Here is a 68050-nt window from a genome sequence, read left to right as displayed (position 1 = left end):
GCTTTTTTTTAAAAAAAACACTTCCTTTAACCCATGTCTTAACTCAGCAGGTCTTCATCTTAATTTAAGAGTTCCCAGTTTTCCCTTCCTCCTAGTTACATGACTCCAGCAATCACAGCCCCAGCTCCGTCTTAATGCTGTCGGACTTGCTGTACAGACTGTCAGAACATCTGGTTCTTCAGCCTTTGCTTTACCAGAAAGAAGTGGTATGTGGACTAGGTGTTGCTGTTTCAGCTCTTGGCACTGGCTGGAAGCAAAGTCATCAATGGTATGCGGTTTTCCCCAGAACGGGAGGTTTTAGTGGTAAAGAACAAGTCAGGATAATGTGGCTTGCAAGTGCTTTAAGCGTCTGGAAGCCCTGGCCGTGGTCTGGTTGCAGGCTAACCCACGTGTTTGTGTTAGCCTGAACTGAAGCAACTTTGTCAGCGGATGGCCAGATGAGGAGCTTGCAGATCTGAGAAATATTTCCTGGCGGCTTGTAGATTCAAGTTAGAAATACCGTGCGTTTTCAGGTGGGTTTGGCTTCTGAGTGTTTTCTGTGTTAGCAGGAGGTTGTCCATGTTTAAGAGTTATTGTTAACATGTTTGCATGTTATCAACGTTTGATAACATGACTTTAGCTGCGCTGGTGGTACCTGCCTCAGGTTCCCTGTGGTAGGTGGGATTACGAGAGCTGACAGCCCTTTGAGCAGTGCTGCAAAGAGATCTGGAATGGCAGATCCTCAGGAGCCTTTGAATTGCTGCCAGACCTTGTTAGACTTGTGGAAGGGGAAATACCATTTTTAGGATCAGAAATGTCATCTTCCAGATACTCAAATAAGAGCCTGCGTTCTGCAGACAGGGATATGGCACCTCAGGTAGGATAGCAGCACCGTCCTTCACCTGGTTCTCTTAACTGGTGGCACTGGAGTGGTTCCTTACAGCTCCCCGAGGGCTGCGCTTGGCATGTGCCCCAAGAGCCAGGAGCTCCAGGACAGGAAGAAAACCATCTGTTTGGTTCCTGCAAGTGCTCTGAGCGTGCAGAAAGCCTTGTCAGTTGCTCGAGGCAGACCAAACTGCACATCTGCCAGCGCTGGACTGAACTCGAGTAACTTTGGCAGAGGGTGATCAGTGCGTGGAGGAGGCTGACCAGGCAGCGCGAAGGGCTGCTGGGGAGATGCTGTCCACCCCATGAGCTGTGGGTTCCCCAGCTCTCTGCTACGGGCTGAGGAAAGCAGAGCCCCATGTGTCGCAGGCAGTTCTTTCACATAGCTCCCCGTCGTGCCTAAACCACAAACATTTTGGAGGGCAGATAAGAGCTTGGATGCGAACAAAGGCATTTTTGGTTTTCTGTTGTTTTAAAAATAAACACATCAGTGAGTGCTTGCACCAGTGTCTGCGTAAGACAGTTCGTTACAGCTGCACTCCCTGTTCTGACTTGGAGACGGGTAGGAACTTGTCCTGTTTTGGGCAGATGGTCATGTTTTAATTTTCTGTAGCAGATACCTCCCAAGATGACACTTCTCTAAAGCCTTAAAAAAAAAAAAAATAATAATAATAATAAAAAACAGTGCAACAAAACATATCTGCGTGGCAGAGGCTATTTTGGGAACTTTTAGCTGGCTTCTACTCTGGAATCTTGGGTTTTGGTTTTGTTCAAGTAACTTGCTGTCTGGTCAGCTGGCACAGGGTATCAAGCGGTATGTGGTTGTACTTTGTTTAGCTGTATAATGCAAAAATTGTGCATTTTTAAATCTGTGGTTGGAAGCAAGCATAACTTTGGGCAGGTTTGTATTTCAAACCATCAGCTGAGTCTTCTCATCTGTTTTAGACCTGAGTGAAATGAGTGGTGCCTCTGGGCCAAAAAGTTGAGTTTGTTCCTATACAAAGTACAGCTGATGAGATTTTTTTTTTTTTCCTTTTAACGATCCCTACTTTTTCTCCTGCCACCAGGCCATTTTTGTAGTGGCTTCAGTGACAATGAGAAAGTGCCTTAGGCTCTTCCAGACAGCCAGGCTAGGATTCAGTTACCTTCTGCAAGGACAGAGGGCTCATTGACTGAAGTTGTTAACCTCTAAGAGTTAGGATGCTTTTTGTAGGGATCAGGGCTGTAGTTGGCCTGGATCACTTGCACTGCTCACTGACAATACTTTTCAGTCCAACACCCTCTGATGTTTCAGTATGAATTTTTCTGGCCTCCTACTAAAATCTGGTAGATGTCCTTTTTCATGAAATGTTTTCCTTCTGAGAGCAGCAGGCCTGACTATCTCAGACTCTGGGAAATGTGTGACCCCCTTCTTATTTTTATGGGCATTCCAGTCATACCTAAAACACTCAATGAAGATTTTTATTTTTTTTTTCTTGGGCTCTATTTTGCTGAGAACTTTTGTGTTTGTATGCACTTCACCAGCAAGCTGGCTTCTGCCCTGCCTCAGCCTTTCAGCCAGCAATTCTTGGTGTTTAGTCCCTCAGAGAGGGGGACTCCCCGGGGCCCGTTGCCCTTGAACCTTGACTTGCAGAGTGAAGCTACTGCCTTCATACTCAGCTGTGCTCAACAACACCCTTAAAGATTTGCTGGAAAGCAAATCAACATCCATAAGCAGCGTCAGGGTAGATGGTTATCTGCAGAAGTGTCAGTGTTTCTCCCCTCAGCTGAATGCTACTCCAGGCTCAGAGCAGCTAGTGTGGTCCGGCAGCGAGAGCTGTACTGGCGTAGCTTGGCTGTGCTGCTGCAAACCCTGATTCTCCTGAGAGTAGCACAGAGATTTCAGTGACTGGCTCCTTTTATCTGGCCTGGCTGCTGTCCAGTTTGCCCATGTGATCATCATTAGTGAGTTTCTTACATGCCTTTACCGTCCAAGCCTGTGAGAAGTCAGTGGGAGTTTAGATTTCCCTTTGCCTTCAGTGGACAGAAGTTAGACCCAGAAAGCAAAGCTCTCTAATTAGAGTGGCAAAACACAGCCGGCCCCTGGAGTGCAGTCTGTTTTTTTGGTTTCTTTCCTAGCCTTGCAGTGCTTGCTGTGTATTTCAGCAGTGCTGCTGGTCCTATCGTTGAATCTGGATAACACCCTTTAGCTGGGATGTCAGGGTCACCCAGTGGTCTCTTAAAATCTAGATAATCTTATGTCTATTTTCCTCTGGGCTAGTCAGTAAATGTAAATTAATCAGTTTTTTCCTCTGGCCATCTTTCTCTCCTCCCTTAAGGATTTAACCTCTGATATATACGACACCCCAGAGGGTAAATGTTAAGAGAGATGCTAAATGTCTCAAAGCCTTTGGCCTCTTAGTGACCTTGTTGAAACGGTGAGGCTAGATGGGCTTCCCTCCTCTGCCCCCTGAAGTGCAGTCGTTTGTCAAGAAAATGTTCTTTAACTGTTTCTGACAGCCAAGTGAGCATGCTAATCAGTTTTTAATGGTATTTTGCAGTGATGCTGCATGAAAGAGTGTCTCTTCCTTCTCCACTGTGGCTATTGATTGAAACTAAACCTCCCAAAGCTCTTGTCTGGAGGCTCTTACCTTCTCGGAGAGGAGGCATTGTGCAGACAGGTAGCTGGACCTCCTGCACATACCTCAGATCCCCTTGTTTTCCACCTCCGGTGTTCATCAAGTGGCAGCTAGAATTCCCAGTGCTTTTTTTCTAACTTCAGCAGGACTTCTCCTGATGCTCTACAGATTCCTTGGCTGGGCAGAAAGTGTTTATTTGTGAGTGTCAGTAAGCTAATGCAGAGGGACAAATTACTCTGATTTTAGTCAAGTGTGAAGGAAGTACGGGCTGTATTCTCTTCTTCTCCATCCTAGGGGAGGAAGCATGTTTACTTGCTGAGAATTCTCATGTGTAGTAGTGAGATTTAGAACCAATTTGAGTCTTTGAGTGGTCTCACCACTCAACCTGAACTCCCCTGGTTGCAGTGAAAGCTGTACATGAAATCCTCAGTGAATCCCTGTCCTCTCTTCCAATCTGGGGTAAACAAGCAGGACCAACCAAGAGTGGGAGGCAGAAGAGAACCATGTGGGAGAAGCAGTGACTTGCTCCAGCAGCCAATTAGCTGTGCTTCCTGCTAGGAACAGTGGGCCAAATGTTTTTGCTCAGCCTTTGCCAGAACTTCATCAGGTGAGAAAGGTGTGAAGATTTTATTCCAGCTGTCTGGGATGCTGTACAGAAGAAGGAAGGAATTCTGTGTTGACCAGCAGAGCACAGGAGAAGGGACCGTGTTTGTTTGATCTGTACAGTAAGCAAAGTAGAAAGATCATGTGAACATGCCAGGAGAATTTACCCTACTGTAATCCTACAAGTTCCTGCAGAATTCTCTTCCTGCTGCATCCTTGGCTGTTTCTGGTCTCGGGTCTCACGTGACAGAGAGGTACTGCCCTGCAGAATAGCACATCACTTGCCTGACTCATGGACAGCACCTCGAGGCTTTTGTCTTTGCACCGTGAAGGCAGCAACCTGACAGATTTCCCTTCTCCTTCCCTGGTGACTTTGTAGTTCCTCCATATCTGGGCTCTGTAAGGCAGGGTGTCATTTTTCTCCCCAGAAACCTACTCGCTGACAGGCAGAGAATGTAAATAATTGAAAGGTGGTACCTTTTTTGTTTATTTTCAAGGAAAGAACTCGTCCGTGTGGAGGCTACTGTGATTGAAAAGACAGAGTCGTGGCCAAAAATTAACATGCGCTTCTGGAAAAGGCACAATTACCAGAAGAAGAAAAGTAAGATGTAAAGAGTACAGAGCTTCCTTCCCTGCTGTTCTGTGGCTGGGTCTGGGAGAAGAGCAAACCACAACGTAGGGGTAATACCTGGGGAGGGAGATTTGTTCAGCATACCCTAGGACTCCTCATGGCACAGCACCTCTCTCCCAGCCTGCTGCCTGAGGCGTGCATGCTACATTCAGAGCACAGTGACTTTATTCCTTCTCTCCAGCACCCTTTGTTGAATAGCTTTGGAAAAGACCTTTCTCGGGGGAAAAAAAAAAAAAGAGTTCCAGGGCAGAAAAGCAATTTTGTTCTCCTTCCAAAGCCTTGAATACTGGATATTTAATCACAGATACTAACAAGCTTTAACAGTATCACGTGGCAGGCTTTTTGATTACCAGACGACTGCCCCTTCTCAGATATGACTGAGAGGGAGAAAAATTATGACTGCTCTTTGCAGAACAGACATTAAAATGTTGAGCAATCTGACACGGTCCCATTAGAGCTCTGCCTTGTGCCATACCAATGGTATGTAGCTGTCCTGCCAACGTGACACTATCTGCCAGCATACCCCCTCCTAGGCGTTGTCGTGCCTTGGCATGCCTTAGACTGATGTAGCTAAGCCTTCTGAAAGGTATGTAACAGTTTTTTTTTGTGCTATCATCTGATCTTTTTTTTTTTTTCTCTTTTCATTCTTTTTCAGTCATCACAAACCCGCAGACCGTCCTCCGGATAAACACCATAGAAATTTTCCCCTGTTTGTCATGATTGATTGATCGGGTGTTGTGTGGCTTAGGCTTATTCTTGCTTTAGGCAATTATGGAAATAAAACTGCTTCATCACTGGAAACTTCTGGACTTCTTGCTATTGTCTACAATGGAAATCTATATGTCATTTATTTTTTAAAAAGCAAAATGAAATGGTTTTGTTAACTGTTATTTCAGCTTTGGTGTTGGTTTGTTCAGCGTCCTAAACAACCCCGGATCCCTTGCTAGCTGCCAAGCCGTTTCGTGCCGATAGGGTCTCCCTTTTCCTGTACACCTCTCGGAGTTCTTTAGTTTATCAGTGTCTCAGCTGAGTCTTAAAAATATCTGAGGCTTCACTGGCTACAGAACAAGAGGGCCATTGTCCTCCGCAGTCCCCGAGACGAGGCTCTGATCCTGGAAGGCAGGACCTAAGTCTGTAATCAGTCAATTTAGAGAGCCTGCTGCTGTGCTTAGTTGCTCATGTCCTTGCAAGTTTCCCTACCCTGGGACTGTGAGTGCGCTTAAGGCTAGCGGAGAGGAAGGCATGTTTAGGTGAGCTGATTTGTCCTCTGGAAACACTCGGCGCTCTCCACAGACTGCAGTTACATAGCTATAGAAAGGTGAGATGTTTTTAAGAGTGTTAAGTGGCCTTTTTTTTTTTTCTTTCTGGCCTGCTTTCCTCTCCTGACAAAATTCTGTCTGCTCTGTTAATATAATGGCATTGGATGACTTCAGGGAATACCCCGTGGTACATCGTGGCCCACAGCAAGCATGGGGCTGAAGAGGGCAGTGAAACAAGGTGACTGCAGGATCCCAAATCTACTCCCAGATCATGCTAAGCAGTGGAAATCCTTAAGCATTAACAACAGGAGATGCAGCTGGGAAATTCACCTCCTAAAGGTGAGCCAAGCTGTTGCATAGCAATAAATAGTCGGTGTGTGTATCTCACCATCAAAATAAGATACCAGCGGCTCAGGAGTGATTTCATGCCTGTTCAGCAGGCATGATGCCTGACCTCCAGAGTACTTTTGTCATCTCTGGGTTTCAGTATTTTCCTTCCTCTCTTCAATTTGTCTGCAAATTGGGCAGTGTCTCTTACTGAGCAGCATATGCCGGGCCAGGTTCAGCAGCTGTATTCAGCCAAGGTCCCCGTGTGTTTGTTGGACAGTAATGAAACCAGGAAGGGTTTCCTTGAGCTTTCAGCAGGCTCTCTAGGGAGCTTTCAGGTTCCCTACAGCAATGGTGAGAAGTGGCAAGCGGGCTCTGACCTTACCATGTCTGTACTTACTCCAAACGGGTCAGGAGGTAAGTTGCCATATGGGGTGTCCTTACGCACCCTCCCCGTGACTTCTTCGCAGGACCAAGGGTGCCCACAGCCCTGCACTGAAGGAAATGCTGGTTTTGAACGTAACTACATCAGCGTGTGGTGCTGGCTTTCAAGTCTTGCAAGTCATTATAAGCCTTCAGGAGATCCCTCGAGGTGCCATAACCAGCAAGCTTAGTGCTTCGGGCTGCTTTTCATCTCGACTGACTTCCGTCAGAGAAAGATCCAGGTGTGGTTGGGTTAAGCTAGTTCTCTAGTCACGGAAAAGAGACGGTCAACTCATCTCCCCCTTTTGGATAGCCTGGTGCGGACAGCACTGGGGAGAAGCAGTTGTTTCCCCAACTGTACAGGGAGGTTGGGCACCTAGGTTTTAATATGAAGGCAGGGCCCTTTCTGCAGCCAGCTTCCACCACTCCATCCTCTTCCTTTCCAACCTCTTCCAAACGGAAGGCGGGGAGGAACCTCTTCTCTAAAAAAAACCCACCTCCTGGTGCCACCACCTTTTCCCCCTTTCCCAAAGGTGCCTCTGTTCCTTCGCTGGGACCACAGAGCCCAGCAGGAGCAGTTAATTGCAATCTGTAGTGGCAGCGGGCTGGCACGAAGAGCACGCTGCCGCCGGCTCTGCGGTGCCTCTCTTCCAGTTACAGGCTGTTCGCGGTCCACGGCGGAAGCAGCCCTGCCAGCTGAAGCAGTCTGAGTGGGGACGTCACGATTCCTGCGCGTTTCCTAAGGTCTGTGAGCGCTGGGGCTAAGGAACAGCGTGCGTGTCTTGGCTCCAGGAGGAATTTTCTAGCCTTCCTGGGGAAACGGTTGAAAATAATGAGAGATTTCAAGGCTGAGAAACTGGAAGAAAGAGCCCGGAGTTAATCCAAAAAGAAAAATGTTTTCAGTCCATCTGTAAAATCGGTCCCACCCAAAAAAAAAAAAGCCCTTGGGAAAAGCAGTTCTCCTCCAGATGAGATACTATATGAAACTAGAGTGGCTTCTGCTGGCTGCTTTTTTTTTTTTTTTCTTTTTTGAGAAAAACGCAGGAAGGGAAAATTCAACCAACATCAGGAAGTCCTGGTTTTTGATTCGAAAATGTAATTACATAAAGTCAGAGAGAAATATTGAGGTTTTATTGAAACGATGCATTCAGACCGAGGCATAACGGGGCTACTTCTGGCATCTGCTTTGGGGCAAGTGAAAGCTCTTTGCTCTTCCAAATGGGAGCAGAAATCCCTGGTTCTCTGGAGTGAAGCTGCAGGTCTCTTTGGCTTCACGTGATAGGGGTGGTGGCTTGAGATTTTTTTTTGCTGCTAAATGTCATTTGCCACACTTAAATAGTTTAAGCAAGAGCAGGAACTCCTCTACAAAACAGATTTATTATTTTTTTGTTAGCACTGATTCATAGTGGAAATTTATCTGTTAGGACAAAACATCTTTTTGGACAGCACTTCGGATCAGGGTGGAATTTGAGAGATGCTTTGCCCGGTCTCTAACGATTAGGCATCCACATGGGTTAGACGAGATCCAGACCTGAGCTCCTGCCATCCAGCTTCTCTAAAGCAAGGCTGCCAAGTTTGTCCGTTCCCCCCCCCAATCTCCCTTAGAGCTGTTTGACTGTAAATAAGTATTCGCTGCCCGGAGCGTGGAGGGCATCTGTCTGCTCTGAGTCAGACACAAATTCCAGCGCCTGCTCCCTGCTCGCTGGCCACAAAGCTGCTGGCTGTTCTGCTTTCCCTCTCGTGCTTTCGAAGAATGCCGACGGGGCTCTGCTTCATTCCCCAGCAGAAGCACAACGGGCTTTGCAACGCTGACATTTTCCCACTACAAGGAAGCCTTGTTCTCTCACCAGCCAGGCTGCCGAGAGGTTTGCTCAGAAAGTTGCCGTTGCGTCTCTGCCAGCTCTGCTCTGGCCTCACGCTGCTCTCGTCTGCTCCGGTTTGGGGTATGAATGCCTGCGTGTAGCAGACGGGATTCCCGGCTGTGCTGCTTTCTGGATCCCAGACGAATCGTGCAGCCCCCTCAGGGCACCCCTTTCTCCCCTGTTCCCTCTCCGAGGGAGGAAAAGGAAGCATTTGGCAGAGCGCTAATTAAGTGTGAGCCCAGCAGCCGGCGGGACGTGGTGGTGCACAAGAGATCGATGAACTGCTGGCCTGGCTGAATGTCAGCACCAGCCCTGCCCTCATCCCGTGTCCTTTTAAGAGCAACGGAGCGTGGCACCTTAATTCATTTGTGGCTTTGCTTTTTCTTCTTCCCTTCAGATGGATGCTTTCAAGAGTTCGATTTCGAAACGAGGTTTCAATAATTTAAAAGGCTAATGCTGTTCTCTTCCTCCTCCGGCAGGACGTTATGGTCACGGCTGCTCGGATGCACAGTCTGCAATATCGAGGTGCTTCTATTTGGGTTTTGCACTCTGACAAAAGTAAGGTCATCATCGTGATTGAAGTGGAAACAGCCCGTGCTGGTCATCCAACGGGATAGCTTTCCGTGGCATGTCTCCAGAGCTCTGTCTGGGCAAGTTTTAAATTACCTACCTTATGGGGTTCCTCTTCCATCCCTCGGTGAGTTGTTCTGTGCTCTAAAATAAGCTCCACAAACGAAGCCGTTCTCGCAGCGTGAAGCCTTCCTGGTGCGAGGATGCCTTATCCGTGCAGCACTACCAAGTGTGACGTACGTGGTGAGCATCCACGGCCTTTCATTCCGATGGCCAGCCTCTGCAGAAGAACAGAAGTGCCCTAAACTCTGACTTTGGGACCCAGGGGCCAGCAGAAGGACTTGGTGTCTTGGTTCAGATGTGTGGACCTGCCCAACATTGGCGCTCTCTGTACCACTCCACAAGCTGCAAGTCTTCATCCTGGTGAAGTGGCAAAGCGGCTTGAAAAGTTCTTAGGGCACCTTGTTCAGGCCTCCCTGGTGGAAGGGAAATACTGTTAATACGCCCCTTTGGTGGTGTTTTCTTCTTTCCTTTTTTCTTTTTTTTCCCCTGCCAGCTTTGCAAAGCCGTCTTTGAACTGTTACGTGCAGGCAGATTTATTTTCTCAGCATGATCCGGACACATTTTGGCTGCGCGTCACAGTACGCCTCAGCGGTTAGAAATCAGCAGCAGACAGAATGTAACACCAGGAAACCATGTTGGTTTGATTTCTCTTGCACTAGAGGTTTTCTTTCCTCTTTTGTGACCCCCCCAAAAAAAACAGCCTCTATATTAAGAAAAGGGATGCTTCACCGCCAGGTCCATACAAAGCCATCACGGAGAAATCCAACGGCGGCCAGCAAGCCTCGACGTGAGCGAGCGGGGGGACTAGGTGCCTTTCATCTATTTTCTCTCTCCCTATTTATAGAAGCTGGGAGAAGCGACAGGGATCCGTGTCCTTGTTCTGCAGTGTCTCTGCCTGGCTGCTAATGCACCGTTTGCACGGCCGAAGCAAAGTCAGGTTTCAATCATGGTAGGAGGCTGCAACAGCACTGAGAAAGGAGTGGGCTCCGTGTGCTCCCTGGGGTCTGAGAGCACTTTTTAATTGCATGCTGTCTTTGCTATAGCAACTAAAAATATGTTTACTGACAGCGTGGCTTCAGGTGTATTCTTGGAGAGGAGTCCCTGATGGCCCTGTCCAATGTTAACTCTCAAGAGGCGTGTGAGTAGCAAAGCTTGCTGCATACTTGTTGTCTCAACAGGAATAATGTTTGTGCAGTCATTAATGAGAGGCAATTAAGGTAATACTTGAGCTGGAAGCGAGGGATTTGGGCCCTTCGAGGGGGTGCTCAGGAGATGAGCTAACCACTGATGGGACCAAAGCTTTGAAACACCTTGGTCATTATTAAAAACAGGGTGCAGGCTCTGAAGTCAGCTTGATACTGAGTTGCTTTCTGCATGTATCCTGCATCTCCAGGTCATCTAATGGAGTGAAAAAGGACTGGCTTACATTTTGCCTTCCTTTTCTAAATAAAAACAAACACACCACTTCTTTCAGATCCAGCGAAGTTTTTCTTCTTCTTCTTCTTCTTTCTTCTTCTTCCTCTTCTTCTTCTTTCTTCTTTCTTCTCTTCTCAAAATAGCCAGTGATAGCCAGGGATTTAGTTTGGACCACGTTATGGGAATCCCATGCTCTGGGGCTTGAAGTGATTTTGTTCGGTCTGCTTTAGGATAACTTCTTACTTCTGGATTTTTGTTTGCAGGGACATGATTCATGAGTGAATTTGGCCTCTTTCCCAGTGCAAACTCCCAGTCTTTTTTTTTTTAAAAAAAAAAAAAAAAAACAAAACACAACAACAATAACAAAACTGCAAATGTGAACTAGCCTGGTCCCAAATATTTCATCAGAAAGCAATATCCACCCACCTACCTTCATCTGGCTCTGCTGCAGGTGCTTTGTTACGCTGGAGGTGATTTATTCAGCGATCAGGTGATAAGGCTGTGTTTCCATCATCGTCCATCTGAAAAGTCTCCAGCAAACAGGACCATGGGGCTGTTTTCTCCCCAAGAGAAAACAGCTACACATCTCTCTGCTTCTCGTCTCTCCAGGAGGGTCTGGAGCTGGATGTGGCTATCGACCGATCCTCCAGGCCAGCATTTCCCAGGGCTGGAGGTGAGCACAGCCATGCATAATGCAGCGCTTAGGTTTGTTGACTTGAATCAAGGAGAAAAAAGAAGCAAATTTACCCAAGCTCTAGGCTGGGTCAGTCTGCTCCTGTTCCTGTTCTTGAGAGAAGCGAAAACAGGGGTTTGGAGGGAGGAGAGGAAATTGGATGCAAGCGAGCCAGAAACGTTTTGCCTTCAGAACTCTGGGTGTAGCATCACCCTGCCCTTGGCTGGATTTAAACACTTACCACCAAATAGTTTTGGGTGGACTCTGACGAGTTCTTTCCTAAAGGCTGCAGAAGTAGGGGAGATGCTCAGAGCAGAGGCAGCACCTCTCCCCAGTTCCTCCACGGGCTCTGCTGCAAGAGCAGGGTTTTGATAACACCTCTACACTGCGGAGCTGGTTTGGAGATGGCTGCCCTTGTGTGCACGCATGGGTGTCTAGGTATGCTGCTGTGTTTACTGGTACGAGTTAAATATGTGTTAGAGATTTAGAAAATGTGGTTGGTGAGCGTCAGAGGACAGAAGTTTGGTTGTTACCTACAGCTCCATTTCAAGAGCTTGATGGACTTTGCATCTGGCCACCCCAGAGCTGAAAGATGCCTCCCCAAAGCTGAGACCATCTACCATGGTCTCCTGCGTGGTTTCTTCTGTGTAGGGCAGGGTCGAGCTCACCCTGCAGCCTTGCCTGCCTTCAGTCTGCTTCTGAGAAACCTTTTCAGGGTTTATGAAGTCTTTTAAGTCAAGTGTGTCTTGGCTGATCCACCCTATGCAAAGAGAGGACCTGGACGGGCGCCAGAAGAAACCAGCCTGAAGGGCGCGTTGAAGAAGAATCCTTGAGTCCAACCTAGGATCTCATCGCTTGCTGGGCATCGTAGCAGAGCCATTTAGATTTTCCTTGAGGGCAGGTCTTGGAGTAAAAAGATGTGGTCCTGTCATTCACTCTGCCATTGCTGGGCGTACATCAGGTCTTTCAGTGGAGCAGCTCTGCAAGTGGGAAGGCTTTTTTAACATTATTATTATTTTTCCATTTGATCTTCCAAACATGTGCACCTAGATACATCTCAGACTTTTTTTTTTTCTTTTTTTTGAGGGAGGAGGAGGGGAGCTCCAGTGTCTCAGCTGGACTGTTCCCTGATGCTCTCTGGCCATTGCAGCTGAGCACAGTGCTGCTGTTCACCTTCTGTCCTACCCAGGGCTACGAATCTGTCACCGGGCAGGGAGCTGAAGCTGGGACAAACCCAGGACTGGCTCTACAAAACGCTGCAGCAAAATGATGCAATGCAGCTGGTGAAAGCTCATCAATTCCAGTTTGTTGGAAAAAAACAACAACAACAACAACAACAACAAAAAACTGGAAGGCGTCACCTCTTGCAGACTTCGTGCTTGGATATTGGTATCTGTCATCAGGGCTGTTACACCATTCTCCTGCTGTTACACCCTGAGGAAGGATGGGCACAGGGGTGGTTGACTAGCACCTTCCAGCAGGGGAGCTCGCCAGGCACCAGCCTGCAATGCAAGGAAATTGCCCAGGCATGGTTTAGCAGTGGAGCTGATGGAGGAGCAGGGACCCAGCCTCGACCCACCGGGCTGTTAGTGGCCCTTCATCTGAGCTTCAGCCTAGCAGAGCTGACAGTGGGTGTACTGCGAGGAGCACAGGGGAGTTTTAAGCACCTGCTGAGGGCGAGGTGGTTCCTGGATGCATTTGCCACAAGTTGGGATAAATGCACTTAAAAATATATCTGGGATTAACCCAGAGCACGCAGCACTGTCAGATTTGGCTGAAATCAGCCGATCTACTCAACAACTGCACTGAACAGGGACAGGCGAGAGGGGGGTTGATTGCAGACATCTCATTTCCTTAGGTTAGGAAATGGGACTAAAAATAGGAAAGGGACATAAGGAAGACTTCTTTTTCTTGACGCCCCCCTCTCCAGCTGGGTAGCGGCTTTTGTCCTGAAATCTGAGGTTTGGAGCTCTTGCCGTTGTCTTCTGGGCTCCAGATGTAGTCGGGCTGCAGACGTGTTTCTTGGCAGCCTTGGGGAAGTGGTGCACGAGCACAGGCATCGTAAGGGGCTGGTGCCACAGAAGGAACTGTGAAGTCAATGTTCTGCATCTCCTCCTGTTCCTTTCCTGGTCTCGCCCCGAAGATGCTCTTTGTTTTATCCAGCGCCCTCTTCCCAGGGAGGGCTTCAGTGGTTCCACTGGTGGCAGGAATGCTTCGGATGACCCTTCTTCCCATCTGAGGTCACATCCCGTGCAGGCATCAGCGACGTTTAGCTTCGACACTTGGTACGTGCTATAAATACTGGGTGAGGTGACTGTCACCTTTATCACCAGCTGAGGTGATCTGCGTGCTGCTGCAAGTGAAGTCACCGGAGCTTGTCAGGCAAACAGCCCCATCACCAAGGAATGACTGAAGCCTTCCAAAAGGAGGCTGGAGCCCTAGCAGGGCTGTTCAGCTGCTCTGCAGCCTTGGTTGCATCTCTTCTGCGGGATTTTGGGGTGCTGGTGTCAGCCATGCATCTGCACTGCATGTGCAAGCGTTGTCCTAGAGCCTGCTGAAGGTGGTCGAGATGCTGCAGGTCTTTTCCCTTCATCCCAGCACTCTCCTGCCTTTGGGACTGTGTGTGCACCCACCGTGTACTTCCTTGCCTGCTCCAGCTGCTGCTCTGTGCGGCTGCACCTCGCCTGTGCCCACAATTACCTGAGCATGCATGCCCCTTGCTCACAGATATGCCCGTGCCCTGTTACTGAACACCCTCGCGGTGCTTCCACACCAAAGCACGGGCAAGATGTGGTTCCAGACCTGGCGGAAAGTCTTCTCCCCTTGAAACCAACAACTCAGCCACCGCTTCCTGCAGATGTCCCTGCCCTTGTCCCTTCCCCTAGGACCGCTCGAGGCTACGGGCCCCCGCTGCACAACGGGGCGCGGGGCAAAGCCGAGCTGATGGAGAAGTGCCAGGGGGCGAGGAAGGGAAGAAGAGGAGGAGGAGGAGGAGGTGAGCATCCCCTCGCCAGCCTCCCAGCCCTGCCCGGCCCCCGGGGCGGAGCCGCCGGTGCGCGGCCGGCGGAGCGCGGAGCCCCGGAGCTTGGGAACCCCGGAGCCTCAGAGCCCCGGAGCTGGGGAGCCCCGGAGCCCCGGCATGAGCTTCCCGAGGCCCCTGCGGCGCTCGGTGAGCCTGAGCCCTGCCCGCACCCTGCGGCTGGTCGTGCTGGGGCAGAGCGCGGTGGGCAAGACAGGTAGGAGAGGGGGGTCCCGGCCGGGGCGGTGGGGTGGGGAGCGTGTCCCCAGGGGAACCTTTCGTTCCTCGTCCTCCTTCTTTGATTTTTTTTCCGGAAGAGGATCGCCTCTTGGGTCTGGGGTTTGCAGCTGGGCAGCTCTACAAGTGGGGCGCTGGGTTGGGGTGTCCTGTTGGAGCTGGGGGGGGCGCTCCCACAGCTGAGGTTTGGGGGTCGCTGGGTGTCTGTAGGGAAATACCAGGGTCTGCAGAGCCCCCCACAGCAGAGAGCTATTTACTTTTCCTCCCGGCAAACTCTCTCTCCCTGCGCTCCCCATCCATAGCTGACGGGTGGGGGGTTTTGGGGTGCAGAGCTGGGGGCACCCAACTCTCCCCTTGACCCCCCTGCAGGTCTGGCAGCTGCCCCCGCGCCCTTCCTGCAGCACCCAAGGGTGCCAGGTGCCAGCTGGGGAAGTCCTGGCAGCACCGGGGCTGGGGACAGGGCTGCCACGTCCTTGGGGACAGGGCGACGCTCGCCACTCCACCAAAGGCACAACCTTGAACGGGGGCTGCGGCTGTGGCACCTCCGCCGGGCTCGCTGCCAGCAGCTTTAGCTGTCGGTGCCGTCCAAGTCGCGTTTCCATATACAGTAACCGTCCAGCCTCTTGCCTTCCTCTTCCCCGGGGTCAGGGGGAAAAAATAAATTTGCCGTTTCCCCCGCTTGCTGGAAAGGAGGTGCCGCCGAGGTCCCGGTTAGAGCAGGAGCTCGCACTCCAGAAATCAAAGTGAATATTGAGGCTAAATGCCTAAATAAGGACTCCCTAGGCCCGGTGCTCTCGGCACAGAATTAAAATCAGAAGTCTGCTGTCATAAAAACTGAGCAAAACTCAGCAGCAGCGCACCTGCCTTTCTCCAGGCAGGTAAATTCGAGCTGCGGAAATATTTTCTGCCGAATTCACCCGGAGGAGCAGCCGTGCAGCCCAGCCGGGAGCAGGAACAGGGGGGTTGTTCAGCCTTGGCCGAAATCCTTGCCAGCAGGAGGAGCAGAGCGGGCCCTGGGTGCTGGTTGCAGGGCAGAGGGAGGTGATCGGTGCCTGGCTTGTTCCAGGCAGGGAGGGACTGGGAGCATCCGCGGGGACTGTCTGCAGCATCCTGCCCTCGCTGCCGAATTTCTGAAGGGGGGATGTCAATGCAGGGATCTCCCCACCTCTGTCCCCAGGGGTGCTGTGCTGCGTGTTCGGGACAGCGTGGCACCGTCGCATCGATGCCCTGGTAATGGGCTGTGAGCCTGAAGAGACCCTGTGTTGGGACGGGGCAGGGAGAGGGAGGAGTGAGAAGGGCAGGGGTGCCCCGTTTTGGGAAAGGGGATCTGGGGAATCGTAGTGGACTTTCAGCCAGCGTTTCGTCCCACTCGCAGCCCGGGCGTTTGCTCAGGACTGACTTCAGGGCCGGATCTGCTTGTGGAAGGTTTGGTCCGGGCGAGAGGGATTTGTTGCTCACGTGGGGTTGAAGGCCAGGTCTCAGCCACGTCCTGCAGCCACAAAGCTGCCAGTGCTGGACAGACAGGAGGCCCTGGGCTGCGGCTCCACGCGGGCGAGCTGCTTGCATCCTTCCCCGGCAGCGGGACCAGAGGCACCAAGGGCTGCCAGGGCTTTGAAGAAGGAGCCTCGTGGCTGGGTTTGGATGCAGAAACCAGGTTTGGGGGCTGAAGGGGCCATGGCCTGCGACTTGTTTATAATCTAAAGGGCAATTAAAATCTGGACAGCTACAAAAGGGGGGAAAAAAGCTCGCTTTGACTCTCTGGGGCAGTTTGGAAAACTTCAAATCCAGCCTCCCAGGAAGGCTGCCCCACATACGAGCAGCCCCATGTAAGCAGGACAAAGCAACCTGAGGTCCCGAATCCTCTGAGCAGGGATGAGCTTGGGGACAGGCCTGTGGCTGAACCCCATCAGTAGCCGTGAGATCCAGGCTGTGTAAATCACCTGCGGGAGGCTGTAAATCCAGCCCTCCTCCGGCGTTATCTCCTGCCTTCTGCTGCTGATCCTAGCCAGTGTAAACTTTGCTGCACTTCAGAGGGAAGCTCTGCTTACGAAACGCGGCCCGAAGATGAATTGATGTTGTAAGCTGCTCCGCTCACAAGAGGGATGTGCTATGCAGCAGCATAAACAGCTCAGCACGTGGGCGCACAGGGCACTGGGCAGCGGCCGAGGTGGCCAGCCGGTCCCTGCAACGTGGCTTAGCCGGGCATCACAACATCCCCTTAACCATGTAGAGAGAGCAAATTAACCTTATCTGCACCAGGGTTCTCCAAAGAGAACCCTCTCTGAGGTTATTTATGTTCAAGATGGGGGAAAAAAAAAAATCCATATATGGCTGCTTGGACGTGCTCACGCCTTGCTGCCTTCATCCCCTTCTCCTGATTGGCAGCTTCACCCGAATTCTTGCACCCAAGCCAATTTTTAATCAATTTAATTGGCTCCTCTTCTCATACAACACCATGCACACCAGCTTTGGATGAACATACGACATGGGATTAGGTGCTTTCTAGAAATCAGGACTGACTTGCCTCCCTCTCCCCCTGACAATTTGGGTCCCTCTTTAAGGACGCTGCTGCATGCCTCCTGTGGGGTCCTTGGTTATCTCTGCAGATCAGTTTTGCTAAATGACATGTTTATGTCATCAAATCCCTTCTCTGACAGGCAGGGTTTGAAACTCAGAGGCTGCTTGAAAGGTGGAAGGACGCTGAATCCCCAAAACAGGAGCCAGTCACATGCATAAGATGTGGGGCAACATTGAACACGATGAACGGCTGGGCCAAACTCTCCCTGAGTTTGTGTGCAGAAAGCAAATGTCTCCTTGGTGTGGGAGCACACCAGTCCTACTGGCTGGGAGCTTTTTGTCAGCTTCTTGTAACCAGGAGGGTTTAATGCCATGTCCTGGGTTCGGTGTATTTTGTTCTCCCTTTGTGCTCCTGGCTCTGTTTCCTCCTCCTGCTGCGCTGGCACCCTGCACGCAGCCTCCTCATCCTGCCTTTCCTGGGGCTCTGAGCTCCTGCCTTGTTCTGTTTTTCTTTTTTTTTTCTTTCTTCTTCTTTTTTTTTTTTTTTCTTTGCCCTGCCCTCTCTTCCTACTCATTTTCCACCAATTCACCAATTTCACTTTCCACTCCTATTGCCACTTTCCAAGCCATCTCTCAGCCTCTCCGCTGCCTTTCGCGCCCATCCATAACCATTACCATCACAACCACCTCCAAGGGCTTAAGCATCACTTACATTAGCCGTGCTCCATCCAGCCTCCATACCCTTTCTCCGTCTGCACCAAAAATCACACCGAGGCACCAACAGTGCATTTTCACAGCAGCTGCACTGAAAAGATGTTGCCTACAAGATGCTGCGCAGACCATTTTCTTTGAACATCTGTGGCCGTGGGCGCATGGATCAGCTCCTAAGGACTGAAAAGATGTCCAGAGAGCGAGTGTGGAAAGGAAGCCAAGTGCAAAAATAGCACTTCGGGTTTGTCTTTTTTTTTTTTTTTTTTTTTTTTTGGCCAGCCAAAGGGCTCTCAGGAGATGCAGGAGCTCATCCGTGGCTGGCTCTGTTTGAGACTGTCCGATGCTCCTGCTGAAGGGAAGGCACCTCCAGCCTTCCCCCTGGTCGGAGCTGGAGCTGGAGTCAGCCCTGCAGGCTGCAAAGCCTCTTGTGCCCATCCCAGCTCCGTGATGGCTTCTGAGCAGGGCACTGAAACGCTGGGAGCTCCCCTTGCTGGTTCAGCCCCGCAGCCTTGTTGTGTTGCTGTTAAAGGTGATGCTCCCTAATTACCCCCATCAGCCAGAGCTGGGGGGTTTCTCATCAGTCCTGGCACACACACAAGTCCCCAGCCACCACCTTTGCATCGGTCTCCACCAAACCACCTCCAGCCCTTGATCCTGGGGCCCTGGCACTTATCCCATCCTGGATTAGAGGGGCCACTTTAGTGAGTTAATGCCCCCCAGTGACGCTTGCTCTCTGCGGTCACAGGCTCTGTGCCAGGGATTTCCCCTGCTGGAGGAAGAAACTTTCTAGCCCTGGGGACAAGTTCTCAGCTCCTGCTAAATGGATGCCAGCTGAGCATTGGGGCCTGCATGTCCTGCTTGTCCTTGGGTCTCTAGTGTCTCCCTGAGCATCACGACCTCCTCACAGCTTTTTGTTGGGTGGTGGAGGCTGTGGGTAATAAGTGAGCGTGGAAAATCCCGCCCAGAAGCCAGAGGTTGTCCCCTCCATTGTCCCCTCTGTTAGCAGTGACGACAAGTAAGTTCTGGCTGCCTACCTGCCCCGTGCAGGCCAGCAGGGTGTTTGGCACCTCCAGCTTGTGCCTGTGCTCAGAGAGCTGTTGCTTTTTTCCTGTTTCCCGTTCCTGGCTATTCACCAGCACTATCTGCTGTCCCCACTGCTGGAAACACCCCAGCTAGAGGCTCTGTACGAAGGGAAAGCTTTTGCCATACCTTATTTCCCTTTCAGGAGTCTCTTCACTGAGGTATTTGTTGTGTTTTTTTTAGAGCTTACCCTGAACAAGCCCTTGCTTGGGCTTGAGCATCTGTGGGTGCTCTGGAGCTGAGCTCTGTCTCACCCAGCCTGGCTAGATGGAGAGAGGGGACAAGAGACACGACTTTTGCCTGCATTTTCCAGCCCTTGCCGTGTTTGGATGGTCAAGCCTGCAGCACCAGCAGACCACCCTGGCCAGCCGCTAGAGTATAATTTGGGCTTTGCATCTCCCCATCTGTGTTGCAGGGAGGTCTGGTAACCGGATAAGAGCAGTTTAATTGCACGCACTGCCTTTCCAGGGCTTGTTTGGCTGCAGCACGTTGCTGCTGTAAGGAAAACCCCGCTCAGAGTTGCTCCGCGCATCCCTCCTGGCTTGCCATGCCCTGCAACGCCCCGTTTGAGATGAAATTCATGAGATTTGGTGCCAATGGCTTTAATTCCTCCCCGCAACATGCCTGGGTCAGGTTAAACAAACAGGGCTGAGATTCATGAGACCCATCCAGGCAGTCAGACCGCCAGCGGTGGTGATGGAGAGAGGGAGCCTGGCCCTGCGGTGCCTCGCCGCCGCGCTGAGCTCACATTTGGAAAGCACTTGGCCAGAGGCCACCGAGGGCATCACTCACCCGGCATAAAGCTCAGCACGTGCATAAATCTCTACGGGATTTGGGGCCAGAAGGAGCAGTTTATCAAACCTGACTGTAAGCTGCACGCACGAGGCAGCGGTTGTGGGGTTGGGTTTCCCTGGCTTGCGCTTTGCTCCCGGCCACCAGGCAGGAGCCACTTTTCGTCCACGTGCCCGAGGGGATATTTCTGACAGCAGCAGTGTGGGAGAGGCTGCTGTGCTCTGGCCAGGCAAGAGATCGGGTTAGCAGAGTCCCAGGAGGTCACTGCTGCTTACCAAGGCTGTGATGCTGAGTTGCGTTGATGTGGAGGGCATTTTCGCCGCTGATGGTTGATCTGGGCACAGACCTCGTCCTCCACCTGGATAATCCCAGCAGCATCCCTCCTGCCTCCATCAGCCAATATTTCTCCGCAGTTTGCTCTGACAATCATAACTGTGTTTGTTGTTTTTTTATTAACAGCACTGACTGTAAGATTCATCACCAGGAGGTTCATTGGAGACTATGACCCAACGCTAGGTAGGTGAAGTCCTTTTCCTTGCTGCTGGTGCTGCTGCTGCTCGCTCAGCGGCACCACCCTCAAACCCACAACCTTCACCTGCTCCTCCTCAACCTGAGCAGCAGTGGCCAGAACCTCTAGCCCTCACGGCACATCTTGTGTCCCTCCTCTTTTTCTGGTGTTTTTTTAAGGCAAAACCTGCTGGGGCAGGACATCAGCATCGCACAAGCATGCAGTTTGCTGGGAGGAGGTATCTCTTGGATTGGTGGCCGGTGCTTTCCTGTCCTCTAGTTGTGTTTGTTTGTTTGTTTTTTTGTTTTGTTTTGCATTGGATTTGAGGTTTGGGGGATACTTAAGTCAGATCCCAGCAGAAATGTTCCAGAAAGAGTGGATGCGTGTTATGGTGAACAATATTTTTTTCCCCAAAAAAGTGAAATTTGTTTTTCCTCTCTGGAACTCCTCTCTGCCTGCTGCTCAGTACCACAGTGGGGCTCAATGCACTCAGCCACGCACTGAAGTAAAATTGGCAGCAATCTGGGCTTTACCAGAGCTGCATTAGATCTTGAGGCCACGTAGGCTGTGGGTTACAGCGGGTGAAAATGGACTTCTCCAGCAGAGCTTGCATCGAGGCTGCCTTGGTTGTCATTTGCCACCTGAAGGCTTCTCACCCCTGTGCTTTTCTGTCTGTCCTCCTCCAGAAATGATTTACAGGCACATGGCTGTCATCGATGGGGAGATGGTGCACTTTGAGATCCTCGACACGGCGGGGCAGGTGAGCTCACACCACTGGCTGACCCTGGAAAACATTGACGGGGCAACCTCACTTGCCATTGGAGGACACCCCTGCTCTTCCACCAGCTTTAATCTGTCATGTCTGAAATATTGATTGAGTTGTTTGTCTCAGAAAAATGACATTTTGGAGAGTTTACCTCCAAAATGACTGTAGGGAATGGAGAGTCCTGTGCTGACTTCCCACCTAGCCCTGCAACTGTGGTGGACCTCATCCTCCCATTGTCCACATCAGATGTGTTTGATTGCAGTCTCCATCCATTTCTTCGCCCAGCCCAACATGTTCCTCTTCTGGGCTTGCTTGCAAGTCCCTGCCATGTGCAAGCCCAGCTCCAAAAACCCTTCAGGAATAACGGTGGTGGGCCCTCACAGGAGGTTTTAGTGGTTGCAGTTGGCAATGCGTGTATTTAGAAGATGTCAGGGTCTTCTCGTGCTAATGGGAGCTTGTTTGCCACACCAGGAGGAAGACTCCCTGCAGATAGAGGAGAAGATCAAGTGGGGAGATGGCTTTGCGGTGGTCTACTCGGTGACGGACCGGTGCAGCTTCGACGAGGTCGTGCGGCTCTGCTTCCTCATCAACCACATCCACGCCAGCCCCAAGCGGAGCGGCGGGAGTGAGCAGCCCCCCGTAGTCATTGTGGGCAACAAGAAGGACTTGCAGTTCGACAGGATGGTGTCCACAGAGGATGGTGAAAACCTCTCCAAAACCTTGAAGCTTCCCTTCTATGAGATCTCCACCCGGGACAGCTATGAAGAGACCGTGGTGGTGTTCAACACCCTCTACCAGGAGCTCATGAGGCAGGGGCACTTCTCCCCGGGCTCCTTCAAGAGGAGGACAGTGTCAAAGGTGATGGAGAAGATCCCCAAGATGCAAGCCAGCTCCACCTTGAATTCTGCGGGCCGGAGCCTCAGCTTTAACTCCTTCAGGGACTACATCCCCGAGTGAGCACACCCAGGGCAGAGGCAGGAGCGATGGACAAGCTGGGACCGGGGGATGGGTCCTCCTGCTGCTGGGGCACCCGCTGGGGAGTGAGGAGCCACCTTCTCCAGGGGCTAGAGGGCAGCTTGTGGGCCAGGGCTGAGCTCCTGGGAGGGGTATATTAAGAGGTGGGGAGGGTGGGATTGGTGCTGAGCAGCCTCTGAAAGCCTGTAGGTTTCCTCAGACAGGCTTTGCATCGGCAGGGAGGGTGCTCTTCCTCTGTCCCACCCCTTTGCTCCCTCCTCCTCCTCCTCCTCCACGGCTGAAGTCAGCAACAAAGGTCATCCCTGTTGGCTTCAGTGGTGCTGGGACAACACTTGCAGGCTCCAATTTGCTTTGTTGAGTACCAGACCCATTTCCAACACCTCCCTGTGGATCCCCTGCTCCCCGCCCAAGGCTCGCTGGGTTTGTTCGTGTCCCTGCTGCACGGCCCCGGGCTCTGCTGGAGCCCTTCTCCTCCTCGCTCACAGGCTGGCAGCACGGGCATGTTCCAAAGGAAAGCAGAGATCTGTTTACAGCAGGGGGAAAAAAGCCTGCTGACCCCTGGCTTTTCTCAAAACCCATGTTTTTCAATGCCTGAAGCTCCTTGTCGCTCTCTCCTTTAACACCACTGTAAATAAAAGCCTGGGTAATGGGCTCCTGGCTGAGGCTGCCCCTTGCTCTCTGTCTCTGTCTCACTCGGGGCTGCGGGCCTCCGAGGGGAGGCCAAGCAGGGTGCACTGCTGATGTACACTGCAACCTCGGGCTGAGATCATGCTCCTCCATCCCAGGGGAATATTATTCCTGATGCAACTTCTAGTGATGCCCTCGCCCTGCGGCTCAGCTCAGCATTGGCAGAGCATGTCTCCAGAGTCCCCGGAGGGCAAGCCGTGGGGCGTGGGTGCAGCGGAGCAGAGAGCGGGAGGTGCAAATGGTTCTTGGTCCCCCGCCTGCTTATTAGTTGCCCCATCCCAAGTGGGAAATTGCTGTGTCCAGAGAATTTGGGTGTGCTGCTGCATTGCCAGCACCGGGGCACATCCTCCCACTGAGCTGCTGCTGCCCAATTTCTCTCCCTCCCACCCTCCCAGTGCAGAGTGCTGCTTTGCCATCCAAAAAGTGCATTTTCTGGGAGACCTGCGGCGTGCCGTGTGTGTGTCCTCCGAAAAGTAACTGTGTGCTGCTGCGTCCTGTGACAATAAAAGCCCAGACAGTGATTTTGTGCGGTGCTCTCTCACTCGGATGTGCCAGACACTTCCCTGCCAGGGAGAAAACAAATCCCACTAAATCAGCACTTCTGGCATACACCTGCATCCCTCCTGTGGGGCGAAGATGAACCCTGTTGAGGGTCTGGGACAATTTGGGACTGTTTGTTGCCAGCATCTTAATCTGTGAAGTGGCAGCAGTGGGAAATGTCACTGGGAGCTGCTGGTTTGCTCACAGCCAGGCCTCTGTGTATGGCGAGAGCAAAATCTGGGGCTTAAAGCCCTAGGGAGCTGACTAAGGGGAAGCAAATGTTGGGATTTATATATATATATATATATATATATATATATATATATATATATATATATATATGTATTTTTTTATGGCATTCCCAAGTGAGCTGGGCTTGAGGCTTTGTGGTCTGGCAGCCTGAGAGGATGTTTGCTGTTTGGGGCTGGCTGCTTTTCGGGAGAGACCCACGTCAGCCAAAAGCCACCCAACCATGAAGCTGCCAGGGTGTGGGGGAGAAGGAGCCTGGGGCTGTGGGGACGCAGCCTTCAGCCTCGCTCACCAACCCCAAGCACCCGTGGGCTGTAAACCTAGGCTGTCCCGAAACCCCTTTGGGATGTGGGCACCCACCTGACCCTCTCCCCGTGCCCCCGAGGGACCCCTTTTCCTCGCCAGCTTGTGCTCCAGGTCTGTGCGGAGCTGGGCGGAGCAGAAACACACATTTTCGATCATGAATTATCCAAAGTGAGGGAAGGGAGAGGGGCAGGCAGCTGGTGGAAAGCGGGGGCCAGCACATGCTTCTGCTCCCCCAGGGGCCAAGCACAGCGGGGATCGCTGTCCTCAGCCAACCCCAGCGCTTTTCTACACCATCAGGAATTCAGAAAGTTTTTTTTTTTGGCCAAAACCCTGGTGTATTTGCTGCCCATGTTTCAGCCCCCTCTCGCTTGGCCCTGCTCGCCTGCTATAATTAGCAAGAAACCTCATTTGTTCAGCTGCTCTCCGGGAGGCCAGGGGGAGCTCATCAGGGCTGCTAATTGCTGGAAGCCTTTAGTGGCTCTCCACAAGCTTGAGGCATCCTTGTGTGCTCCTGGCTGCTGTTGGAGGAGTTTCCTTTCTTGGGTACAGCGTCTTGAGGGTGCCACACCAAGTCGGAGTGGGAAAAGTGTTGGTGGGGAGGGTGGTCCCCGCCTCAGGGACCTGGGGGTTGAAGATGCTCTTGGGGATTTTGCAATGGGGCAGCCCCCAAAATCCTAAATCCCTCTGTAGGGGCTCAGGCGAGGGGAGGGAGAGGAAGATCTCTGCGTTCCTTGGAGCAAGTCCTACAGCTTGCGGGGCTCAGGGAGGAGGATTTAACCCATGAACCCAGAGAGGAGGTGCCCAGACCTCCACATTGCAGCCCCTTGGAGGTGCCCGGCTGCGTTGGGGTGCCTAGCCTGCAGCCCCCTCCTTGCAGTAATGGGCAGTGCCTTTGTAATCATCTATAAGGCAATTTTGGGAGTGTAATCCTGAAATGTGGGGAGTGAAGATTGCTACTTGGTTTGCCTTGGAGTCTCCCCGAAGAGGGGTGGGGGCAGGCTTCAGGGCTGCTTGATAACACCAGGGGGAACACAGCTGAACAGAGCAGGGGCATCCCGTGCTGATGCTCTGGATAAATGTTCCCATATTTTGCTGCACTGCTGGAAAATGCTAGCCCTCAGGAGATACGTGGGGGCCTGAAGGGCTCTCCTGCACCTGGGGGGCCGTCAGTCCTTCCAGCCTGATGGCAGGGCTGTGATGGGAAACTGATGGCTGGGCCCCATGGAGAAGAGCTGGAGAGTTTTGGCCTAATCATTGAAAGGCATCTCCAGGGCAGTGATTCAATTTTGCAAGTGTGTAGGCTGCAAATCTGCTTACCAGATTTCTGGGAAGCTTGGAAGAGCCGAATAACACAGAAACATCCTTTGAAAAAGCTCCTTGCTTGCTGGTTACTGAATGGACATCCCAGGCATGCTGAGCCCCTTCAACATTCCCTTAGCACCCTCTGCAAATCCTCCCACTGAAAAAGTAATGTGTGTGTGTGTGTGTCTGTGTACCACCTGGGCAGAGACCGTATAGTATATTTTTCTCCCTATGTTGTGCTTGGGTTGAGCAAGGTAAGTTTTGCTTTGTTTTGCATCGATGCTCCCAGTCTTGCGGTACCTGCTCCTCCACCTGCACACCCCGCGTGGTTTGGGGGAGCTTTCTGAAACACTAAGGAAACCAAAGGGCCCGAGGCTCAGCCAAAGCCTTGCTCAGAAGGGTAAAACCATGCTTACGTGGGGATGTGAAGTCTGATTTCAGCAGGAGGTGCGATCACCCCTTAGCAAGAGGCACGGAGTAAGCCCGTGGAGGGGGAAGCTGCTTTCAGTTTGTTGCACACTCTTCATCATTGTCAACCTTGTGTTTTAAAAGAAAGGTTTGGATTTGTTTTATAAAGTCTTCGAGAACTATGTGTTTGGCCATGTGGCTTTGCCTGGAGAGGAGCTGTGTGCATCTGGCCTCACGGCACACATAGAGATGAAGGGGGGAGTGAAGCTGCTGGTGGCATCCTCTGAGGTGGAAGATGAGCCCCCAGGAGGGTAGTTTCTCTCCCAGTCCAGGCAGACATGATGGAAAGGGGTAAATAAAGAAATAAAACTGAAACAATAGTCCAGAGCCGTCGTTTCCAAACTGTGCTGCTATTTATATGCCAGCGTCCTCACTGTGGGTTCTGCTGCTTGTTTTATTGCAATTATGAACTGCTGCCAAGTTGCCTGGGAGTTCAGGGAAATTCAGGACTGGTCTTCGGGGGGAAATCAGGGGTCAAAATTCAGGGTTTCCAGTCATCAGAGGAGCTATATCAACATCTATTTCTTTTGTTTCCTTTATTCCTTTTAAACTGTTTGATAGTTCCAAGTACTTTCTCCAGCCAAGCACAAGCCTCTGCAAGACGTGGAGACGCTCAGCACAGCCGAAGGCTTTTGCTGGCACTGAAAGGAAGGGCTGGGAACTGCAAGGGGGAAGAAAAGCCAGAGGAAAACACCCAGCACAGAGCATCGGCTCACGTGTACCCACCTGTGGTTTTACAGCATTTCTCCCAGGTTAGGAAGAGCAGATAAACCAGGGAGAGGTACTGGGGGGAGGGCAGGAGGATGGCTACAGACATACTGTCTGGGTTTGCCTCCTTGTGCTCATCCCTATGCCTCCTGGCTTATGTATAACTTTGGGGGAAAACAGGTGGGTTTTGGGGTGTAGGATTTCAGTAGGATACATCCCTGTGATGAGAGAGGGGTTGGAGCCTGGGGCACACAGCTGCTGTCATCTAGGGAAAATCACAGAGAGACACTGAGTCCTGGAGATGCTCCACTGCTCCCACCCCTCTTTTGTCCTAGGTAAACCCACACATCTACTTTTATAGTTTTTCTTTAAAAAAATAAAAAATAAAAATCTCTGGTATAGACTGGGCGTGCTCCTAGAAAGCTTTGGCTGTGATCGCTGGCGCTCTGAAGCTGCAGGAAAATATTGATAGTAAGGGCTGGTCCTCATAGAGGACAAGCCTGTGCTCCTTACCCCATGAGCAAAGTCCCCACAGCTCCTTATGCTCTGTTTTCTGAGCCTGAAGCATAACCATAGGATTTTAGATTGCATACAGCACCCTTTTCTATGGGACACACTGCAAGAGAGGACTCTTATGGGGAATAAATCTTATCCCCTGATTTTGTTCTTTTGGTTGGTTTTTGTTTGTTTGTTTTTTCCTGTTTTCACCAGAAAGCATTTTTTTTTTTTAATTATTATTATTATTGAGCTGTCCTTATTGGTGCTGCTGCTGGGTTAAATCTATTTCCCACCCCATCCCTTTCCTGGGCATCAGCAGCTGGAGGAGCCACGTTCCCACCCTAAAGGGGTTGTCAATCAAAGCTCTTGAGGTGGCACGTATTTATTGGAGCCTTTGGGAAGCCCCCCATTAAAACAGCAAATTGGTGGTTTCCCAGTATTTAAGCATCTTTTTTGTTTGTTTGTTTGTTTGTTACCATCATATATCTCCAAGCCTGGGCAAATTTGGTTGAGAGCAATAAGCAGCAACAGGATCAACTGGGCATGGCCTCAGGTGTTCAGCCTCCTTGCCAGCCCCTGTGGATGCAAAATGGGAAAGGTAAACTTTTTTAAAATCTACAAAGTTGGGAAAGGCGGGGAAAAATACCTGCAGAGGAGACATAAAGGTTCATATAACCATACATCCACTAATAGCATCCCACAGGCTCGCTCTGCCTGAGTTTCTCTAATCCCCTCTTGGAGCGATTTGCCATCCTGCAGCTACCGGGATCTAATCGTGAGCCATGTGAGAGAGCTTTTCCCAGAGCTCGTCTCACTGCCAACAGCATCACGGGTCACCCCCAGCCCTTCGGGCACTGGGAAGCTGGGAATGGCTGATACCTGCCTCGATTTTCTGAAATTTCGGGCTTCCTACTGTGTCCCCATCCTATAGGCTGGGGGATTCAGAGGCAAGAGCATCAGGAATCGTGGACCCATCCTAAAGATAATTTTTATATTCTCTGTCCTGTTTCTGTATGTGTTTTTAGCCAAACAGTGCTTTCATTAGGGCAGATGGATTTATAAAGACCTATTAAAAAAAAAAAAAAAAAAAAAAAAAAAGAAATCCCATCCTAATAATTCAGCCAGCCCTGGTTTAGAGTGTGGCTGAATGACTCTGAATTGCCATCAGATTTTATTAACTTCCATTCGTTGCCTTTTTTTCCAGCTTGTGGGGCAGCATGAGCAGCATAAGTCCAGTGATCTTGGTCTTAATGTCTTTGGTGGAAAGAGAGACACTTCCTCATTTTTTTTTTAATGCTTTTTCCTTTATTTAAACTAGCTTGGTCCATAACCATGATTTATTTTATTTTATATTTATTTTATTTTATTTTTGGTCCTAATTCTCCCCATTTCCTTCCAGAAATCCCAGCAAACTCCAGCTGGGAGAGCCATGCCCTCTTCCCATAGCGCTTGGTACCCAGCCCCACATCCATCACCCATCGCTTTGTTCCCACCCTCCTAATCTCAGGACCAGAGAGAGCAGATCCAGACTCCTGTCGGGATGGACACCTCTGCCTTGGATCTTCGGGTGAGCCCCGCTCCATCCTTCCTTCTCATCCTGGATCTGAACCTCTTTCCACCCTCAGGAGCCCAAGCCAGCAGCTGGGAGATGCTCATCTTGGTGTCACCGACACATTTTTCCCCACCTCCCGCAGTGATATTGCCCAAAGTGAAAAGGAAAACTAATTTTGGAGTCTGTGTGTTGGGAAATGCACCTCCAAGGGCTTTTTTTGGGTCGCAACAAAGGATTTCCCCAGGGGATTTGGTCACCTTGAGACCCTCCGTAAGAGCAGCGTTTCCTGGGGTGAGTAGTGCTGTTGTCTTTGGACCCAGGGCTTGGTGTTGGGTTTTTGGTGTTTTTTCTTTCTTTCCTGAGAGACCTGAGAGGACCCAAGGGGATGCCAAGCACCTCATTTAGCATGAGAAATGGGGAGAAAACCCCAACAATAATAATAGTAACAGTAAATCTGCATAAATGAACCATGCCAGTGCTAAGGCTGCTCATTTATGCATGGATTCGCAAGTGTGTGCTAAGGGCTCATCCAGAGCCACCTCAGCAACTGATTAAAAAGGAAAAAGAGGGGAGAAAAAAAAAAAAAAAAAAGTTATTGCTGTATAAGTAAATGCTCGTTGAAAATATTTGTAAAACTTTCCCAGCTCCGTTTCTCATGTAAAAAACCTGCGGGGGCCCGGGGTGGGAAGCAGAGCGACATCTCGTCTTAGATAACACGCTGGCTTTGCTTGGATCAAGTTGCCCGGGCTATAAAGGTCTCTGACGTGGCTGCAGGGCTGGGAGGAAAAATTCCCCTCAGGAAAGAGGAGCAAACCCTACAGCACCACGGAGAAATATCCGGGTGAAGCGCTTGGTCAGAGACGGTCGCCTCTGGGTACCACCGGAGCATCCTTTAACTTGCCTTTAGGTAAAAATAAAAACGCATGCTTTTCCGTGGGGGGGTGGGCAGGGGATTGCAGTGGGTGGGTGTGCAGAGCCAGGGGAGGCAGCATGTAGTCCCCCGATGGGGAGAGCAGCACCAAAATCTGCATTATCGGACCCAAAACAGAGTGTAACAGCTGGGAGAGGCAGATGATGGGGACAAGCTGGTGCCAGCCCACCAGGTTGTCACTGCTGGTGTCCCCGTGCCTGCTTTGAGGTGCCGGGTCCCTGAGCGAGGGCTCAGCCCGCACACCCAGACCATGCCCCCTTGGGCTGTGCATTAACCAAATACTTTTCTAGACGAGGGGGAAGGAGAATGGAAAACCGGTGTCCTGTTACGGGGTCACTTTTCCAGTACTCCCCCCCCCCGGCTCCAAGCACCCCTGCGATATTTTTTCAGCCCCCCCTGGATATTTACAGCAGCTTTGCCAGACGAGGGGAGCTGCGTGGCAAGGCAGAACCCCGAGCCCTGCGGAGCCCCGTCCCCCTCCCCTCCGGCGGCTGGATTTCGGCACTGCAGAGCACTGGAAGGCTGCAGGAGGGATTTCTCTTACCTTCGGGGTCACTGCGAAGCCTTGCAGCTTGATTTTAACTCTTCGCATTCTTTCGGAGCCATCCGAGAGGATTTTCCTTCTTACAAGGGAGAGGAAGAGGAGCCGCAGCATCCCTCGCACCATGCCCATCGCTCGCCCCGCCGGCCGAATCCCCGACGCCGCCTGGACCTCGGGCTTGAGGGAGATGACGGAGCCCTGGAAAGGTGCCTTGGGCTGCCTCGGCGTGGCCGTCTTCTTCGCCATGACCATTGGCATCATCTCCTGGCAGGCGCTAGAGCAGTCATCGGAGGAGTGGGTGCTGCGGGGCCGGGCGGGAGGGGTGCTGTGGGAGCGCCGTCGGGGTGCCCTGCTCCTACGAGCGCTGCCCGAGGGGCAGCCGGTGGCCGTGATCGCCGTGGGTGGCGTGCCCGCGGCCGAGCCACCCCCACCACGGGACCGGTGCTGGCAGGACGGAGGCCAGTTCTGCTACGCATGGGAGGAGGCGGCCGAGCTCCGGCTCTCCCTCGAGCCCCCGCCGGCCCCCGGCACCGAGTGCTACAGTGTCCGCTGGACCCCGCTGCGCCCCGACGTGATGCTGAAGGTACCAGGGATCCCCTGCTCCGTGCCCTCTTTCTTCACCAAACTAGCCCAAACGTCAAGGATTTGGCCCAAATGTAATACGTCCCCAGTGCAGTTTATGGCATCACCCCCGATCTTGCAAAGCACCCCATGGCTGGAGAGTGTGGGGTGGGAAAAAATCCCCCTGCAGAAGCCTCGTGCCCTGATGCCGAGCACCCAGAATACCAAAGGGGCTGCCACCACCTCCTCCCGGGGCTGTGTTTGTATGGAGACCCAATAAATAATTGCTGGAGTGAGAAGTGGCAAGGGGACACGGGGAAAGCTCGGGGAGGTCCCTGCCAACCCCAGGAACAATGAGGCATCTCGCGGCGCCCGTGCTCCTGCTGGGATGACAATTTATGGAGAGTTTTCGTTCAAATGTTTTTTTTCCTCCTTGGTGCTAAATGGCCTTATTTCATGCTGGCGGATGGTGCCTGAGCACAACCAATTGTCCTGTGCTAACATCAGCTTGTGTTCATTTGGCAGGTCTCGAGGGGATGAGCAAGAATAGATTTTCTTCCCCCATGAAAAAAAATAATAACAAACAACTATTGGAAAATATGATGTGGGGAAAGTTAAGTGTTAAGAACAGCTCTTTTTTTTTTTTTCTTTTTTTTTTTTTCCTCTTCCCCCTCTCCCAGCTGGTGTAGCTGGTTCAGCTGACACCCGGGCAGCTATTCTGGGCCTCCGGTGTTTCCACTTTAATAATTTACATCTCCCCTCCCTGCCCCTTGTCGAGACTTTAACCTCTCTCTGCCCCCGCAGCAGGAGCAAGCTCTGGGAGCATCCTTGGTGGTGGGGTGGGAGGTGGCACCAGGGCCAGGTTGGGTGTGGGGACCATCTCTGCTCACCCCAAACCCCTCTGGGTGTCGGGGGGGGCACCCCACATGCAGAGTCACGCGGGAGGCTAAGTCCTGCTGATCCCATGCTCTGGCAGAGAAGGGAAACCCTCAGGGGCTTTGGAGCACGGGGCAGCATGCAACAGCAGATTTGGGGGAAGGTTTCCTTCCCTCCCTGCACAAGCTGGAGAAGCGGGCCCCTGTGAGCCTAACGAGGTTCAACAAGTCCAAGTGCGAGGTGCTGCACCTGGGTTGGGGCAATCCTAGACAGGAGCACAGGCTGGGAGAACTCACTGAGAGCAGCCCTGCAGAGAAGGACCTGGGGGTTCTGGTGGACAAAAAGCTCAGCAGGACCCAGCAGTGTGTGCCTGCAGCCCAGGCGGCCACCTGCATCCTGGGCTGCATCACCAGAGGGGTGTTGGCAGGGCAGGGAGGGGATTGCCTCCCTCTGCTCTGGCCAGAAAGATGCTCCAAGGTTTGGAGCAACTCTCCTATGGAGAAAGGCTGAGAGAGCTGGGGATTTTCAGCCTGGAGAAGAGGAGGCTCCAGGGAGACCTCATTGCAGCTTTTCAATACTTAATGGGGGCTTATAAAAATGGAGAGCAACTTTTTGCTCATACATATAATGACAGGACAAGGGGGAATGGTTTTAAACCAAAAGCAGGGAGATTTAGGTTAAAGGTTAGGAGAAAAATCTTCACTCAAAGGGTGGTGAGGCACTGACACAGGCTGCCCAGAGAAGCTGTGGATGCCCCATCCCTGGAGGTGTTCAAGGCCAGGTTGTATGGGGCCCTGGGCAACCAGGGAAAGGAGGAGAAAAACCCGCTTTTTGGCTTTAAATGACCAAGTTAAAACATTTTTAAAAAGCTTAAAAAAATTTTAAAAGCTTAAAGCCAAATACCTTCTAGAAGGTCAGATACAGAAAGCAAAATATGAGCGCCCACTGCTTCGTGTAGAAAACCCCTAAATCTCAGGGTATGGGGATTTTTCTTCCTGGAAGAGGATGCTGTGCCGATGTGCCAATGCTGCAATAGCAGGCAGGGGTGTGCATCTTGTAATGCAACACGTTCGTGTATTTGTCCCCAGCCTGAGACGTTTCTCTCTCCCTGCTGCAGGATTGCTTCTCCATGGCCAATATCTCCTGGTACGGAGGGGCGAGCATCCGTGCCCAGCGCTGGCCGTTCAACAGTGCCGACAGTCCAGCACAGCCCTTTGTCAGCGGAGATTTTGGCAAAAACCCCACTGGATACGGCCCTGTGCTAGAAAGATACTTCTTAGGATCAACAGGTATCCGCCTCCTTTCCCATTCTTCCCAATTTCCTTTGGCTTTAATCACTGCCTCTCCCTCCCCTCATCTACAAGGCAATTAAAGAGCAGGGCAGATAGCTTGGAGGTTGAAATGTTTTATAAATGGGATAACAACTGGTATGAGTAGATGAGGGATGGATCCCAAACCGCCCTATCTCTGTGGGGAAAAGCCAGGGTGTTGAACCTAGGCTGCATTTGCAACTCAGTGCCTACCTCTCTGTAAGTTGGGGTTTTACCCAGGTTACCCCAGGGAAATCCCTTGCTCTTGGCATGCATTTTCTAGGCAAATTCATCTCCCCCTTCTAGCCAAGTGAGACAGAGTAGGATGGGTGCAGCTCCCTCACTGCCTTTTCCCCTGTCTGGCACCGTATAAAACACACAAATCTTTTGTCATCCAAATTTCCAGCCTAGAAGTAGGAAGCTGAGGGGTGGTGTAGTCCAGAATAATTTTGTCAGTCGCATCCCAAACTCGAGCAGGATTTTACACACCTGTCTATGATGGGTGTAAATTCCTCTTGGGTGGCTTCTCACTGAGCTCTCAGGTCCCCAGTACTGCTGTGGGATGCTGGAATGAACCAAACTACCATTGATTGCCACTTTTGGGTGGATATTTGGATTATTTCCCAGTGTGTCAAACTCCAGATATTCCTCCCCAAGTCATCAATTGCCCTGAAAATCCCCCTGTGGTTATGTTTTTGGAAAGAAGCTGAAGCTGCTGCCTGAGCCGAAGACAGAGCAAAAAGGCAAGAAATGGTGCAAATCAAAGAGGCTTTTAAGGGCTGGAGGCTAAAAAGGAGTAGTGGAAGTGAAGAGCTGGATATTCTTGCATTGGCAGGGGCAATCCAGGGGGATTTTTTTTCCAGGGAATGGAAAATAATCCAGGGAGTGGCTGCACTCTGCCTGCACGTCCTCGTGGCCACCAGCACGAGGATGTGGAGGCATCAGGAGCTAGCCATTTGCTTTTTCCCTTCTTTTTACCCCAAAGGAGTGACAGTAACCGTGGCACCTGATGTGCCCTTTGTCCTCTCGCTGGAGAGCAACCGGCATTTCTGCCTGGGTGGCGCCGGGGGCCCCCTGCACTACCTCCTCTGCATCAGCTCCGACGTGGCCACCGCGCACCGGCACGTGGGCACCCAGCTGGTGGGGCCGGCGCGGGTGCTGCCGGACACGGCCCTGCTGGGGTAAGCTGCTCCTTCCATCCCTGGTGCCAGATTGCTTTCCAAGCCCTAATTAGAAAATAATAATAATAATAATAATCTATCTTGCTGCTTTATCTCACCTGCTGCCATAGGTATGGCAGCGATGATTTTTGCTTGCCCATCTCCATCCTCTTGTGCTGGGTGTCTTGTGTCAGAGAGAGGTGCAAACCACCCCCCATTTTCTCCATCACACAGGTCTCCCATCTGGCAGTATTATGGCCCGGTGGGCTCAGCTGCCAAAATTAAGCGAGGATTGAGGTCGCTCACCAGGAGACTGAAGCGGCACCGTCTTCAGGAGGGGGTCCTGGCCCTGGGGGAGCACAGCACTGCCACTCTCGCCGCCGCGGTACGTCCCCTCCTGCCAGCCCGTGTGCTCAAAATTCAAACTGAGAACACCCTTAAAACCCTCTAGAAGGGGGGTTAATTCAATCCTTCAAAAGTGCAAATGCACCTGTTTTGTGGGGTGGGGAGTTTATTGGCGCACCGTGAGCATCCCTTCACTGGGCTAGAATGCTTGGTTTGGGGTTTTTCCTGTGGAACTTATGACACTGAGCTCAGAGGCTTTGCCACTCCCATTAAACACATTTTTCCACCTTCCTTCCTTGCAGGAATATGTGTCCATGGAGCAGAGGAGGAGGCGCAGTTTAGCCCATGCCTGGGACCCCGCGCTGATCGACCCCCTGCGGCTCTCCATCACGCTGTCCCCCTACACCAGCATCGCCTCCCCGCTCTTCCTGCGCTCCCTGAGGGACAACGAGGCCGGCTACTGGCTGAGCCTGCAGCCCCGCTTCGGGGGCTGCTTGGTACGGGACATGGCCCCCCACCTGCACGTTAACTCCGTTTGTGAAATTAAAGCTGAATAAATAGTCCCCAGCCTCAGCTCGGGACAGCCTTGCGGCTGCATGGCAAAGTGCAGGGGAGCAGCTTTTCTCCTGCTTTGCAAAGAAGCAGCTTTTGAATTTCCACTGACGAAAGATGTTTCAAAAAGTCACCAGTGTGCAGAAAGTAGCTCAATGCTTTACGTTCCCTTTACGTTCCCCCCCTTATTTTTTCATAGTCATTTGATGATCCACCAGTTTGCCACCCACTGGGGGTTTGGGGGAGCAGCGTGTTTTCACCTTTACGCACCGCAAACTGCAGCGCCACCCACCCTGCAGCCTAGGCGGTCGGCAGGATATTTGAAGGGTCTGACCCACGTTTTCCACCCTTTGCTGCAGGTCCCGCTGCTGACCACCTGGAAGGGACGGCTCTGCGCCCGCCTGAACGTCACCAGCGAGGCGGCGCTCAGCTGGTACCTGGCCCGCGCCCGGGCCCTGCGGCAGGCACTGGGGGCCTCCTACGTGGTCTTCGAGGGTGCCGAGGGCAATGCCTTCCTGGAGCAAGCCGTGTCCCCTCCTGCTGAGCTGGCCGGTGACCGATACGCCGGGGCACTGGCAGCAGCGCTGGCCACGCTGGGGAACGCTACGGTCATCAGCGCCGGCGCCAGGTGGGTTGCAGCAAGAAGAGGCTCGGGATGGTGCTCTAAATGTGGCCTTGGGATGCTGCATGCGTGTGGAGAGGTTGTTCTCGTGCCTCCTCTTCTGGCATGTTATTTTTATAATGTTCTAGAGCATAAAAATGATGAAATTATGTTTAACTGTATTAACACCAGATGCAATAAAGATGCATCTTGTGGTTTGTGGGCATTCAAGCTTCAGGTTGCTGCCTCTGCTGTGGGATGGAAGTGAGCCCTGCAGTCACGACCAAATCCTTATGTTGGCAGTGGCTTATGGTGCCAAATGGCTGTAATATTTCTGACTTTTCATGCTAGCATAGCCCATAGCAGGGTTAACTTATTAATAGTTGAAATAATGCCTTGAGACTTTTTTTTCCCCCCCACTATTGTGATGGTTAGCAGATGGGAAGGCTAATTTTGCCAAAGGCTTTTTGCAAAATGGAAAGGAAGGCTAATAGGAAACTGCTTATTCCATGTTCCGTGCAAGGAATTGATGGTGAACTGCATGAGAAAGCAACTTCAATCTAGTTAATTTTCAAAGAGAAAGGGTGGTTTCTTGTACCTTGTACCTGCAGCTGCTGGGGACGTGGATGGCTCCTGCTCAACCATCTGCAACTCAGTGGTGCAAAGAGCCACTTCTCTAAGCATTTTTAGCCCATCTGGGACCGTACCTTTCCTGGTAGGCAGTTTTCATACCATAAGAATTTCATAAACCCTCCTGTCAGCCTTACTGTTTCCTAAGATGAAAGCGGAGACTTTTGGGGAGTCAGCAAAATGGGTGTGAGGTCAATGAAGAATCCAAGCTGTGGGAGTGGATGGACGCAGGGCTAAACTCTTCTTGGCTAGATGAGCTCCAGACCATTTTTAAGCCAAGGCTTGTCAAGAAGGTTTGGATGTGACCCTTTCTGGCTGCCAGAAATGCAGTGGCAGGGGGCTGCTTCCAATACTGCCCTGCCCAGGGGCGTGACCCACCGCACCTGCAAGGAATATCTAGACATAGAAATGCTACTGGGAAAATAATAATAATAATAATAAAATGTTGGGGAAAAAAAAAAAAAAAAAAGGAAAATGTTCTCCAATGGCAGATGGACAAAAGTGGTCAGGAATGACAGCCACTCAATGCAAAACAGATGAGCATGAGTGGACCTCATGGAGTCAAGCCAGGAGAAGGAAAACTTTGAATTTGGATTTGGGGAAAGGTTCCAGTGGAAAGAGGCGGACTGGGGTGGCTAAATGAGACAGGGCAGGCTCAGTGGGTGGGAGTCTCATTGGGAGCACTGACCTCCCTTCCACGGAGGTCCCCAGTGACTGAGGAACCCACATCTGATCACATCGACTGCCGAGACAGCTGGAAATATTAGTATTTCCACTCCAATCCTTCTAAAAACACTGGGTTTGTGCTTGTTGCCCTGCAGATCTAGTCATCTACCACTCTTCGTCCAGATGAGCCCACGGCGCTCGGACTGGAGCCACGCGGGCCTGAAGGGGCTTATCCCCTCTGTGCTGCACTACAGCCTGCTGGGCTACAACTTCTTCATCCCTGACGCAGTGGGTGAGGACTTCTTTCCTTCTTTGCTCCCTGTTGCTGTCTTTTCTGTTTTGTTTGTTTGTTTGTTTGTTTGCGTTTTGTTTGTTTGTTTTGTTGTTGCTTTCTTTTTTTGTTTGTTTTTGCAGCACTTTTTCAGGCAAGAGGAGCACAGGCTTTAGGGTGCTATAGGTAGGCTTCAAGCGTTTTGTTCCCAGGATCCAGTTTTGATTGGATTGAGGGTTACTAGGGGAATCGACTGAGGAACTGAAAACAAACAAAAAAAAACACATTGTAAATCTTAACAGGCAGCCAGCTCTCTGGGGATGCCCTTCATGGAGCTCCTGAACCGCATGAGGAGGGCAGCCTGCTGCCTCTTGCAGCTTTTCTTGGGCTAAAACTGTGACAAACTGCTGGCAAACAGCATGCCTGGGCTCTCAGATGGGAAATAAATGTTCCTAAAATGCCAGCAGCCACGGTCAAAGTTTGTATTTCTGCTCCAGAGTATGATGGCATGAGAGATCCTTGAACAACAACAACAGGAAAAATAATTATAAAAGTTGAGAAACACTCGTAATGAGGGCTGCTGAGCGGCTCGTTTCGCCTCTCTTTTTGGAGGTGGCTGTGCTTTGTTTGAACCTTGCCACAAGCACACGAGTCATCACAGGGGCTGCACATGGAGATGATCAGAGCCAGCAGAGAAAAAAAAAATAAATAAATAAAAAATGGTGTTGAGCAATTTTCAATTTTTCTGCTATTTTTAGCTGGTTTTCCTGTTGATGAGATGTTGAGTATGGGATAAAGGATGAGAGAGCAGGGCTCCATCCCTGCAAGGGATGTCTTTGGGCCTTGTTTCATGGGATACCAACAGCACCATCTCTTTCTTCCCATTTGGGGACAAATTCACTTTGTGCCTTTCTGAGGACGGTTGGATTTTTCCAACCTGCCCTTCCCTGTTGGTACTGACTGTGTTCTGGTGAAGCAAATTTTTAGGGTTTCTTACTGTCTCCCCTCTACCTGTCTCGTTCATTTAGGTGATCCTATCAAGTCTTACCTGACTAGCATCCATTGCTTGGACATAATGGCATCACCTATGCTTTAGTGATCCCAATTTAATCCTAGCACAGGATCTGGGTGCAATATTGTACTGCCTGCTTTTCCCCTTGAATATCACATTGTGACAGCCCTGAGAGACTGGAGTATTTTTCCATGATGCTTCCACTCTGCACATCAAAGTGGCAGGAAAATCCATTATTTTCCCAACACTTTTCTTTGCAGAAGAAATCCCTTTTTATGATGTTCTGCTAAAATTGAGAAACTGTCTCCTGGCACCTCATCCCGAGCATGAGCCTCATCAGACATCCATCTCCAGCCATTTTAGGATGCTTGATAGGGGGACAAAGGAAGAAAAAACACATGGGTGGAGATCCAGCTTCCCTTGAAGTGGGGTTGTGTGTCCTGCTTGCATCAAGAGCAGATGGCTTTGAGCCGTCCTGTGATGGGATGACCCCAAGAGGCTTTTATCTGCTCTTTGTCCGTGGCAGGAGGCAGCCTGGCTGGTGATGCCCCGGGGGACCAGGAGCTGTACGTGAGGTGGCTGCAGATCGTGACCTTCCTCCCCGTGATGGCCTTCAGCACCCCACCCTGGCTCTGCTGCGACACCTGGGTACGTATCCCCCTGTCCTGCGGAGGAGGGCACATCCATTCTTTAAGGGATAACCCCCCTCCCAAAGCCATTAAAAGTTCCCACAGGGGAAATTTGGTGCTAAAATCCACTCTCCTACTCGTGCCGCCCACAAAATCCTGCTCTCTGCCCCTAGCGACCTGATCGCTGCCCACTCTCAACATTATTTTTGCTACAAAATTCCTGTGAGTTGACGCAGCTTTGTGCTTGGGCTATGTGCAGTGGCATGGCTGGTACATACAGTGCCTCTGGGTATGACAGTGATGGTCACACATGCCCTTCCTTCCCTTTTGCTGTTGAAATTCCTTAATTATAGTTTGGTCTAATAGTTTATACTATACAAGAGTGAAGCCTGTAGATTTGCCATAAAGATCTATTTCAATGGTTGAAAGCATTTTCCTGGGGATGTCTCCTGTGGGGCATTAAAGGAAGAAGGCAATTCCTTAAATCACGAAGGAGGATATGGGGAATGTCATCATATCTCTTTACTAGCAGCAAAAGAGTTGTTTGCTTTGGTTAAGGACATCAGCACCCTGGAAGATATTGCCCACCAGCCGATGTCCTCAGCTTTTATATCAAAATGGGTAAAAATCAACCATATCAACCATCTTTGGCTGCCCTCAGGATCCTGCAGTTCATCAATTTCTTTCCCTAAGGAAACGCATGCATTGTTTTTCCTTATTTTTTTGGGTGAAGGGCTTGTCATGTATTTCTCATGCAGGTCCTGAACCTTACCCGGCAGTGCATACAGAGGCACCGGGACTTGGTGGTGCCGCTCATCCTAAAATACAGCGAGGAGTGGCTGCGTTTGGGGTACCCCATCTTCCGCCCGGCGTGGTGGCTCAGCCCAACGGACCCAACCGCTTTCACCATCGAGGATGAATTTCTCATCGGAGATGAGGTGGGGAATGTGGAGATAATTCCCCCAAAGGGTACTATGGGCGGGGAGCATAATCCTCTGTGAATTGCAGCGACACTTTGTGCTGCCTTTGCACAGGGATGCAGCCAAGGAGGGGACACACTCTCCCTAAAATATATCCAAAACTCAAAAGCAAAGTTCATCAGCAGTGAGTTTGTGATTTTAACAACAGGGCAGCTTGTGTTGCAGAGTTATCTTCTCAGGTCCTACTTGCAACCTCTGGCAGATACTGTCGTATAGGATTTCCAAGCCTGAGTTTCTTACCACAAATTCTTCAGGTTCATTGTACAGTTTGTTTTGTGGATTTTTATTTTTTAAGGGAAGTTTCCCTCACTGCAGGAAATTGCTAAAATATCTTCCTGCTTCTTTTTAATGTAAAAATCAAAACATCATGTAGGATGTTTTAAAACATATAAATCCTTAGCACAAATGAATTTGAGTGGCTTTGTGCAGAAGAGACACTTCTGTCCTGACGCCCTGTAGGGTACATATCCAGGTTATAACTGCAAGCAAGCTAAAGCTTAGCTCCTTCCCCCAAAATCACTCAAACTGAAGAATCCTTGTTGTAATCAAAATGGCCTGGTCTGTGCTAACAGGGTGAGATTTCCAGTAAAATACCGCAAAATCATCTCTCCCTGGAGATGTGAAACTATGGTTTGGCTGAGAGCTCCCGAAATACGGTAAAACATCAGGTCTGCTCCATCAGTATTGCAGGGCCAAGCACTTCTGATAAAGTGTCGTGTGAGGCCAGCAAAACCTTGTCTGATTTCACTTCAAAAGGAGCCTGAGCTGGCAGGGGAAGAATCCAGATGGGGATGTTTTGACTTCCAGGCTGACTTGGGAAGCTGGAAGAATATAAATGTTCTCCAAAGCCTGCCTGATGCCATTTGGAGTGCCACTAATTAATTACTGGAAGATACATTAAATGGTTCTCTCCTAGCATGGTTTGAGGCAAGGCTAAGCCTTAGGATGCTGGGATGAACCTTTTGAGAGTTGTTCTGGATATAAGCATCCGCTGCAGGGTGCTCAGAAACATGGCTTTGTGCTATCACCATCGTGTTCTGGAGGCTGAGCTGTCTCCCACACCTTTTGGGAGAGTAACCCTGGGCTGTGAGGATAGCCCTGCTTTGAAATCCTTTTTTTTTTTTTTTTTTTTCCAGGTGGATTTGTACATTTATTATGGCCAGATCTCTGTAGTCCATGTGTCTTGGCAGCACACTTACAACCTGTTGAATCCTTCCAGCACAGCATGTTGAAATCTCATGGCAAAGAGACAAGTGGCACTTGGTCAGCAAAAAATTATCAGCACATGCAGCATCACTTCCCATCAGTGCTGTCTGCCTGGCAAAAGTGGATGCTGCAAGAGGCTGGGAAACCAGGTCATGCTCCAAACACATCTGTGGCATAAAGGCCACAAGAGTCCAAAAGTGTCCCCTAAAGGGAGCCAAGCACCACATTGCCTCCTTTGGGATAATGCTGCCTGAGGAGCGTTGATGTAGAGTGCAGGGATTGACCAAGACGTCAAAAAGTGGATTTAAGAATGAATGATGCATAAATTTCCTACACTGTTTCTGCTTTTTATCCTTTTTTTCCTTTATTTTCTTTACTGGAGTTTTATTTTTATCCTTCCGTCCTCTCTTTCTTCATCATGTGCATTCAGTACAGCGCAAATGCAAATCAAAGCCTCCATGTTTAAGCAGCTTTAAGTTTAAGCCAAAGTGGCTGATTTTTTTCCTTTTTTTTTTTTTTTTTGTTGTTGTTGTTGTTCACTTTTCCTTTTCAGAAAGCCTGTGCTTTCCTTGAAAAAGGCTTAATTTAGGGCTCTGAAAACCTCTTTCAATTTCTGAAGTGAAATAATTTATCAAGTATAAATGTCCTCAGAATACTGAGAACTGCTTTTTTTTGTTTGTTTGTTTGTTTTTCTCTTTCAGTAAAGGGCGAAAAAGCCCTCAGTAACCCCTTCTTCCTATATAGAGAACCCCAGCAATGGAACATTCTTTCCCATAATTTGAAGAAAAATAAATCTGTAAAGTTAATTGGGGACTGCATTACCCTGACTAACCCACTGGAGAGGAGAAAGCAGAACACACTTCTCCTTTTGGCACATCTCCAAATGGGACTCACTGATCTGTGACACGAAAGGACATTTTAAATGTTTTACTTTTTTTTTTAATGCTTTTTATGCTATTACCCATGTACCAAGGCCACCAGCCAGGACTTCCATGAGCATTTGAGGGCGCTGAGCAGATACATCTCTTGCATCTCCAAAGGAGCCTCGAGTCCACAGAACGATGACTCAAAAGTGAACGTGCTGCTTGAGAATCAATAACTTGTGTTATATGTATTGAGCACAAGTTGTTCCTAGGATTTATCTAACCTGGATCCAGACCAGGTCTCCTGGAGAGGAGCCCAGGGCAGAGGGCTTTTGAAGCCTGCCTTTATGGCAGCCCACATCTAAAGCTCTCATAACGTGATCATTTCTAATTAAAATACAAGTTTCTGCTTGGCTGGCTGCTAGGTAATGTTTGACTTCATTGATTAACTCACAATGAAGGGTTTGCCCAAACCAGATTCCCCCAAGCAATGGGTGACAGGAGAAAAGAGAAATTCAAGCCTCAGTCACAAATCTAAGTGGCATGGGGATGTCTCTCCCCTGACTCTGTGCCAACAATTCCCACCACAGCTCCATAAAACCTCCTCAAAAGCTGCTTCATGAGAGCCTGAGCCCACTCACAGCCTCTCTGCATCCATCCTGTCCTGCTCAACCTGGAAGCAGGAGCTGTGTTTTGAGCAAACACCCTATTTCTGATGTGGTTTGTGGTGGGTTGTATTTTTTTTTTTTTTTTTTTTCTGTTCAGGTCTTTTTATGAAATATGAGCTGGGCGGATCCTGGAGGTTTTTTCTTGCAAAATATGCATTAGATGGACTCCAGAGGTGCTTTTTCTCACAAAATACAGGTTGGACGGACTTTCAAGAATAGTCCAACGAAGGCCATTGCAATGACCCAGCTAACCCTCCATCTGCAAAATTATTTTTTCTTTCTCTCTTTTTTCACCGCAGGTCTTGGTGGCCCCAATAACAGAAAAAGGGCAAACGTGGCGAGATATCTACCTGCCCGGAGAAGGGCACCAGTGGATGGACATCAACACTGCCCGTGTGTTTGATGGAGGCACCGTCCTCAGGAATTACTCTGCCAGCCTTGAAGAGGTGCCAGTTTTTGTAAAGACTTCCTAAATACGGATTGTTGTGGCTTTTGGGCAGTTGCCCTACTTCAGAGCAGCACTGGCCAAATGCGGTCACTTTTCCTTAAGATAATTTCTTGCACTTTTCTAAGAATGTGTTTTTTTATTATTAATATTTCAGCAGAAATTGTTTGAATCTTCTATTATTTGCTGCTATTCTAAAATAGCAACAGTACAGCTTGGGCACAAATACACATCCACACCACGTTGACCTCCATCCTTTGGGGTTTCACGGGGAGGTGTCTGTGTGCCTGTGTTGTGTTTTGGTGGGCACATCCAACACTTCCAGGTCCCTGGCACCCTGGTCAAGGATGCTGCCTTGGCCGGAGAGTGGATTTTCCAGAATCTGATATAAACAAACATCACCTGTCACGATTGGATTTATGCATTTAAAGAATAAGATGTATATTCAGGGAAATGTAAGTACAATAGCTCTATACTTGTGCCTGGACATCATGTGCTAAATGCTACATGCTTCTCTCATCTGATGCTGCGTCTGGTCCACCAGGAGAGAGGACTCGGGGGGAAATGGAGCACAGGTCTCTGTACAGAGATTAAATCACTGCATAGCCCAGATGCTGCCGGCATCTTCCTCCAGATCTTGCCCAAAGTCAAACTGAAGATAGAATTGGTTTTTGCTATTCTTCACCTATTGGAAAGTCACCAACTTTTTAGTTAGGTTTAGTGCCTGGCTGAAGAAATAAAAAACCACCAAGTTCATGCATGGTGCATTTCTAAAAATAAAATAACACCACATGCTGTAAAAGTTCTCAAGCAGCCAATTTCTTTGTGTCTGTTAATAGGATACACCTCATTTCTACAGTGAATTTGCTTTAAATTGAGTTTCCTGTTCTTTGTTGCTGCTGTGTCAGGGTTTGTGCTGATGTCACTGGGCAGTTTCTGGGTTATAAAGGGTAATGTCGCATCACTGCCAGCTAAAAGAATAGTGCTAATGCATTTTCGATCTTGTGAGCATTTGGATATTAAAGACTGCATGTGGAGTCACCGTAAGGTTAATGAAGTGTTCGTTAATGTAAACTTGATTTAAAGTATTGGCCTGCCTTGCCATCAGTCTCTGGGTGCTGGCTGATCTGTTCTCTGCCTTGTGTCTTCCTCTTGGCAATCCATGTGGAAGAGGCACAAATGTTCCCCCCCCCCCCCCCTTTTTTTTTTTCTATCTTAAAATCTTTTTCTGTCTTTCTATCTTAATCTTTTCACTATCTTAAGCTAATGCTCATGTTTTTCTGAGGTGAAAGGGAGACTTAGGCATGTTTGAGATGTACAGAATTGGATGGGGCTTCAATGGATGCTTAAGAGATTTCCTGAAATGGGGGCTCTGTGACTATGAACTGGTAAATGCTTGCAATTTTAACTAGCTATGATAACATAGTAAAAACAAAAATACAATAAGCACAAGCTCTTCTTTTAACATTTTTTTTTTTTGCTTTAAGCATTTTATTTTACTCTTTTTTTTATTATTTTTTTTTCCTTTTACCTATGCAGCAGATGTGCATGCCTGCCTGTTTTCTGGATGTATTTCTAAATCTTCCTGATTGGTAGGGCAGGAATGAGTGGTTTGGGCAGATTTTCTTATAAGGAAGAGATGGTGACAATGTTTATGGATGATGTGCTCTTATCACCACTTGGATTAACAGTTCTTTTTTTTCCTCTGCCAGAGACTTTTAAAAACTTCTGCATACCTGAGAACTGGGCTCATCAACCTTTTGGCTTTTTCACTATATTTTTGGTGCTGTATTGTACTGTGAGAAAACTTTGTCCTTTGTTAACAGTTTTGAGGGTTAATGTCCAAGATGTGGTGCTGAACTAGTTAAAGCATGGCTGGGGTGGTGTTACGGGCTGCATATCTGCATAGGGATCACCAAAATGCCCAACAGGTACAGAGAGGATAGTTGAGGAAAGGCATCCGGCCACAGGCTGTCCCTGGAAAGGCAGAGACTTCTTTGTACGTTGTGTGTGTGTTACCTATAAATATGTATAACTGTATATAAATATGTAGTGTTCTTAAAGTTGACTTTAAGACTACCTTTGGAGTCTGATACAGACTTTCCTAACTCAACTTCAAGACTTTCCTAAAGCCAACTTGATGCATTCCTTGAAGTCTCTAGCAGACTTCAGGATTTTCCTAAAGTCAACTTAATCCCCAGCAGACTTAAGCACATCTCTGGAGATACTCAAAACCTGCCTGGATGTCGGTGACCCTGCTTGGACTAGATGATCTCCAGAGGTCCCTTCCAACCTCAACCATTTTGTGATTCTGGGATTTCTGAAATCCATCTTTCTTAGTCTCCAGCCAACTTTTCCAAAAGTCATCTTTCCAAATATAGTAGTCTCTAGCAGAATTCGAGTTTCTTAAAGTCAACTCTAAAGCTTTAAATTCTTAAAAGTCACTCAGAGATTCTCTTTCACTACAGCAGTGTACAACAAGCAACCCCAAACCAACTGGAGGAAGCCAGTCCTCCCTGCCCCCTGGCCTAAGTGAATTGTGTGGAGACAAATAGGCCCTGCAGCCTTTCTACCCCATCCAGTAGTTTGGGCTGAAACAACTTCTGGCAGCAAAAGCTCAGGCATCAACCTGCAACACTGCAGACCCTGAAACCCAAATCCACCCAGAGGGGCGGTGCAGCTGCTGCTTAAACCACTGGGCAAGGACATGGTGAAACCCAGGACTGAATTAAGGAGCAAGTTTCAGCCCACCACCGATGGGCTTGGGTGCACCTGGCATCCAAACCAAAGTGAGCAGCCAGCACCTTGTTTGTGCTGAAATGTGGGGTTCAATGGGGTACCTCCTTCTCCCAGCAAATTCTCCCTGAAAATAACTGCAGAGAAAGCAAAGCAAAGGGAATAACATGGTTTGGGCTGAGGAGTACTGAGAGGTCAAGAGCTGAGGTCGGGATCTGAGAAGCACTCCCAGTCCTTGCCTGGTCCAGAGGTGCACAATGGGACCTGAGGGCACCCAGAGGAACACCCAGTGTTCTACTACAAACCACCCATGAAGGTTTCTGAGACGCCTCCAAAGGCACGTGGAGAGGCCTGGGGCAGCACCAGGGGCTCCCCAAGGGACCTGTCCAGCATGTGATGGTTCACAGATGAGCCCAGGGAGCAGAAGAAAGGACGTGGAGCTGAGGAACACAGAAAGCTCTACAGAGGCTCCTGGGGACCACTGAAAGGCTCCTGGAGGACCCTGGGCTGCTCACAGAGACTATGGGATGACCATCTGCAGGTAGTTTTCCTTGTAAGTCAACTCTAGTGAGGGTAATTTCTGGAGCCCCAAAAGGAGCTGTTTTATTTTGTATTGTTTTAATGTTTTTGGCCTTGTCAGATCCAGCTGCACAGCAAATCAATAAATACAGAGCTGAAAAACTCATATTTGAAAGAACAGTCTAGAAAAAACATGGTTTTGCTGTTCTTGTTGATTATTGGACTTTCATCAGGAACAAGGGGGCTTATATGACATCTATCAATTATGGTTCACTTTTATGGGGTTTTGTGTCTTTCAGCTCCATCAATATCTTGTTTTCTTACTTCAGAAGAGATGGTATCACATCTCATCAGGTGTGTTTCATTTCTGTGTTTACAAAGGGGAAAAGCTACATGTAGTATTCTCAGAAAGATTTCTCTTTCTCTTGCAGACTAGCACTCTGTCCTCCTCTCCTGAGATGGTGAGTAACCATGCTTTTTTCTTTTTTTTTTTTTTTTTTCTTCCAACGTCAGTATTTCACAAGCACATGCTCTTTCAGCAGTTGCTTCTTTCCTAAATGTGTCCACGTTAATGTTACCATTCCCCCTTTCTGTGTTGCATTCAAGATCTGCTGTCAAATGTCTGTCTTCATTCTGTTCACCTCCATCTGTAACAAGGACACTTTTTGGTCATTACAAGGCAGGGCTCAATTTGCCCAGCTTCAGGTTTTTCCATTAGTTGCAACAAGTGATTTCTGAGGACAGATTGCTCTCACTTGAATTCAAGGGGCTATGTTTTGGTGTCCTGGCTGCCTTTTAAGTCAATAAGCAGAAACGAGTACCTTTCAAAATCAGAAACATCTTCAGAGAGCCTTCTCCCACATGGGCAGAATAAATGTCCCACTAATCATGCCCCATGGACTACAGAAAGAGTGTAAACAGATACATAAGACTTAGATGAGTAAATTTCATGTGGACGAATAGTATCTCTGGTTAATTCTACCCTGGTGACAATTTCAGTTGTGTCATTAAAGTTATAACAAGACAAAACCCCTTCAAACCTAGGAATTCATGGGGGAAAACCTTAATATAGATCATCTGTGGCTCACAAATGAGGAGACAATTAAAATTCCTCCTAAAAACAAACCCAAACCATTCAAAACTCAGTTTCAAGCAGCTGGACTTCCACATTACAACTGTCACCCTCTTCACCAAAATCAGGAACAGCTGTGCAGTAAATTGCCTTGTACAGATGTCAGTTCAGTGCCCAAGAAAGGAGAAAATAGCAAGAGCTTAGTTGTCCTTTCTCCATGAGGTAATCCAGCTGAAGATGCAACAGGGACCACATCCCTGGTGTCTGCTGTGATTAATGCTTCCCATCACCTACAAAACCGCTTTTGTGCAATGAGGTCCTCATACCGCCCACAGGTAGGTTTGATTTGGGGCTGGTGTTAAACACGGAAGAACAAATATCAGTGTTTGACTGCGGCGTCACTTCAGCCTTCCGTGGCTGGTTCCTCCAGCTACTGGCAAAAATAGCAATTATTGCCAATTCTTAATACCATTAAGGTCCTTTTCCATTAAAAAAGCTTAATGTGTTTTGCAGAGTTTAGATGAAGTTTCCATTATATTTCTGTTCAAATGACTAACCGAGATGATGCTACAGGTGGTGGAAAAGGGGATGGAGGAGAGGACCACACACTTCTCCTGACTCGTGACCTCCCTTTTTCTTCTTCCTCCAGCCAAAACTTGAACTGAGAGAGTATTTCCTTCACTAAGAGCTGCTAATTATTATTCCTCATATGGTGGTGGTTGTTCTTATTATTGCTCCTAAGAAATCTCACCAAAGACTCAGGAATACCTGGTGTTAGAGACTTGTAGCCGTACACCCTTTGCTGAGAGTTTAATGTGATGGAAGTGAAAACATTAACAACCAGGGAACAGAGTGTTTTTCAATAGCATATCTCAAATCCCTGTACAGGGCTGGTGTATCACTCTCTGTATTTGAATGTTTGGACAAAAGAAGAATGAATTTTCCTGTGCTGAATGTGAAAGAACCAGACAACTGTCTGAGGTAGGCTGGATGAATTGGTGTCTAGGAATGCCTTTCCCTTGACTTTGGGTGATGAGGTGGACCCAGGGTTGTAGCATGGCCAGCGTGTTACTCACCAGTGGCAGATGCTGGGAAGAGAACCTCCTGCAGAAATGATTGGCAACACAGGCATGCTGGTAGAAGACTTCAAAAGAAAGTGACTATTTATTTCCTGTATATTTTTATAGTTTTGTTTTGAGGTGAAGCAGTATGAAAAAATTCAACCTGCCAAGGGCTGTGAATAAAAACTCCATGTTCTCACACATCCAGTGTAGCTGAACAAACTGTGTTTCATGCACAGACTGCCTCAAGGGAGGTAAGATGTGAACAACGTGTGTATAAATTGTCACATTTGAAAAAAAATAAAAAAAAATAAAAATAAAAAAAATGGGACTATTGCTGTGGTCCCCTGAACATCCTTGTTTTGTACCATCTACCCAGCAAGGCTGGCAAATAACTCTGTTTCATTTTAAGGTGAAGGTTGCCTGGCTTGTGAAAGGGGTTACACATTGTGGTTAGCCATAAGGCATGGGGATGGTGCTTATTTGTTCCTTGCTGTCCAGGTTCCTGCTTTGGGAAAATAATCTCTGCTTTCTTTCAGCATTTTCAACTTCTTCTAAAACTCCAGGAATGGCTGCCTGTCACCCCTCATCAGGACCAGAAATCAGGGGTGTAAATGACAACCTTAGACACTCTAGGTCCTTACAGAACGAAGGAAGACACAAGTGCAGAAGGTAATTCAGATGCTAGATAAGATGATTCAGAGGTAACCTTTTAATTTGTCCTCTTTCCCCTGACAGTAGAAGAGTCTTGGAAGAGGAGATCCCACTGACATGCTCAGGGTGAGATGCAGCTGACTCAGGTTTGCATATCAGAAAGCCTGGCAATTAATTTGTGCTGGTCACCCAAACTTCCTTCCTTGGCAGTAAACCAAGGAAAAAAGTGATTATAAATGATCTTGTGATTACACACGGATTTGAGATGACTCAAACTGACATTTAGGCAGCTAAATGGGTGTGCAAACTCTTCCATCTGCAGGGTCTAGAAACACAATTGGGAAGAGAATCTGCTTTTCTTTATGCCTGCATTAAACCTAAATTATTGCCTAAATTATTTACTATATATAGTAAAAGATATATTTTTGAAGTGCATTTGGTTGCTTATCCTGAAGTGTTCACAGATTTTTTTTTTGCTGTTGCTTTGGTTTGGGGGTTTTTGGAGGGATGTTGACATTTCTGTTTTCATGGTAATTTTTTGTCTGCACAGCATTGAAATCTGCAGTTATTTCAGTGACTTCTGCCAGCAAGTCTCTTATTTCATCTCCTTTTGTAAGTAAAAATTTGAACAAAAAAATTTCTGTCCTTACTAAAGTTAGTGTTGATAGAAACAGAAATCAGTCTTTACATTTCCATGGTAGTTAAACTCATCATTTCTATTCCAAAGGTGAAACTAGCACCCAAACCTGATTATCTGGACCATGTATTTGGAGGAGTGTGTTCTGAGGGCTGCCTTTGACAGCATAATTTAAATTCAGTTTGTAGCTTCAACAACAATAACAACATCAAAGTATGTGAGTTTTTTTTTAAAGGTTCAATATTAAAAATATTACTTTTTTTTTTGATGACTTAATGTAGTTCTAAATTTGACCTATGTCAAAGAAGAGGCTCCGTCCCCCAAATCCCATATTTATGTTAAGCATTTAAAAAGAAAGAAAAGATGAGGAACAACATGCAACAGGAAAGCAAAAATGACCATTACTAACCCTAAATTGTGCCTGAACCCTATGCTTCACTCACCTGAATATCTAATGCTTATTTCACGGGAAGTAATGTGTTTTTTTTTCAGCAATGCAGCATATAAAACAGTCATTGATACACTACTTTGGCTTTAAATATTTCAGAATATCTGTCTAAGAACCTATGTCATGCACGTCATTAAATCTATCTGCTATATGAGGAAGAACTTCTCATGGAATGAATGTTTCCTAATTTCTCCTTCAATGTCCTCTTCAGCTTTTACATCTGAGTATGCTTTACATCACCGCTTTCTCCTTTTGATGTTGTGTGTAAAATAATTGTGTTACCTTTAAGTCTCTTGAGCCGACAGGAACAAACCCTGCTTGACTGTGGCTCAAGCGTTAGGACCAACCAATGATCCCTTGGACAACGCTTACCGAAAGTGCAATATGAAGGAAGGAAATGCCTGAAGAAAACTACACTGCCGTGACCGAGTTCATTCTCTTGGGTTTCACTGACCGCCCAGAGGTGGAGTTACCTTTGTTTGGGCTCTTTCTGCTCATCTATATCACCACGCTGGTGGGCAACACTGGCATCATTGTGCTTGTCTGGCTCAATGCGTGCCTTCATAGTCCCATGTACTATTTCCTAAGCAATTTATCTTTCTTAGACCTCAGCTATTCATCTGCCATTGCTCCCAAGATGCTGTTGAATCTGTTAGCACAGCAGAAGACCATTTCTTTCTTTGGTTGTGCAGCACAGATGTTTCTCTTCGCTGCCCTCGCTGATGCCGAGTGCCTCATTTTGGCTGTGATGGCCTACGACCGCTACGTGGCCATATGTCGTCCTCTTCTCTATGCTGTCACCATGTCCCACCGGGCCTGCATCTTCATGGTAGCTGGGGCTTATCTCAGCGGGGTTCTGACCTCACTGGTCCACACGAGTTTTGTGTTCACCCTGTCGTTCTGTGGCTCCAACACCATCAACCACTTCTTCTGTGACATTCCCCTACTGCTGGAGCTCTCCTGCTCCAAAACACAGGTCAATGAGGTCCTCCTCTTCACCTTGTGTGGCTTTATACAAACCAGCACCTTCCTGATCATCGTTGTCTCCTATGCCTGCATCCTTGGCACCATCCTTCAGTTTCATGCCGCAGAGAGAAGGCACAAGGCCTTCTCCACCTGCACCTCCCACCTGATGGCTGTTGGTTTATTCTATGGCTCCCTCCTCTTCACCTATTTACGGCCTAGCTCCAGCTACTCACCAGACACAGACAAAATAATTGCTGTACTTTACACTGTGGTCTTTCCCATGTTGAACCCCATGATCTATAGCCTGAGGAACAAGGAGGTTATGGAAACCATAAGAAGATCAATAGAGAGGAAAGTGTTTTCTCAGACGCTTACTTAGCAGGAAAAAATGCAATGAATAGGCTGTAGGGTAGGACTGGTGCAGCACAGCACAAAAACACTCAACCTGTCTTTCTAAACGCAGATACCTGTGTTTACTAACATCTCCATCTAAACTAGTTTCCACAGTTTCACTTTGTTGTTAATGAAGAAAAATGGGTTTTGGTGCTTACATTTAGTGAGCTTACCCTCAAAGAGACCACTTCATACACCCAAGAGAGATTTGCTGGTTTTTAAAAATTGAGTATCGGTATTCTGGAGAAACCTTCCATTCACATAGTAAGCAGTTTTCCTGTACGTTTTGCAGAATTGTTTTGTGGCACTGATACAGAAACGAGTGAGATGTCTCATCTCTTTTTCTCTTTCATTAGGCTGTGTTACTGATTATACGCTGTAATAGATATGTGCATGAGTTAGCCCTTCAGCAAGTGCTGATGATGGCCAACAGAACATATTTTTGACTGCACATCTAACGTAAACAGAATTAATGAAAACTTGCAGGTTATGATTTTCCTTCTCTGATGGAATGAGTGCCTTCTGTTTGTTTACTTGTTTGTTTCAGAGTCTGGAGAGCGAAGCTTGTTTTTTTGTAGGTTGTGATGGAGCATGTGATAAAACACCTTTGGGGTCTCTGAGCTAACACTAAATGAAAAGGCTTTGTTTTGAGATGATTGCTCCTTATCATTGCTTACAGGTTCCCGATGGGAATCAGTACAAATGTAATGGAAGTAGCATGGGACTCCAAAGCAAGGAGGTGAAGTATACACAAGGCAGGTGAAAGACACAGACATTAAAGAAAGTCCCTAATCATCACAGAAGTATTGCCTAAGTTTATTTAGCAGTCTGTGATTTTTCTTGCTTAAACCGAGCAAAGTTTTCACTGACAAATGGGAAATCTAAGCAGCAGACATCTACATGTGAGATGATTTTCCAAGGGTACCTTTAGAGACAGTGGAGAAAACTTTTTTTAGGGTTGTGACACATCTCTACTTGGTATGGGCATGTAGTACCTATATATATTACCCTTTAAAGTGCTTATTTTTCTATATCACTTTAAAAGATCCTGTAGGCAGATAGCAATATCATAGACCTATAATGAGACATTTAAAATTAGGTTACGACTCTGAAAGAGCCTCATAGTCTCTCTGTGTCAGCACAGTTGTATAGGTGTCTGAGAAACTTTCACTGATTCATGTCTGAAAATGGTCATCATCAATTAGGCAGTTGGAATGACGAATCTATGCCTTTTGAGTAGTGATAGGCAAGGTGGGACCTTAGACTGTTATACATCAATGATGAATCCTAGTAGAATTTAGGCAGTAAGATTTAGGTGCTAATTAAACATTAGAGTAATAGGCTTTTATAATAATACTTCCTGTCTCTTTTTCTCTCCAGATATATCTGCCAGTCCTGGCTTTATAGGGTAGAGATAAGGGAATGGTTAACACTATCCTTTATTTCAGTGGGACCGGGATTTTCCCTTTGAATCTCCATAAAAAGACTGTGCTTTTTCTTGTTTTCATGCAAAGACCTCTGCAAATGTCTGAAAAGAACATGTTCTTTGGTGGTGACATGTCCCAGCCAAAGTAGTGACCTCAGGCAGACTCATGGGGACTAAAGGAGAAAGGAGACATGATTATTGCATACACTGCTTGTCTCAATTATTTAAAGGTGCCGAGTTCTCTGTTCATAATAAAAAAGCGGGGCTAGAAGTTTAATGTGTCCCTGATTTATATGATTTGGGCATGGCAGTGGCACTACCTTTCCTTTATAAATAGAGAGTTGAGGAAGTATAAAGCTAACTTTGACCTCCACAGAATACTTATGTAAGTTATTTCTACAGAGCTCTCAGAATCCTGCTGAAGTTACTGAGTTTTGCAAGCAATAATCATTGCAATTAGCATAGTGTCCAGCACTCACTTAACTCAGACAACAAACTTTGATCCCACCTAACAAGTTGTTGCAAAGGCCACTTCAAAATAGAAACCCAAGAGAGATTTGAGTTAATGGACCTCTGTGATTATGCTTTGCTCTTCCAAATATTGATGTTATCTAAACTAGCATCTGTTACTAAGACTAAAGAACAGTATCACAGATTATCTTCATTTAATCAAATCTGCTTTCTACAGGTAGCCATCATTTATGGCACCAGCGAGATGTACAGAACAGGGAAAACCTTAAAACATCTGAGATATTGCTGATCTTCTCAAGATGATGTTGTGATGTGATTAACTACTGTCCCTCAGGATACGTAAAGTATGGTATAATTGCCATGCTAGTGTGGTCTGGCTTGTCAAAGATATAATTGCTTCAATTTTTTTGAGTATATGAAAACACAGCTTCATATAAAAGCCTGCCTCCTGGAAGTAAGAAGTAAAAATGAGGTGAAGCTGGCAAGGCATAAAGAAGCTGGGTAATGCTTGTCAGTTCTTGTAAAAATTAGTTCTTATTCTTGAATGTTTACTTTAAGAAGTAAGCGTGTGCTGAAAGTTGCACGTTGATTGTTTAATTCTGCAAAGCTATCATATCTGTGCCTGAATTAAGTCTTGTTTACAAAGGTATGTCTCTGCACTAAGTGGGCAAAGACAGTATAGAAGAGAATAAAGGGGATTTGTCTGATTTTATTTTTTACATCATTTTTGTCTGTAACTGTGGACCTTCTGGGCTTTTTTTCATTTTCAGGTTGGATTTCTTGAATGCCTCTCATGTGCAGCTATAAGGAATAAGCAAAGCGCAGCTACTGAAAAGCATGTTCATACTAAGATTTAGGATTGGTCTCTCCTGTCTTAGGTTGGGGTTCATAGCCAGCTATTTTAGGTTTAAGGCCTTTAGGTTCTCATCCTCAGGAATATATCTTAGTTTTGCATGGCATAGATCTGATGCATGCCACCCTACTAGTGCCTTATTTCTCTCTGATAAATATAGACTCTAAAAGTCTCTGTAGATATTTAACCATTTAAAAGCCTCTGCCATCTACAGTCTCTCTGCCATTTACAGAGAGGGGTTTATATTGACTTGATTGCATTTAAGAACATACCTAGTCCACTCACAGCAGGGAAAGAGAGCCTCCTAGTAGACATCTAACTTTTAGATAGCTTTTTCTTTTTTTTTTCTTTTTTTTCTTTTTTTTTTTTTTGGATGGAAAAATGAATGGGTAATTAGATTTTAGTATCTAGGCAGTACTATTTCACATAGCTACAGGCATTTTAGGAACTCAGGGTTTTCTAAAGTCTCTGTTATGTGATCATGGATAATGGATGTGAGCATTATGTTTTCTTATCCCATTAATTTTTAAGCACTAACAAACCCTTTGTCACCTTTCCTCCTGCTCCTGAAGGCAAATAACATACCAGTCAAGCCCGATGGCTTCAGGAAACTGCACAACACCAACCATGTTCATTCTATCTGGACTGACAGATGATCCAAGGCTGCAAATGCCTCTCTTCGTGGTGTTTTTAGCCATTTACTTCACCACCGTTCTAATGAATCTGGGTATGATTGCATTAATCAGTATAGATCTCCGGCTTCACACCCCTATGTATTTTTTTCTCCAAAATCTATCTTTCATGGATGCCACTTATAGCACAGTCATCACTCCTAGAATGTTGATGACATTTTTAGTAGAAATGAAAACAATTTCATACATAGGTTGCATTATGCAGTATTTTAGCTTTGTTTTGTTGATAATCTCAGAGTGCTTGCTGCTAGCTGTGATGGCATACGACCGATATGTGGCCATTTGTAAACCTCTGCTCTATACCATCATCATGTCCAAGACAGTCTGCTGGAGTCTGGTGAAAGCTTCATACTTCTGGGGGTTCCTGAACTCTGTGATACACACCAGTGGCTTGCTAAGACTAAACTTTTGTTCTTCAAATGTGGTAAACCATTTTTTTTGTGATAACAGCCCGCTCTTCCAGATTTCTTCCTCCAGTACTGCTGTCAATGAACTGCTGGTTTTTGCTTTTGGCAGTTTGGTTGAGACGAGCAGCATCACCTCCACCTTCATCTCATATATTTTAATTATTCAGGCTGTGCTGAGGAGTCGTTCCAAGGAAAGAAAGTACAAAGCCTACTCCACTTGTGCCTCTCACCTGATGACTGTCATCTTGTTCCATGGAACAATAATCTTCATGTATTTCCGACCAGTCACCAGCTACTCACTCAACACAGACAAAATCGCATCTTTGTTCTACACCGTGGTGATCCCTATGCTGAACCCCATCATTTACAGCTGGAGGAACAAGGAGGTAAAGGATGGCTTACGGAGAACCATAGCCACCCAAGTTTTGCTTCGCTGACCCTTTGGCTGTCCAAAGAGATCCCAAACTGAATTTTAATGGATGACCCACAGATAAGTCCAAAAAGGAAAGCACTTAAGTACATGTTTAGTTTTACATTTCCATTGCTTTTGCATATTAAATTCCTCTGTATTTAAGCATTATTTTGAACAGAACGTGACCTGAAATGTATTGCAGATGGAGCAGCATTCATCTTCCTGAACCTGTGTCACAGTATGTAGGCAATTTCAGTGTGCATTGGAAGAGGGTCTGTAAAACGTTACCAATGTTTAAATGATGCCTAAAAGTTCTGAGAAGAATGCAGGAAAGTCATGCTGCAATCAGGGATAAGCAACAGAAAGAAACAACTCATTATGTTGAAAGGAAATATAGGTTTTCTGTTCTTCATATTTAATAAGATGCCTGGTCATTTATTTCTAAGATGAAAATATGATGGGTTGATCAATTTTGAGTCATGCTGATAGAAAAGTAAATGCAAAGAGTGAAGGAGCTGGGATTTCCGTTCTGTTGCTGTACTCACTGTACTTCTAGCATTAGCAGAGATGCTTTTTTGTTTTTGTTTTTAATCTTTGCATTTTTTCCCATGTAGTAAATGCCGTAATTATAAATAAATAAAGAAAGAAAGCAACAACGCAGTTTAGCTACTTATTCAAAGTAGAGTTGGGAAACAGTGCTTGCCAGTTTGCCCAGGTAGGTCTTAAGACTTGTAATGACTTTTAATTCTGAAACCACATCCTCAGAACAAATAGCTATGGGAACAAAAGCTTTTGCAGACTTTTACATATATCTCCAAAGATATGGACTAATAGGGATGGTGAAAGATACCTCAGATGCCAACTTTTACTGAAACAAGTGATTTAATTGGCAGGAATAAAAGCAGACTGTTGAAGAATGAACATATGCCTGACTTGGGGCCGCGGCCCCCCCCAAAAAAACATCTCAGGGCCACACAAACAATCCTGCAAGCAGTCTCATTTGGGCTGATTCCATCACATGGGACTTCAGAGGCATTGCAAATGCTTTCCTTTTTCAGGAGCATGAAATAATAGGAAAATAATAAAAGTCTGTTTTGAAAAGAAGAAGAAAGGATGTTCTAAGCCATGTGTAAACCAGGGATTTCCAGCCAGAATGACTAAATTATAAATGCTTTAGAGTTTTGAAATCTTAAGGTATTTCTTACAAGAGCTTTCCCACACCTGTGTTTGTGTTTGTCCATACAGTTACCCTCAAACTAGATTAATATCAAAGCCCTACATAAGGTTGCCTTGAAGACCAGCCAGGAGCATTATCTATCATGAAATGAATATTCCTCACCATCTCACCACACTTGCCTTCAGACACAATTTGAGGTATTCTTTTTATTTTAAAGCTTCAGGTTGACTGGTATCTTAAACAGGTAGAAGTGCATGTGCCCACCTCTCTATTGGAGTACCAGGTAAGAATTTTCTGCTACCAGTTCCCTACTTTGTCCAAAGTAAGTAAGTCTTGGTGGAGACACTCTTATTGGTGAGCCCACTTTCCTGCTTAATGCAACACAAATAAAACCAGACTCTACCTTTTGTACATCCCTAGTGCGAAGACAATTAGGGGCAGTCAGATCTGAAACAAATATCTCAGCATAGCATTGCAGAAGAGAGGTGAGTATACCCACAAAAACAAAACAAAAAATAACCTGTCTATCATTAGAGATGAGAAGCGGAGACCTCATGCCTGAGATACAGAGCAAAGCAAGAAAAGACAGGGAATAGATTTGCATAGATGTCATATTAATATATTTCTGCTAAAATAGTGTTGCAATTGCAATGCCAGAATATCAGAGTAGATGCCTATTCAGGATACAGTCATGCCTTTTGTTGTGACCAGCTCACAGAATAAACATTTAGAGAGGGATATATAGGTGTCTATAAGTGACCAGGATGTATAGGATCTCAGTGTACTCACTGGACACCTAGCCAACATAATGATGGTAGTGCATAAATGAGTTGTATCAATCTCTGAGTGGCTTTGGCTGCATTGATTAGTTCCAGCCTGTAGAAAGACTCTTAAGTCACTTGATAATAATGGAAGCAGTTGTAAACATAATTTGCTTTTCTCATGGGACAATTCAACTGAGAGCAATTACTCTACACTGAAAGCTTGTTTTAAAATAGTAGTATTAATTTGTACTGGCCAGTTGTTCCAGGTATTTGGATGGAAAAATATAAATGCTGGTACGAGTTCATTTCCATCTCAACAGTTTTTTTCATCTGAGAGAGGGATTCTCTGCATGTACAACAGGGCTGGTTCCCTTCTCACAGCAGGAAGGTATTATAGCAGTAAGTATAAGTTGCAGATGACCATGGAATTAAATAATTTGGAGTTTACTGATATTCCTTATCCTGAACTGGATGGAAGAGAAGCAAGAGGTGTTATCTTTGTAAAATCAAAATAAGCATCAAACTTCAATGCTATCAGTCATTTCTTTCTCCCTGTCTCTCAAAATTGTTTTCTTCCTATTCATGCTGAGTGTCTCTACAGAAAAAATTACACCAAACTCTTCCAATATGTGTATTTTTTGCAATAAACTTTTCTCTAACACAGATATAGAACCAGTCCTAGAATGAAATGAAACAGGTAAAAGAAAATACAATTATTTTCTGTGATTTTTTTTTTCTGCAACAATATGCCAGTGTTCATTTCTAACATGAAATATGTTTACCTTACAGGATATTTTGTTTTAAGAAAAGTATCTGGAAGATCAATCTTCTCTTGAACCTTTAATGAAAGGAACAGAGTGGTAAGCCTTCCTTAGAAAATTATAAAACCTTTTGTGGCCTTCTTTCTGTTTTCCGTCATGTAAGACTGGTAACATAGCAGATAATGACATAATGAATCAAAGCCAGGAAGTGAAAGGTTCTTAGGACTGAATTTGTCGATATCCAAATGATGCAAATGCACCACATGGTAAACACATCACAATGGTAAATCACACCGCTGGTGTGATTTCAACGCTGGTACTTTTCAGATATGCAAATAAAACATTTAAGATCTACTCTTTATTAATAATGCTAGTTACAGATGTCTAGACTGTGTCATCAACACCTAATGTAAGATAATTTTTCCTATGCATGAATCTAGCTCAATGGATGGAAGAACATGCTTGTCTTCCAGGTGCATGAAGTGAGGTCTGTATCTCCTAACATTTAATGATCTAAGCTAATATGTCTGGGCACTCTCTCCTCACTTTGGTCTCCTCTACTCTGCTACAGTGGTACTCCATGAGAAGAAATGATCATCTTCAAGTTTGTTTCACTTCACCTGTCCTAGGCAACTATCTTACAACAGAAGTGACCATAGTATCCTAACCCAGAAAAGTGTTGACACTCGAAGCTTTCCTTTGAGATAGCTGCAGTCAGGAGAGAGGCATCTCACCCACAGGTAAGTACCTTCCCAAAGTGGAATCTCTCAGAACAGCATCACAAATTTGGAAATGACTGCTTAAGGAGTAACACATAAACAACATGAATGAGGTTTCTTCATCTGTTTCTTTGGAAATAAGAAAAAATATGACTTCACAGCTTTTAAGAACATTTTTAAAAGATATTATGACAAGATATTTAAAAGATGTTTTGACTTAGATATGATGTCTCAAAAGTACTGAGCAAGTATGAAAGAGACTTAATGGATTCAAAGCTATGGATTTTGCCCTGCAAGGTTTTAGATGCCCCATCCCTGGAGGTGTTCAAGACCAGGTTGGATGAGGCCCTGGGCAACCTGATCTAGTGGGTGGCACCCTGCTCATGGCAGCGATTTGGAACTAGGTGGTCTTTAAGGTCCCTTCCAAACCAAGCCATTCTATGATTGTATGAAAGCTATGTTGCCAGCTTACAGCCTTATTTATTGATGAATGCTTGGTTTTGGCTCTTTATGAGGACAATATCCTCCACCCTGAGCCTCATAAGAAGTACCTAGGAGTTTTCACTGTCTCTCAGAGTTTTTTCAGCTTTGCTAGTTAAAATGTTTTAGGTATTACTGCTTGTTTTAATCTTATTTTCCTGTACGTTTGTTCCTGGGTGTATGCTACTGCAGATATACAAACAAGATAGAGTCAAATGCATCAAATGTTTGTGATGAAAACAGTGTGCTTGCAAGCCCCTAATCTGGGGCCATTTCTTCAAAGTTATTCCAAGAAATGGGCAACAGTAAGTGCTTGATGCCTTCTAAAATTTAGTCGTCCAATAGACAGTTAGTTATTTCACAAGCCAGTAAAATCACCACAAAATATCAACCACTTGAGAAAACGTTAGTCATTATGTTTTGAAATACTCATTCAAAAGTGCATTAAGGGAAAAGGCATACTTGAAGCAGCTGTGAATTCTCCATTGGTATGCGGCATCAAGGACTGCTTCAAATTCAGGAATACCACTGGCATAGTGGAACTCTGCCATGAAGTGCGGAGGTAGGCTAGATAATTTCTTGAGCACCCTTCACTTTCTCCAAAATTCAGCTCCATGGATTTTGATGGGTCTGCTCTCTATGTCTGCTTGAATAGCAGGGATTGTTCCATCTTATATCAAAGAAAGGTAATTATGGAAAATAAAAGAGAAGAAAGGGGACCAATGGAACCTGGAAAGAAATCAAATATCTGGTTATCATTTTAGGTGTAAAAGCCAAAACTGGAGGGGATGAGTGGCATAGGAACTGTGGTGAGGGACACTGACAATCCATCCCATGCTCTGATATGTGGCTTTCCTTCTCTACTCCAGCAGGCAACAGTTAAATGAAAATGATGTTGCAAGAGAATCATACCACTGTGGCTAGCTTCATTTTCACAGGATTAACTGATAGACCAGACCTGCAGCTTCCACTGTTTGCTGTTTTTTCTTTGATTTATGGGATGACCTTGCTGGGCAATCTAGGAATGATACTGATCATTAGGTTTGACCCATACCTGCATACCCCTATGTACTTTTTCCTCAGCAACTTGTCCTTCTTAGATGCCTGTTATTCTTCCACTATTACTCCCAATATGCTGCTTAACTTTTTAACAGTGTCAAGGGGAGTGTCATATAGTGGATGCCTTATACAGTTTGGCTTCTTTGCACTTTTTGCCACCACAGAAATGTTTCTCTTGGCTGCAATGGCATATGACCGCTATGTGGCCATTTGTAACCCACTGCTCTACACTGTCACTGTGACCAAAAAGGTTTGTGTGCTGTTAATAGCTGGATCCTATTTTGGGGGTATTGTAAATTCACTGATACATACCCATGGCTTGCTAAAATTGTCCTTTTGCGGCTCAAATGTCATTGATCACTTTTTCTGTGACCTCCTCCCTCTCCTAAAACTCTCCTGCAGTGACACCCATCTCAACAAGGTCCTTGTTACTGTATTTGGCTCCTTGTTTGAGGCAACCACTTTTACAATCACCATCATTTCTTACTTTTTCATTGTTGTCACAGTGCTGAAGATCCGTTCTGCCAAAGGCAGGCAAAAAACTTTCTCCACATGTGCCTCCCACCTTACAGCTGTTTTCACATTTCATGGCACAATCCTGTTCATGTATTTCTTCCCCAGCTCCAGCCACTGGCTGAGCACTGATAAAACTGTTTCTGTGTTCTACACAGTAGTTATTCCTCTGCTCAACCCCTTAATATACAGCTTGAGAAATAAAGACGTGAAATGTGCTGCAAGGAAACTGCTGATGAGGAAAGTCTTTATGTGCTGAAAGCTTTCCACAGTGGCATCTGGGGTGAATCTGTACAAAACCCCCATTGTTTTGGATTATGAGGTCACAGTTGACTGGAGGCTAGCAAATGTGACACTCATCTGCAAGAAGGGCCAGAAGGAGGACCCGAGGAACTACATATATAAAAGTATAAAAGTTTAATCCTTGGTGTACTTTCTAGGTACAGAATAAACCAAGGTTTCCAGCACATATCCATGAGGTCTCACGGACACCTGACAGTGAGAGCCCTCATCACTACCCTGCCATTGGAACCCTACAAATTAAAAGACATTTCCTCCTCCTTCTCAAACACTGCATGTAGCAATTTCATGCACAACCAAGCAGAACAAAATGTTTGTGATCATTCAAAAGTGATTAAGAAAAAACAGAAAGATAATTACTGAAATACTTTATAAATCCATTTTCTTGGTCTTTCACACAATCTCTTTCTTTTCAACTAGATAAAGAGCCATTATTGCAATATTCTTAGTCCCCTATTTGTTATTTTCCAAAGGAGTACACCTTTTCTGTTATGTGGTCAGCCAGGAAAATAGGGACTACTAAAATTTTACTGTTTTGTTTCAGCAGCATATGTAAACAACCAAATATAACATTCAACTTAAATTCTGATAGATTCCCCATCAGTTGAAGACTTTAATTTCGGATGGGTGGACTTTCATAACTGGGCATTAAAAAGTAATGCATTCTGTTTCAGCCATCTAACCATGAAACAGTTTCTGAAAAACAGCTAACCAGAACAATGAGCCCCTGAATCTTGGGGTATCTAACGTGGGTTGCTGGTATCAGTGAACTTTGTGTCCACCCAATGGATATGTCAGACAGAAAGACCAGGACTGTGTCCACCCTGCCTGTGCCCTACAAGATATACAAATGCATGAATGATGGGATGAGAGAGGAGATTGACTCAAAAATGACTGCAAGCAGTTTAGTGTCTGTGTTCCTTTTAGACTGAAGTTCAACAACTTTTCCAGTGTCCTACAGACACAGAATATCCCCAAGTCTCCTTTCCCTTTTCCTTTGTCTTAATAAAGCAGACAGGATTTGCCATAAATGGGGCCATAAAGGACTGTAAGCTTACTCATTTCATGCATGTTGCTGTGGGAGACCAGACCTCTGTTTGCCTATTTAAAGCCTCCCACGAGGACACTTTAATTATGTCCTTTGTGTTCAATCTGAAAAATATTAGCTGAAGACTCAGCTGTTTGTTCAGTTCCTAACAGTCAAAGTAGCAAATGTTTGCAGTAGCAGGTCCTGACATGACCTCTCAGGTTTGAGGGATGAGTGGCTTTTCTGTGCCACATGCAAGCATGGAACAATATTTTTTCTTTTCTGTGGAGGGATGAGGGTTATTTTTTCTCTTCCCAGATGTCTGCAGACACCTCTCACTATCATGTCAATGCAGTGAGCTGGTCACATACATTTCCTATGGTTGCATATCTTCTCTAAGGAGAAATTACATATCGCAGACATCACTTAGGGAAGATCATGAAAGAGCTGGAAGCTAGACATGAAGATACCTTTATATGGACAAATCTAGGTAGTGATGGCTTCCTTGACAGTGAAATCCAGAGTTCTGCAGCACTAGAGTGTTTGGAAGTTCAGGATTCGAGAAGTGTGTCTGAGCCTCAAAATCCAGGTATGTCCTTGACAATTTTAGCACTGACCTGCCAGATGGACCTTGACAGGTCCCATGCTCTGGGTATTTGACAAACACATGGCAAGACTCCTTTAAAAATTCAGCATCTGGATGCACAAGATAGACTGGGAAAAGCAATATTGCTTTCTTTATTTCACATCCAGAGAACTCAAAAAAATAAAAAAAAAAAAAGCTTGTTTGTTTTTTGCTTTGTGCAAGTTGTGAATTGTAAGGTCAGAAGGATGGTCAGGTAGTTCCAACTGTAAGACCAAACGTTGCACAAAAAAATGGGTACAGTCTCTGTGGGACAGATTTCACTGAGCTTTAGATTTCTCCACTAATCACTTACATTCAGAGTTAAACACCTCAGCTGCTTTTTTGATTAATGGAAAAAGACAGGACTCCCCAGAGGGCAATTCACCCTGTTGATAGGCTTTCAGGCTGCCTACTCCCTTCAGAGAAGGAGGTGAAATAAGTAGGATGAGTAGGTGGCTACACCGCAGTTTGATCATACACTGATCACAGCAGTAGCCTAGTTGACTGGAAGTCTAGATTAAATTTAGACATGTAATTGCATGTTTGCCTGAAAAAGTCTCCTCTGGATCTTAAGTCAAAATCTAACGAGACCCAGATACCTAAAAATTAGGCTACGATCCCCCTTTATGTATTTTGTATGGCTTGCTTGTGGATAAAATATGGGATCAGTCATGAGAGGAGGGACCAGATCTCGTCTCTCACCCTATCATGGACTCTGTCCTACAAAGTAGGTTTGGATCTCATTAATTTAGTCACAAAATTGACCCAATGTGTAACTCTCTCTCTTCCTATGCTAGTGTTTTAAAAAGTTGACTACTGTTACATGTCATCTCTTCTTCCACTGACATAAGGAAGGAAGGAAAGAAGCTGCTGAGAGTGTCTTCTGAAGAAAGCCTTGTGCTGCCCAAGGCACAATGCTGAGCAAGTCATGCAGGCTCCCTCTACTAGTGACTGAGGAGGAACAGACACATTCATAGAGCAAAGAGAGAGCTAAGGATTTAGGTGAGATGCCTTCTCTCTGGTGAGTTTCAATCTTCCCGGTGAGTAAATAATGTGAAATACCTAGCTGAAAAGATGAAGAAAGTTGCAGAATTCATTCAGTGTTTATCATACGTGTTTCAAAAGTCATGAGTGATACCTGCATGTCAAACTTTGCATCACCTAAAAATATTACTCAGTAGTTGTGTTGTTGCAGATGTGCACTGCTGTCCACAAGCAAGACCACTAGGCAGCTCGCTACTACTAGCTTGTGCACAATGGGCACAGAGGATCCCCCTGTGAGGCTGGTCTGATTGATGAAAATCGGCATTTTTGAGCATGCTCAAAAATTGCTGCTGCACAAAAGGGAATCAAGATCCAGGTATTTAATCTCAGCCCTTGTTCTTCTTTACAGTAGGCTACTCCTACTCATAAAAAACCTTTCTTTCTCTTTTAACTGCATAGTCAACACATATCTCAGCAGGTAAACTGTTACAGAGGTAAGGATGCCAGCAAGCAATCACACCACAGTAACTTACTTCATCCTCTTGGGACTGACAGATCGCCCTGAACTACAGTCCCTGCTCTTTGTGATGATCCTACTAATCTATGTGGTCACCCTTGCAAGTAATCTTGGTATGATTGGTTTGATCACGACTGACTTCCAGCTGCAAACACCCATGTATTTCTTCCTCGTTAACTTGTCAATTGTGGATCTCTGTTATTCTTCAGTTTTTGTTCCAAGGATGCTGGTAAACTTCTTAGTGGAGAATAAGACTATTTCTTACTCAGCGTGTGTCACCCAGCACTTCTTATTTGTTGTGTTTGTGACCACAGAGGGATTTCTGCTGGCTGTAATGGCTTATGACCGCTACATAGCTATTTGCAGCCCACTACTTTATACCACTCTTATGCCCAGGAAAGTCTGTATTTGCCTGGTGGTTGGATCGTATTTAGGAGGACTCTTTAACTCATTGGTACATACTTGTGGCTTACTGAAATTGTCATTCTGTGGCCCTAATACCATCAACCATTATTTCTGTGACACAAACCCACTGCTACAACTCACTTGCTCTGAAAATCGTGTGAATGAGCTAGTGCTTGTAACCCTCTCAGGGATCATAGCTATGTCAACACTCCTTATTGTCATCGTCTCCTACATCTACATCCTCTTCTCCGCTCTGAGCATGGGCTCTGCAACCAGGTACAAAGCCTTTTCCACCTGCGCCTCCCATCTGATGGCCGTAACCCTATTCTATGGGCCTGTGAGTTTGAGCCACGTGCAGCCCAGCTCAGGATACTCACTGGATCGTGAGAAAATCTCTGCAGTATTTTACACGCTGGCAGTTCCTATGCTGAATCCCCTGATTTACAGCCTCAGGAACAAGGAGGTGAAAAATGCTCTAAGAAGGGTGATGGAAAGGAAAAAATGCTGCTCATCAACTTGCTTGTCAGAATAATAGCCAATTCCCTAGGAAAGCTGAAAAGAGAATGAGGTATCAGTTTGGTAGCAATGTTTGTATTTATACCAATTATAAACAGGTATGAATCAAACGTAACTGAAAAGTTAGAGAAACTTTGGCAGAAACTTTTTAATACCTCAGAGAACTAATGAGATCTAGAGTGATTTTTTTTTTAGTTTGTCTGCTATAATTTAAACATTGAACTTAGTTTTGGATGTTAGAGCTAAATGAACAGTAGGAGAAACAAACTTTTTTTTTTTTTTTTTTTTTTTTTTTTTTTTTTTTTCCTGCAATTGTATTCCTTCTTCTTCCTAACACATTACTAACTTCCTGGAGGAGAAGGTAAAAATTGCCTCCTTCTACTGTTTGGTTCTCATAACATATATTCATGTTTTTGGCGGGAGCTTCTAGGAAAATGTTTTAACTCTTTACCTCAAAAGAGAGAGACTCACAAATGCATGCTCACAGTTAGTGAGCATTAGTTTCCAGAATCCTGCCTAGCCTGTTTTTATTGCTTCTGTGGTATTTTGTTTTTGTGTGTGTTTGTTTGTTTTTCTTTTGTTTCATTGATTGGTTTTGTTTGTTTTCAATGGCATAGCTGTATCTGATGAGGCCCAGCCCACAGAAAGGAGCCCAGGATGACTTTGGGCTAGCATTATCTATGTTGAAAGTCCTGTAATGTCTCAGCTGTATAAATCACTATTTCTTGGTAAATTAAGAAAAAAGTTAATTGCCAAAATCCCCAATCCAGTTTGGGAAATAACTCACTTTTCTGCCACTCCACATCATTGCATTGCCACCACAAATTGTCAGCTGAGCAGGCTGTCTGTCTTCTTCACTTCTATGGAGTTTTGTAAATCAAGTGTCTTCCAGAGAAGAGGTACCCAAAATTACTGGACCTGTATATAAATTATAAGGAGATGCTCTTCAGTAGCAACTATCATGATGAGAAATGTGCAAGAGAGAGGTTATCCAGTGTCCTATGGTTTTACCTGGATAAAGCTAGAGTGCAAAACCAGCACTGTCAAGTTACATTCAGACCCACCTGGATCTGGTGGGTATGAAATTGGGGTTTTGTGAGTACTTTCACACATTACTTGTCCCAGTCAAACTTGTAAAAGGAGAGAAACACAGAACTGAAAAATGCTACTTTTAAGTCCTTCCATCCATTGCCTGTGAGAAACAGATTCATAAGTGTTTGCTTGGCTGATTTTTGCATGAAAACACTTGACCAAGAGCTAATAAAAATACCCATGTTTCATTCAGTGCATTAACTGTGCTTTTAGATGATGATAGTATCGAAGTCTTATGTGAAGAAAGATCAGCTCTCAGTTTCACTTTGTTCATGTGCAAATTAGGCAGATGGATGTTGTTAGTTTAGATTTCACATTACATTAGCTTGGTAATCAATTCTATCTGCTCCTGTCCCCTCTTCTGCAACAACAGGAGAGAGAAGAAGCTGTCACCAGCCCTCCACTTGCTCTGGAGCTCAGAACTGTGTTAACTAACCTCTAAGAAGTTGCCTGCAAAAAGTGCATATGGTGCCTGCTAAGGTGCTTTCACATCACTTCATTTTCTTGCAGTTACATTACACTCTAAGTAAGCAGAACTCATCCTGTTTAACTTATTGTGTCCACAATATAGATATCTACTTGTAAAGTGGTTACTCTCATTTTCCTTTCTATTTACAACCAAAAATTGGCACTTCTTGGTCACGGTCATCTAACTGTTTTTAGACACCCACTCACGTTAGCAGGGGATGAACAAGTGCCCCCCAAATGCATTTTTGTTTGTATGCTTTGTTTGATTTTTCTCTTGACTGAATATGAAGTCCAAGACAAGAACTTGTGTAGATATTTGTATTGGACAAATAAGTTTAAGTTTTGGAAGAAAAGGTTACATTTTTGTGTTTGTGGTAGCCACTGTAGATGTCTATATCTGAACAGGTGAGCTCCCCTCACTGTTTCTAAGCATAATGAAATACTCTGTTTATATTTAATACTTCTACACATGAAAAAGATAAAAATAAAAAATCAGCAAAATATCCCAGAAGAGAGACAAATAAACAACACCAGATAGGTTTGCCAGCAGCTTGTTGGTTATAAATGTTGATAACACCTGGTCTAAATAGAAATAGTGCTTTCCAAATCCTCCAATTAATAAAGAAGCATGACACAAAACTTACTAGAATGCTGATCATGCTTTGTGCGTCTGCACCTAGACTTTAAATTCAGAAAATTTGGAGCCTTGGATACAGAAGAAGAAGAGCTGGTACCTGAAAGAAGACTTTCTGAATAACAAGCAGTCTTGGAAAGAAGCAGCCGAAGTTCTTGGCTGGAGGAAAAACCCTGGAAGTGAGAGAAGAGAAGATCTTGGAGAACAAAAAGTGGCAAGGAAATGACTGATGGGGATGTTGGTCGGTAATGTCCCAACCAGCAGGATTTTCTGCCTGGCCTTCACAGACCAGCAGCCACCTCCCTGCTGGGAAGACAACTTGAGGTATTGTAAATACAGTGCTGGAGGGTGGAGGGGACAAGTGAGTCAGTGTATGAGATAGTCAAGTAAGGTAAAAGCTCAGATCCTGGGGTTTCTTTAAACTCCAGTATCCAGATCCAACACCAATTGTCATTTTTTCCCTCGTGTGACAGTGGGATAAGTAGGATTTATTTCTCTTTAAAACAACAGTACAAAAACATTCATGTCAAAGCAAGGAACTTTATCTTTTAGAGCAGTGAATGGAAGCAGACTATAGAAAAAAATAAGATCACATCTTACATACAGCTGTGTCCCCAGAATACTTGCCCGTTTTGCAGAGATGGGGTCAGTCAGAACATCTGTGGCTCTGACCCTGTGCCACTAATGGGCAGATTCAGTTCACCTCACTTGAACGGTCATTGTGGTTGTTTAAGCTCCCACTACAGCCAAAGGACAGTTGGGTAATGAACCGATGCCATTAGAATAATTAA

The 68050-nt window shown here is 46.7% G+C and overlaps 7 protein-coding genes across 13 annotated transcripts in view; all 7 read left to right on the top strand.

Annotated features, from left to right (window-relative positions):
* The window catches only part of MRPL21 (mitochondrial ribosomal protein L21), a 15216-nt gene extending 9695 nt beyond the window's left edge, over nucleotides 1-5521 (top strand). Inside the window, exons 6-7 of one of the 2 annotated variants that reach the window (XM_035327337.1) lie at nucleotides 4583-4686; nucleotides 5372-5521. In XM_035327337.1, coding sequence (XP_035183228.1) covers nucleotides 4583-4686; nucleotides 5372-5436 — 169 coding nt within the window. In that variant the 3' untranslated portion in view covers nucleotides 5437-5521. The remainder of the gene's footprint in view (nucleotides 1-4582; nucleotides 4687-5371) is intronic. The other variant, XM_035327339.1, reaches the window with a different exon arrangement.
* An 8802-nt stretch (nucleotides 5522-14323) lies between these two features.
* LOC118168226 (ras-related and estrogen-regulated growth inhibitor-like) lies at nucleotides 14324-23122 on the top strand. Its single transcript, XM_035328448.1, has 4 exons — nucleotides 14324-14545; nucleotides 20125-20181; nucleotides 20860-20933; nucleotides 21411-23122. Exons 1-4 carry the CDS (start codon nucleotides 14449-14451, stop codon nucleotides 21894-21896), a joined length of 714 nt encoding a protein of 237 aa, XP_035184339.1. The 5' UTR covers nucleotides 14324-14448; the 3' UTR covers nucleotides 21897-23122.
* A 1103-nt stretch (nucleotides 23123-24225) lies between these two features.
* LOC118168224 (SITS-binding protein-like) lies at nucleotides 24226-43513 on the top strand. Of its 5 annotated transcripts, none has more exons than XM_035328441.1 (14): nucleotides 24226-24267; nucleotides 26028-26218; nucleotides 28072-28239; nucleotides 28999-29131; nucleotides 29756-30279; nucleotides 32251-32422; nucleotides 33429-33624; nucleotides 33838-33988; nucleotides 34251-34445; nucleotides 34860-35128; nucleotides 36553-36689; nucleotides 38207-38328; nucleotides 39068-39247; nucleotides 42326-43513. In XM_035328441.1, exons 3-14 carry the CDS (start codon nucleotides 28213-28215, stop codon nucleotides 42497-42499), a joined length of 2280 nt encoding a protein of 759 aa, XP_035184332.1. In that variant the 5' UTR covers nucleotides 24226-24267; nucleotides 26028-26218; nucleotides 28072-28212; the 3' UTR covers nucleotides 42500-43513. The 5 variants fall into 5 exon arrangements, 4 of the variants coding, with proteins under 4 accessions (XP_035184332.1, XP_035184335.1, XP_035184333.1 ...); XR_004751434.1 differs by lacking the exon at nucleotides 24226-24267 and adding an exon at nucleotides 40426-40644 and having other exon boundaries at nucleotides 26079-26218; nucleotides 42326-42447; XM_035328444.1 differs by lacking the exon at nucleotides 26028-26218 and having other exon boundaries at nucleotides 24236-24267.
* A 2081-nt stretch (nucleotides 43514-45594) lies between these two features.
* Nucleotides 45595-51357, top strand: LOC118168225 (olfactory receptor 5AS1-like). 2 transcript variants are annotated; one of them, XM_035328447.1, is made up of 5 exons: nucleotides 45595-45748; nucleotides 46026-46080; nucleotides 46158-46187; nucleotides 47687-49125; nucleotides 49810-51357. In XM_035328447.1, the coding sequence occupies exon 5, from the start codon at nucleotides 49996-49998 to the stop codon at nucleotides 50941-50943; it is 948 nt and encodes a 315-aa protein (XP_035184338.1). In that variant the 5' UTR covers nucleotides 45595-45748; nucleotides 46026-46080; nucleotides 46158-46187; nucleotides 47687-49125; nucleotides 49810-49995; the 3' UTR covers nucleotides 50944-51357. The 2 variants fall into 2 exon arrangements, with proteins under 2 accessions (XP_035184338.1, XP_035184337.1); XM_035328446.1 differs by lacking the exons at nucleotides 45595-45748; nucleotides 46026-46080; nucleotides 46158-46187 and adding an exon at nucleotides 46340-47133 and having other exon boundaries at nucleotides 47687-51357.
* Nucleotides 51358-54304: 2947 nt separating this feature from the next.
* On the top strand, nucleotides 54305-55243 carry LOC118167795 (olfactory receptor-like protein COR4). Its single transcript, XM_035327586.1, has one exon. The coding sequence runs from the start codon at nucleotides 54305-54307 to the stop codon at nucleotides 55241-55243; it is 939 nt and encodes a 312-aa protein (XP_035183477.1).
* A 4765-nt stretch (nucleotides 55244-60008) lies between these two features.
* LOC118168591 (olfactory receptor 1052-like) lies at nucleotides 60009-60950 on the top strand. The gene has a single exon (XM_035329099.1). The coding sequence runs from the start codon at nucleotides 60009-60011 to the stop codon at nucleotides 60948-60950; it is 942 nt and encodes a 313-aa protein (XP_035184990.1).
* Nucleotides 60951-64127: 3177 nt separating this feature from the next.
* LOC118167794 (olfactory receptor 1052-like) lies at nucleotides 64128-65081 on the top strand. The gene has a single exon (XM_035327584.1). The coding sequence runs from the start codon at nucleotides 64128-64130 to the stop codon at nucleotides 65079-65081; it is 954 nt and encodes a 317-aa protein (XP_035183475.1).
* Nucleotides 65082-68050: the final 2969 nt, after the last annotated feature.

This window comes from Oxyura jamaicensis, chromosome 5 (genome assembly GCF_011077185.1).
Source record: "Oxyura jamaicensis isolate SHBP4307 breed ruddy duck chromosome 5, BPBGC_Ojam_1.0, whole genome shotgun sequence".
Taxonomy (NCBI): Eukaryota; Metazoa; Chordata; class Aves; order Anseriformes; family Anatidae; genus Oxyura; species Oxyura jamaicensis.
This window is presented reverse-complemented; position numbering and strand designations above follow the sequence as displayed.

Excerpts from the sequence above, each read along its gene's own strand:
- LOC118168224 (XM_035328441.1), top strand. The coding sequence starts at position 28,213 with ATGGACACCTCTGCCTTGGATCTTCGG. Across the intron at positions 38,329-39,067 it reads GGCTCTGCTGCGACACCTGG|GTCCTGAACCTTACCCGGCA; the intron begins GTACGTATCCCC and ends TTTCTCATGCAG. Across the intron at positions 39,248-42,325 it reads AATTTCTCATCGGAGATGAG|GTCTTGGTGGCCCCAATAAC; the intron begins GTGGGGAATGTG and ends TTTTCACCGCAG.
- LOC118168226 (XM_035328448.1), top strand. The coding sequence starts at position 14,449 with ATGAGCTTCCCGAGGCCCCTGCGGCGCTCGGTGAGCCTGAGCCCTGCC. Across the intron at positions 20,182-20,859 it reads AGACTATGACCCAACGCTAG|AAATGATTTACAGGCACATG; the intron begins GTAGGTGAAGTC and ends GTCCTCCTCCAG. Across the intron at positions 20,934-21,410 it reads TCCTCGACACGGCGGGGCAG|GAGGAAGACTCCCTGCAGAT; the intron begins GTGAGCTCACAC and ends TTGCCACACCAG.
- LOC118167794 (XM_035327584.1), top strand. The coding sequence starts at position 64,128 with ATGCCAGCAAGCAATCACACCACAGTAACTTACTTCATCCTCTTGGGA.
- LOC118168591 (XM_035329099.1), top strand. The coding sequence starts at position 60,009 with ATGATGTTGCAAGAGAATCATACCACTGTGGCTAGCTTCATTTTCACA.
- LOC118167795 (XM_035327586.1), top strand. The coding sequence starts at position 54,305 with ATGGCTTCAGGAAACTGCACAACACCAACCATGTTCATTCTATCTGGA.
- LOC118168225 (XM_035328447.1), top strand. The coding sequence starts at position 49,996 with ATGCCTGAAGAAAACTACACTGCCGTGACCGAGTTCATTCTCTTGGGT.